Genomic DNA, 72089 nt, shown 5'->3' with positions numbered 1-72089 from the left:
CAGATTGGATAAACGAAGCAAGGGAGGAATGGAAGAATGACGAAGAAGTGTGGGCACTTATTCGAAAGTTACAACAAGATTCCAGTACGTCTGATACATTTAGCTGGTAAAATGATTCGTTATGGTACAAAGATCACTTATACCTCTGTAAAAATTCCCAGCTAAAACAAAAGATTCTTATGGAATTGCACACTTCTCCCTTAGGAGGGCACTCAAGATTTTTAAAAAATTACCACAGGGTTAAGAAGAAATTTTTTTGGGATGGCCTTAAATCAGATATTCAAAAGTTTGTGGCGGAATGTTTGGTTTGCCAAAAAAATAAAGTTGAAACAATTAAGACACCAGGTCTATTACAACCTTTATCCATTCCAAGCCGGCATTGGGAGGAGGTTTCAATGGATTTTATCACAGGTTTACCCAAGTCTGAGGGAAAGAGTGTCATCATGGTGGTAGTTGACAGACTTACCAAGTATGCACACTTTTTTGCATTATCACATCCATTTAAAGCTAGTATAGTTTCTACTGCATTTATGGAAACAATTCAAAAGCTACATGGAAACCCAAAGATTATTGTAAGTGACAGAGATCCCATTTTCACTGGAAATTTTTGGACAGAATTATTTTCTTGTCTTGGTAATCAGTTAGCTCATAGTTCATCTTATCATCCTCAATCTGATGGGAAAACTAAGATAGTAAACAAATGTTTGGAAGGATATCTTCGTTGCTTTGTATCTGATAAACAAACACAATGGGTCAAATGGTTGCCTCTGGCTGAATGGTGGTATAACACTTGCTTCCATACAGCAAAAAAAATGACCCCATTTATGGCACTTTATGGGTATCAACCACCATCCATCACATCATATTTAAGAGAAAATTCTAAGGTTCAGGTAGTGGAACATCACATCTAACATCAACAACAAGTTCTCCAACTCTTAAACGATAACCTCGTGTTGGCACATAATAGAATGAAACAACAGGCAAACCAACATCGCAGTGAAAGAAGTTTTGATGTAGGTGATTGGGTATTCTTGCAGCTACAACCATATAAGCAAATGTCCCTCAAGCAAGCTAAGAAGGATAATCAATTATCACCAAATTATTATGGTCTGTACAAGGTGTTGCAAAATATTGGTACTATGGCATACAAATTGGAGCTTCCTGTAGCTTCTCGATTGCACCCCGTTTTCCATGTTTCATGTTTAAACAAGGTTATAGGTGACAAGCTCCCAGTTCAAATAATATTGCCAGAACTTGACGAAGAAGGAAAAATTATATTGGAACTGGAAGCAGTCACAGAAACAAGAACTCGACAGCTACGAAATCGATCAATTTCATAGTATCTTATCAAGTGGAAGAACTTATCAGCTGAAGATTCCACATGGGAGGATGAGAATTTTATGCAGAAGTATCGAGAACTACTCATGCGTTGAGGACAACACTTTTTTGAAGGAGAGGGGCATGTTGGGTCCCTATAATACTAGTGATTACCCCATTACTATTGTAGTTATACCCCTTATTAATATTGTTGTGCCCCTATTGCCCCCATATTGTTATTACTGTGCCCCATAGAATCCATCTATTGTTATTTTTGTGGCTTTATATTATTATTGTTAGGTCAGCTGGATTATATTGTGACTCCTTAGACTCCTATATATATAAAGGAGGTTTTTTCATTCGAATCATCCAAGAATTGTTCATTTATGTAATGTAAAGGAGGTTGCCCCCTTGAAGAGGTTGAATTCTAAGGCGTTGATTTATCTTTTCTATCTTTTCTTGAGTTGGTTTTATAACAGAGAAGATATCCCTATAGTCATCCATGACCTTATCTACCTACTTCTGTTGTGTTATAGAACCCTTCGCAGGGGCCATGGATGTGGCCATGATCTTTCCTTTACTTTGAGAATGAATTAAAAAAAAAAAATCACCATTTGGCAAATGATATTACTACGTTGCTTAGCAGAGATCAAAGAGATGGTAGTAGGCGGGGCTACATAAAGTATTATGTATAACTTACTACCCAAAGTAATAAAAATTATGCATGGCCTCAACTCATACACAACATGACACTTCCATAAGTATGGTTTTTTGGTGCACTAAGATGTCCTTTTACAAACAATCTCAAAACCTACATTCATTATCAACCCATGGCAAGTATTTTTATTTCAAGAGTGTCAACACTATATATGCAATGAATTCAGAGGTTAGTCTTTGCTAGAATCATTGCAATTGCTAATGACTATTTCTTTAAATTCAATCCAAGCAAATCTGAAAGGAATTCATAACACACTTTGCAATTATACTTATTTTATTATGAAAGCAAATGAATCTGAATACAAATAGAAAGAACCACACTTGGCAATCTTAACTGGAATTCAAACTAACTTATTTAACATGAAAGAGAGATATGATAATTGAACAACATATGATGATTGAACAACAAATGATAATTGAACAACAAATGATCATATATGCATCTCACGGAAAACAATCAATTCTAGCTTTGAAATCTATGATAACGTTACTTAGAATGAACAACAATCTGAAATGAACATAACCAATTGGAGAAAGAGAATCATGCATATAACATAACCATTTCTATAAAGAGCATCACACATATTAATCACATAGCTACGTCTTGAATCTTGAATAAACAACAAATGTAAATCAGAATCGTCAATTCTCACAGTAATCTAAATTATATTAACTCAGCAATAATAAACAATAAATAATAAAAATAAATGATTATAACATAGGTGAAGTAGTATATCTTCGCTCAACTGGGCCCAAAGTGTCCAGAAGTCCCCACTATTAGATACTTATAATACGATTGTAAATTAAACACAATCTTCTTCATTAAAATAAGTAACAGAGTTACAGCATCACCAAAACGAATGTATTATATGTCCAAAAGAATAGTTATAATCTGTGAATTTCTAAACTAGCTATTCAGTTTTCCTTTCAACATTATATATAAGATTTAGAAAAGTAAATAGATAAAAGTGAATCCTCACGATTAGGGGATCCTGAGAATTTCGCAATACTCTATCTGATTCCATCATAAAATAGCTTTGGTCTGCCCAGTCTTCCGCTGTCTTGCTTGCCCCAGACATTGTCTTTTCCTCTACTGGTTGTTGTTGTTCTGTTGATTGAACAACGATCATCCAATCCACGTCCCTACACATAAAAATAGTAAAAGTTAGTTTTCTACGCCCAAATTTATCTAATGTGTTACTAATCGCTTTTACCCAACTTCAACTATTTTTTACTCTATTTTGATCCATAAAAAGAAGATAAACATGTGAAGAAAAATGTTGAATTAGGCTATTTATGAGGAGAAAACATACCTTTTTTTTTCATCCCAACATACTCCCCATCTTACGTTATTGCATGTCTGTTGTTGGGAAAAGTATTCAATACGGAATGACCCTATCCCACTCTAAGGGTGATAGTTCCTTAGCAACAATCAAAGCAAAGCTATCTAAGATTACTTCTTCATGAAATGTAAAAGAGGGGAGAAAGAGATCCACTAATCGATGTCTTTCGCTAATGATTGATCCAATCTTCTCTCCTTGCTGCTTGCCCCCAACTCCTTGCTCTTTCACTCGCCCAGCTACACCAAGATCCTGCAAAATGGCAAGAGAGGGAAACTACAAGAAGCATACATTCATAATTGATTCAAGGATTAGAATAAATCAAATACACAAGTATAACAATACACCATTGAGACACATGCATATAGAAGAACCTCAAATGCTTTATTAATGGAAGAAGTAAGGTTCAGGAAGTGATACAACCATAAGAGGCCCAATCCAGCATCACCTTCCCAGTAGAAAGAAATCTCCTCTTCAGCTCCTTCAAGGAAAATCACCCAATAGTTCTAAACTCAAACCAACAACAATTCTTTACATTCACAAGATTCCAGCCTCCCTAGACCTCATGAGAGAGATCTATATATAGGAGTTTTGGAGAAAGGATGAGTCAGCTTGAGGCTGGCATGAAGCTGACTAGTGTCCTCTCTCACTTCAGTTCTTCTTCAGTTCTTGAGTCCACTTGGAGGTTCTTGCTTCCACTTGGAGATCTAGAACCTCTTACTCATCACCAGTCGAATTCCTTGATCCAAGTGTCATTTTGGAAGCTTCCTGGGCATTGACACCTTGAAGAATGACTGTGCCACATGTCCAAACTCGCCCAACGTAGGTAGCCTTCTTTGCAGTTGACATTCAGCACAGGTAGACAGTGGAGCAGTTGACATTCAGCGCAGATGCTCAGTGGAGCAGTTGACATGATCCAGAATTGCCTGGTTTTTGAGTGTTTTCATGTGGAGAACTTTTGTTCAGTGCTGTGGTTTGCTGGCCTTGCTCCTCTAGGGGTAGGAACAACATGTTTAGGGACTTTGGATCCCTTAGATTATGGACATTTCATGCTTCATGCTGTAAGGCACAAAAATGTCTATAACAGTTGCCCCCTAAAGTATGAGGTCGTTTATCGGGTGAAATGCTTTATCAGGAGGGTCCAAAGTTCATTCAATCGCTGAGAGGTGACCTATAATAAAATACAATACAATACATTATGATTCATTCTACTTTCATGATCTAGCTGGGGCGGGCATTCCCATGCTCAGCTTTATAAATTCATTTTTGTACATAGAACAAACGATCGTCTGATGGTAGACTGGTAATTTTGGTGAAAATTATCATCCTTTGAGTAGGATGACCATCTGCTGCAATGATGTACATGTCAAATGTCTTTACGTTTCCTGAATATATATCGCAGCCCGGATGGATGAAACTAGATCCGGGGTCTTCAAACTCGTTCGATCTTCACTCTAAATACAAGTCGATCCATGTGAGAATTGCACTGAAGTCGAACATCGAAAGACATCGCTTGATTATCGGTCAATGATGTAAACCGTTAACAAGCGCGAGAGGAATCACTGATAATGATAATGATCCTCAAGGTACTACAGTACAATTCACGTGGTGTGAATAAAGGACTTGGCGTCGAACACCACGCAAAATCTTTCGGTCGAAGGTCATTGATGTATACCTGTCGCCGGAAGTGAGAAACTTGCCATTGAGGCATGCAAGCTTCAAAGTACTGAGGGGATTGTTCCTAGATCAACTTCTTGGATAATGAGCTGAAGTCGACAAGAAGCGATCCGTCAAAGGAGGGCCTTAATGAATCCCACATTAGTGACACGGAATGGAGCTAATGATTTTAATGGAGGTGAAAACAATCTGTGACGTATGATTCAGGGTGGCGGTCATGAATGGATGAAGGATAATGTATGGCAGTGGATGGGACACGGTTGACTCTTTCTGAACAACATCTCTTGAACATATAACGACACTGATGCGATGGATCGGTAGCATTACCCCAAATGTGGATGGTTTGGCGAGACCATGGTGATGAGACCGGTGAATGAAACAACCCAATCCGATGTGGTACGGAGGAAAAGTTTCATGTTCAAGAGCGACTTGCTACCATTAAATCTTTGAGGTTCTCCCAAATTTTCCCCAGTCATTTCTGACCAGTACCTCTTTATTTTTGTCAAGCTTGAGGAGGATAACATGTGCTTGTTCTATAACCTGCCCTTCGGGCAAGCCCATCGCTATGTTTTAACGAGCCTAGCGATAGGGAAACTCGTTCTCGTCTAAAGACAAGTTTGTCGCTATTTAATCATTTTAACGAGTCTAACGACAAGGAAAAATCGGTCCTTTTCATTTTTAGAGAGTCTGAAAAGGTACATAAAGTTAACTCCAAAATTCCTTTTTCGTCATCTAATCCCTTAAGTCCAAAAAAGTATAAAACAATACAAAAGGGATGAGTTTTTGATATCTTTAACGAGCCGAACAAAACAAGCGCTCGATCGTTTTGTGCAATAATCCCTCAGGTCCAAAAAGATTAAAATATAGAGGAGGGATAGCTCTTCCGGTCCTTTAACGAGCTGGAAGGCCAAAACTCGGCAATCTTTTCATATTTTACGAGTCAGTTGAAAAGAGCTTAAAGAAGACTCGTCTTTTGAGGAACGAGTGATAAATAGGGATAGCAACTGATTCCAGGTACAGGTTGGAACTTTCCAATCACGGCAGTGTCACAAGGATGGCTAGGTGAAATCACTCTTCACAGTTGTTCCTCAAAATGGGTAAACAATCATATGGAGGTGAACGATCGGCCAAATGAAAGTGGAGGTGGCAGGTGCAAACACGACCAAGGCTTTTTATGGCTGATAAATTTACGATCACATCGGTTATTTACCCGGATAGGTTCATTTTTTAGTTAAAAATGAGCTTAAACTCTGGAGGAAACATTGCTCACTGCTTATATTTATTTTTTAACGAGCATGAAGACCGCGTTAAAACTGCTTGGATCTTGCGTTTATTTTTTAACGAGCATGAACTTTATGCTAAAACTGCTCGATTATATAGTCAAATTTTTATTTTTACCATAAATAGCTTTTCTCTTTCCAAGGATAGTATTGCATTCTCAATTGCTGCAACAAACTTTGTTAGAAATGAATAATATTTGTATGAAAATGAGATTATAACCCTAATATTTCGCTTTGAACTACGTAAAAAGCCATTAAAAGGTGTTTTTACCTCTCATTTTACCATTTCATTTGAACTTTGTTTGTTGGAGCTCTGGAGGTGCCTCTTCCCCCTTGATTTTCACCAGCTGATTCTGGGAGATTCTGCGGACGATTTTCAGCGCCGTCTGGACCAGGTAGGAGCTAAACCCTACCTCTTTCTTTTCATGGTTTCCTTTTTCAGTTCTGTGCCTGTTTTTCAGCTTTTCTGAGCCTCAGGGGTTTTGCCAGGGCGCCCTAACTTCAGCGCAGGTTTCCCATTCGAAACCTGCATTGAATGTCAAGCTGCCTTAAGGCAGCCTGACCTTCAATGCAGGTGGGACACTCTCTGCCTGCGTTGGGCTCAGAAAACTGAGTTTTTAGCATATTTTTTGATGAATTTTCGCCAGTTTCTCATCAAAATAAGGAACTTACTCCTTCTCTTGTTTGTTTTGCAGGAACCTTTGGTCAAAATGTCCCTTACATGGCGAGAACGAGAACATGAAGAAGAAGATATGATTGCCCTCCATGACCCGGTCACGGTGAACGCGCTGCGGAACTGTGGCCTGCTGAAGTTTTTCCGTATCTCTAGCATGAGAGCACAGATCACTTTGCTACAGTATATGCTTGATGCTTGGGATCCCATTAACCAAGTATTCCAGATTAGGGGAAAATCCATCCCCTTTACCATAGAGGACATTTACTTCTTGACTGGATTGTCAAGGCGAGGTGCCCCCATTTCTTTGTCAGGTTCGGCCCGGGGGACTGACTCCGTGAGAGATTATGTCCGCCAGTATTGCAGGGAAGGTCCCCAGCAGAGTCACCAATTTGTTGTTGGGAAAAGTATCCAATACGGAATGACCCTATCCCACTCTAAGGGTGATAGTTCCTTAGCAACAATCAAAGCAAAGCTATCTGAGATTACTTCTTCATGAAATGTAAAAGAGGGGAGAAAGAGATCCACTAACCGATGTCTTTCGCTAATGATTGATCCAATCTTCTCTCCTTGCTGCTTGCCCCCAACTCCTTGCTCTTTCACTCGCCCAGCTACACCAAGATCCTGCAAAATGGCAAGAAAGGGAAACTACAAGAAGCATACATTCATAATTGATTCAAGGATTAGAATAAATCAAATACACAAGTATAACAATACACCATTGAGACACATGCATATAGAAGAACCTCAAATGATTTATTAATGGAAGAAGTAAGGTTCAGGAAGTGATACAACCATAAGAGGCCCAATCTAGCATCACCTTCCCAGCAGAAAGAAATCTCCTCTTCACCTCCTTCAAGGCAAATCACCCAATAGTTCTAAACTCAAACCAACAGCAATTCTTTACATTCACAAGATTCCAGCCTCCCTAGACCTCATGAGAGAGATCTATATATAGGAGTTTTGGAGAAAGGATGAGTCAGCTTGAGGCTGGCATGAAGCTGACTAGTGTCCTCTCTCACTTCAGTTCTTCTTCAGTTCTTGAGTCCACTTGGAGGTTCTTGCTTCCACTTGGAGATCTAGAACCTCTTACTCATCACTAGTCGAATTCCTTGATCCAAGTGTCATTTTGGAAGCTTCCTGGGCATTGACACCTTGAGGAATGACTGTGCCACATGTCCAAACTCGCCCAGCGTAGGTAGCCTTCTTTGCAGTTGACATTCAGCGCAGGTAGACAGTGGAGCAGTTGACATTCAGCGCAGATGCTCAGTGGAGCAGTTGACATGATCCAGAATTGCCTTGTTTTTGAGTATTTTCAGGTGGAGAACTTTTGTTCAGTGCTGTGGTTTGCTGGCCTTGTTCCTCTAGGGGTAGGAACAACATGTTTAGGGACTTTGGATCCCTTAGATTATGGACATTTCATGCTTCATGTTGTAAGGCACAAAAATGTCTATAACAATGTCCTCATGTAATCAGATGGTTAAGGTGTAATTGAGTTAAGGAATAGGCTAGGTATAATTCCACCTTGTACAACCTAAAACCGTTTTTCTTTTTAAGCACAGCGAAAGCCTGGTTCACTTCTTGATCTATCAAGTTATATGACTGTGGTACCTATATGGGGGATACCATATAATTGGGATTCTATATCAACACCCTATCAACTCAAGCCCCATGGTTAATACCATGTTACTGTATTTATGTAAGTGAGAGGAGGCAACTTTGAAATTCCTGAATCCAAATGGCTCTCTATTTTTGATAGTCTTGCTGAAGGCTTCACATCTCTGTATTCCTGTAGATAAAGCTTATTCCTTGATCTCCTAGAAGTACTCCTTCCCTGTTTGTATAATGTCTGTGTGGAATGGCCCTAATTTGCCCACAACACTCATTCATTTCATAGATTTTTTGTGTTGGAGAGAGAGGTGCAGGGGTTTTGTAGGCTCTCCCCTAACCCCAAGCCTATGCCATATTCTCGTTTTCTAAAAGTATTATGGGCCTTGACCCATTTGATCTGGTTAGTAGCAAAGGAAAGGAAGGCCTGAAATTAGATATCCCCTATGAAGGGGCAAGGATTGTTGTCTCTCCCATCTTCTAAAAAGAAATTATGCATGTAAAGTTCACACAAGAGGCATTGTACCTACTCATTCTGTTCTTTGAAACACTTGACGAAATCTGGGGTGGTCTTGATTTTCACAGTCTTGCCAACTTTAACAGTTTTGATCTTGAGTAGGAGGTACATTTCTAGGAGGAACAATGCATAGTTTTTAGTAGAAGGTCGACATGACAGGGTATCTGAGTAAAGAGAGCAAACTGTCTCCAATTTCTCTTTAGCCTTCTGTAACTTGAACTGTGCTTTTTCAACCTTATTTTTCTCAGCCTTGTAATTTGCAAAAGTTTCATCCTCTATGACTATGAGTGCCTCAAATGTCTTTCGTAATTCTTGGTGTACTCACATGGGCAGTACTTCCTCTTTATGTGGAGTCAATTCCTCCTGAGTCCTGACCATATCGTTCTGCGATTTCCTAATGACCGCTTCCCTTACCAAGGGAATGTAGGCAGGCATCTCATCTATTTATACCTCATCGTCTTGTGTTTCCATAGGATCAGTTTGAACAACAGACTCGACTGCTTCTCGAATCATTCAAAAATCATCTTGGGTGTTCTCTTGAGTATCATTTTGAATGGAAACATCAACAGTAGGGAAGTTAGTTTGAGTTTCCTGTCGAAAAACACAAGGATCCTCTATCTTCATTTCACTGTCTTCTACAATACATGGATCTGTTTGGGTTTCTTTTGAATAAACCAATAGGGTTTCAGTCCAGGTTTCAACATTTTCTCCAGGGCAATATTCAATTTGGCCTGTGGTCTCCAATTATTCTTTCAGTTTCTTAACCCTAACTGTGTCCTTCAACCACTGTCTTAGCCGTTTAATTATTTTCTTTTGCCTCCTATATTTCTTGAGAATTTTCGTGAGCCTATCCTTGTATGTTTTCTTTGTTGTGAGGCTTCTGACCAGCAGTGGCACAACTGTATTTACTTCAGGTCCCTGTTCAGGTGGAATTGTGTCGAGATCAGTGTGGGGTTCTATTGGAACAATATCTCCTGATGGATCTTCACCTCACAGGACTCTTTCGTCATGAATTTCTTGCTTAGGAGACCCCAACGGAATAGTGTCTCCTGAGCAATTCTCCTTTTCAGGGTTTTCTTCTAGGTGGGCCTCATCCTTAGAGGACTTCATAAAACTAGCATTTCCTTATCGATTTCCCCTCCCAAGGTTTCATCTATAGGGTTTTATTCAGTTGGGGGGTCCAGTGGACTAGTAGCTGCTGCTTGATTTCCTTCTCTAATGGTTTCTTATGCATGCACTTCTGCTTCAAGGGGTTTCTCCAAACAAGGGACGGGTTCCCTTTGTTCATACAAATTATCAGTAAAAGGTATGGTTTGACTATGACTAGGAGTACCATCAGGGGCAGACTGGTTGGGGGCACAATTTCTCCCTTCAGAATTCTCAAATTTCTCCCTTCCTTCACCAAATATCTCCATGTTTATTAGTACTCTAGACACCTCTTTCTCATAGTCTTGCAAGGAGTTATCCAATGGACTTGGAGGGGGTGTGTGAGATGGCCTGACCTCATTTATTTGAATTAGGGTGTGTCACTGTGACTTCACCTGCATAGAGCATCTTCATTTTGTTGGGCCCGAGGCCACAAAGGAATTATTCCCTTTCTATGTCCTTTTCAGACATGTGGCTCTTGGCCCTTGCTGTTCAGTTGTTGGGTTTTCTATAGGTGGGGCCAGAGTAGGATTTACAATATTATCCTAGGTTAGCTGCTGCTGGGCTAGTCCATGAACGATAATCAATTTGATCAGCCCATGATGACTTATGACTGTATGTGGGTCCTTTTCTTTCCTAACTCGACGAGCAACATGATGCAATAGGGAATTTAAATAAAACGTCAAGTTAACTATAATTTTCTGTTTTAAAATAGCTAACAGTTTTAGTTAGCAGGGCTTTACAGCGTCCTGTCATCCATCACATTTGATGTACCTTTGTATGATGGTTTCCAATTTCTGCTATGGATCTCTCAAGGCTATAGGGTGAACACCTTTTCCTATTCACACCAATTTCTCGCTTGGGTCCTAAAATACTGTGACCGCATTGTGCAGAAGAACATGTTTCTCCATCCACCATGTTCCTTTAGCTGGAAGTATAGTGACTTCCGCTATGACTTATTTGGAGATCGTTATGTTCCTGCCTCTTACTGTGGTGTTGCCATTCTGCAAATTCTGGAGAAATTCAAAGGTCATATCTTCATGAAATCCCCGTAATATTCAAATATTGCAGCTAGCCGACATGCTCAAGAATTGAACGAGCCTGGTCTGATACCATGAGCACTATGGGTTCATTTCGAATGTCTCTACCTCCCATGGCTATTGTTTTCCTATCACTGGTTCACTTGCATGCACTTTTCTCACACTTTCCCAATTTAGAACAACAATAGAGAATGTGTTATGAAACTAGCTCACAGAAAGATAGAAAAGATAGAATAGTGCCTTAGAAATAAGCCTCTTCGAGGGGGAAACCTCCTTTACATTACACAAATGAAAAATTATTCGATGATACAAATGGCAAGGCCTCCTTTCTATATATAGGAGTCTAAGGGGTCATAATATAATCAGAGCCGACATAACAATAATAATGTAAGGGCATAATAATAAAAATAGTGGGCTTCTATGGGCCATAATAATAACAATATGGGGACTACATGGGTACAAAAATATAATAAGGGGGTTGTACTAATAACAATAATGGGTTACACTAGTAGTATAGGGACCTAACATGCCCCTCTCCTTCAAAAAGTGTTGTCCTCAATGCTCGAGTAGTTCTGGACGCTTCTATATAAACTATTTTCCTCCCATGTGGAATCTTTAGCGGGTAAGTTCTTCCAGTTGCTGAGATACTCTAAAATTGATCTATTTTGTAGCTTTCGATTTTTCAATTCTGTGACTGCTTCAAGTTCCAATATGATTTTTCCTTCCTTGTCAAGTTCTCGCAATATTGTTTTAACTGGGATCTTCTGCAACTTTTGAATGAGTTCCCACTCCTTTGGGCATATGGATATATGTAAGGCCTGATGTTTGGAGGAGCACTTCATGGAATCAAATGAATAGCATGATCTTGATCACGAATAGGTGGGAGGCCTTTGGGAGTCTTAAATACCTTTTTCTTATTGATATGTCCTTCTATCTTGAGAGTTTTAGGAGTGGTAATTCTTTCCAATGCTTTACATGATATGGTCAGATTCAATTTTTCTTTCTCTGGGGTTTGTTCCTAGTGTATGTACTCTTCTTTTAACGTTTCTTGATCCTTTTCTTCCTCCTCTCCACAATCAATGTAAAATAATTTATTCTCAACACACTTATGAGCTTTAGTGCATTTGCTATCAGAATTGTAACAAAGCCAATTTTCTCTTTTTTCTTCCAATTATTGTGGTGTCACCCTTGTAGGTTGTGGAAGGTTAGGAGAAAAAACACTTCTATGTTTATAGTTGTGAGGGGTAGAATTCCTTGTTTCCATAATTTTGATTTCCACTTTTCTTGCCAACCTGAATGCCTTCTCCAATGAATAAAGTTCCGAAAGATGAACCTCATGTTGAATTTTATCTTTTAAATTCCCTATGGAGACATTAATCCTCTTCTTCTCTGGAATATCATTTTCTCTTATACACAATTTTTGAAAGTGCTTAATGTGCTCTTCCATTGAACACTTTTCTTTGAGATTTATCATTTGGCTAAAGAATGTGTTTCTCTTTATATCCTTATAATGTGCTATCATTTCCTCCGTGAAAATTGACCACGTAACAAGTTGTTTACGAGAACAAAGCCCTTTATACCATAAAAATTGATCTGATTTTGAATATAAAGATGCAATACATACCTTTTGTAACAGTGGTACACCATGTAGATCAAAATATTTCTCCATCTATAGTATCTAATTTACAGGATCCTTGCCACCAAACTTCCTCATCTCACTTTTTATTTTTATTTTAGGCGCTCAATCTTGAAACGACTGTAACTCTGCAATTTTGGATCTTACATTTTTTAAATTGTGATCTGCAGCAGTCCTCTGTGTCCTCTTTCCAATGCCACTAGTCTAATTAAAATTGTATTCTCCAAAAAAGAGTTATGCACAATCTCCCACGATGACCTGATTATGCACCTTTTCAAAATAGAAAAATTGTATGACGCGCCACGTGTCACTATTTTGACCTTCGGATATGAAACATACACACAAAAAACTATAGTCTGTCCTCTTTCTATAACTTCTTAATAAATTTCAATCTGATGCTCAGAGAGAAAGTCATGACGATTTTCCCAAGGTCACCTGTTTAAGATGTAATTCAGGAGTCTACAAAAACCCTAACTTCCATAGATCATATATCCGAAAATATAGTGACACAAGATCTGAAATTCGGATCTGAGATTCAAACCAATTGCTTCTCAAATGGGTTTTTGTTTTAGATTCTGAAAATTTTTAGCAAAAACGTTATAGCAAAAATTCCACGATGACCTGCTTTAGATGAAATTCTGGAGCTTGCAAACACTATAACTTTATCAGATCATCTCTATGAAAATATAGGGAGACAAGATCTAAAATTCATACTTGAGGTTTAGTGAGATTTTGTCTCAAATGGGTTTTTGTTTTAGCTTCTGAAACATCGGAAAAAAAAAAGTTATAGTGAAAATTCCACGATGACCTATTTGGAGTAGTGAGAACCCTAGAATCGAAAGCACTGATACCAAATTTTATGAAGCCAACTCACAAAAAGATTGAAAAGATAGATCAATGGCTTAGAAATAAGCCTCTTTGAGGGGGAAACCTCCTTTACATTACACAAATGAACAATTCTTCGATGATATAAATGACAAGACCTCCTTTCTATATATAGGAGTCTGAGAGGTCATAATATAATTAGAGCCGACATAACAATAATAATGTAAGGACACAATAATAACAATAACAATAGTGGGCTTCTCTGGGGCACAATAATAACAATATGGGCACTACATGGGCATAACAATATAATAAGGGAGTTGTACTAATAAAAATAAGGGGTTACACTAGTAGTATAGGGACCTAACAGAATGTTAAGGCTATTGACAGGGAAATGTCGTTGTTTTGAGAATTAATATCGCATACAGTCAAGTCATTTGTCTTGTTAGCAATATTTGATGCAGGATCATAATCAATCTACATGATATCCATAATGGTTGTCGTCCTTCCTCCAATCAGAAATAGCTTAACTGTAAACGAATCCATGGGTGGTAATAGAATAGAAAGAATTTATTAGTGTCACATAGTACTTCAATACCAAAAGCAGAGCCACTGCTACCAACAGGCATCCATAACCTTGACAAGGTTTCTTTTTAACCCTTCAAATGAGCCAAAGTCCTCCTCTTGATTTTTAGATGATTCTCTCTTTTCTTGCTATAAAGAGACCGCTATGATGGCATGGTAACCAGATAATCATAGTGTCATTCACCAAGATATAACAAAGTGACCAGTTGGGCTCGTGATGAGAACCCCTGTCCTTTTGACAGTTTTAATTATCAAGAATGTCATTACCTTGGTTTGGTGTCCGAAATGGAATGTCACCCATTACTTCCTTATGATCTTGGTAGGCTGGCTCGTGCTGAGACCCCCTATCCTCTTAAAGACAATGTTTGTTGCATTTTCATATTTCCATATTTTCATATTTTCATAATTTGATTATTTTATTATAAAAAGAGGGAGGCTCATTTACTCCTTAAGAGTTAGGGATGGTGTAAGAAGTTATACATTTACCTCCATATCATCATATCAAAGGGGTTTGCCTATTTGAAAGTGTGAAAGATGAACCATCATGATTTTAGAATAATAAATTATTTTATGATGTGTCCAGAGGGAAGATATTCAACCAGTTATTATATATATGCACCATATCACTTTTGAATAAATATAGCCATCAAAAGGTTTCATAGGTCATAATGGTATTAAAATTATTGTTTTTCTTTATCTTTGGCACAAATTGAACCAAACAGTTTTTATTCAAAACATAAAAGAGAAAGAAAAATGGAAAAAAGAATGAACGAGGATGAAACAATGAAGAGAAATCACAGTTATTCATTCTACTGATTTAAACAATAAACACACAAAAAAAGAAAAATCAAGGTTGTTCAATCGATTGAACAACATACACTCAAAAAGTGTTCTCCAATTGATTGAACAACAATCGTTCAATCGATTGAACAATAATCGTTCAATCAATTGAATAGAAATACAAAAAACGAAAAAAATGTTGTTCAACTGATTGAACAACAATCGTTCAATCAATTGAATAGAAAAATCGCAAAAGTGTTGTTCGAGCAATTGAACAAAAATCGTTCGATCGATTGAACAACAATTGTTCGATCGATTGAACAACAATTATTTGATCAATTGAACAACAGAAAAAAAAAATCAAGAAACACAGAAAGTGTTGTTCAATTGTTTGAACAACAATCATTCAATCGATTGAACAAAAAAAAACGGAAAATCGCAAAAAGTGTTGTTCAATTGATTGAACAACAATCGTTCAATCGATTGAAAAACCAAATTGAAAAATTGCAAAAAGTGTTATTCAATTGATTGAACAACAATCGTTTAATCGATTGAACAACAAAATCATAAAATCGCAAAAAGTGTTGTTCAATTGATTGAACAATAATCATTCAATCGATTGAATAGAAAAATCGCAAATTCACAAAAAGTGATGTTCAATTGATTGAATAGCAATTGTTCAATCGATTAAACAAGAAAATTGAAAAATTGAAAAAAGGTGTTGTTCAATTGATTGAATAGCGATCGTTCAATCAATTGAACAACCAACATGCAAAAGGTATTGCTAAATTGATTGACCAACAATCGTTCAATGAATTGAATAGAAAACATGAAAAAAGTTGTTGTTCAATTGATTGAACAACAATCATTCAGTCGATTGAACAACATACACGCAAACGTTTTCGTTCAATTGATTAAACATCAATCGTTCAATTGATTTAACAACAATATGCACATAACAATAAGTGTTGTTCAATTGATTGAACAACAATCATTCAATTGATTGAACAACAACACACACACAAAAATAAGTGTTGTTCAATTGATTGAACAACAATTGTTCAATTGATTGAAAAACGCATACGAAACATGCCCAAAGACAAGAAAAATCCTCATATTTACATGTCGATGCCTAAGTAGATTGGAATAAACCGTAAAGGAATATATACATTATTTACAATCAAAGAAAAATGCAATTTCACGAGAGTAAAGCTGGGGGGTCATCACTAACTGTAGCTAAAATTTGCATGGTGGGGTCCTCATGTACCTGTTATAAGAAAGACTCCTTGGTGATTGGTTTGTGATAAAGACGCACCCAATGCCCATTCATCTTGAAAGAATGGCCAAACCCATCAATGGTAGTCAAAGTGAGAGTACCATTGTTATGTACTTCTTGAATTTCACAAGGGCCGAGCCACCTTGTTTGTAACCTGCCCAGAAAGTCCTGGAATATGGAGTCATAGAGGAGTGCTCAATCTCCTTTTTGAAACGTCTTTCCTATAAGACTACTGTGCCAATTTTCCCTTTGCTGCTGGATAATTGTAGTACATTGAAGGGCAAGTAGTTGAGCCTCGTCCAATTCATTTATTTGTTGAAGTCACTTGGTTTGGGCTTTTGTTAGATCATGTCCCACTTACTAAGCCCTTATTAGTGTCTTTATTTCAAATTCAATAGGAAAAATAGGTTCTTTGACAAACACCAGTGGGTACGGAAAACATCCAGTAGTATTTCACCAAGTGGTGCAATAGGCCCACAAGGCTTCTGGTAGTTTAGCAACCCAATCTCGTTGATGTGTTGATACTATCTTGGTCAAAATTTCTTCGATGACCTTAATGGTGATTTCAACCTACCCATTCACCTACGGGTGATATGGGGAAGTGATTCTATGTGTAATGTGGTGGTTTATGAGAGTTTTTGTAATCTTGTGTCCTACAAATTTACCTCCCCCATCTGTTATCACTTCTCGAGGTAAACCATACCACACAAATAGCCTAAAAAGGAAATTTATTACAAATTCTTTTGTAGCTATTGGAAAATCTACTATTTCTATCCACTTTGTCACATAATTTGTGGCAACCAATATGTAGGCCTTTTGGTTTGATGATGGATGAAATGGGCCAACAAAACAAAGTTCCCACCGTTCAAACGGTTCTATCACCAATTGGGGCCATAGTGGCATTTCATTGGATTGACCAGGTCAGCCCATCCTTTGGTAGCTATCACAAGCTTGGGCATATTTCTTGGGATATTTAAAAATAGTGGGCCAATAATAGCCCATCTGTAGTACCTTTGTCTTGTCCTACGATCTGTGAAGTGTCCTATGTAGGGATCATCATTGCAATCCTTCAGGATGTCGTAAATCTCATCCTCGCAAATGCATATGTGTATACACATATCAGACCCTATGTGAAAAAGTTATCCGCCAATCCAAGAGAACTGGGCATTGCGTTGGACAATATGTTTTCTCTCCCTTGCTATCAAGTGCTTAGGAAGCTTCCCCACTGCCAGATAGTTTGCTACATTTGCATTCGATGGCGTTTGACTACTACGATGAACAAATTTTCATTTGGAATTTGGTCGTTCACTACCAATGGATCATTTACCTTTGGAACTGAAGATAGAAAATCAACGACTAGGTTTTCCTTTCCCAAACGATCCTTGATGATGATATCAAACTCCTGAAAAATCAATAACTAACGAGTCATTCGACCATTTGTAATAGGTTTGTTGGCTAAGTACCTAATGGCAGAATGATTAGTATACATAAAAAATTGATTGCCAGTTATATAATGTCTGAATTTGTTTATGGCATAAATGAAATCTAAGAATTCTTTTTCTGTTACTATATAATTAAGTTCAGTAGTAGTAAGATTTTTGTTGTTATAATATATAGCATAAGTTTTTCTATCCTCCTCCTGGCCGAGGGAAATTCCTATTGCTGCATTTAATGCATCCATGTATATGTGAAAAGGTAGTTCCCAGTTTGGTCCACATAGTATTGGTGCCGTCGAAACTAGTTCCTTTAAATTTTTAAAAGTTCTGTCACATTTGTGAGACCATTTAAAATCAACATTTCCAGTTAAAGCATATAAAGGCGTAAAAGTTTGTGAATTTTTTTTGATAAACCTGCAATAATAGCCTGCATATCCCAAGGCGCTACGTACCTCCATTTGAGTATAGGGTGTTGGCAATCAAAGAATTACTTGTAATTTTGCTGGATCAATGCATCGTTCTAAAACCTTTTCTAATTTTTGTAGCGCTTGATCAAATTCATCGCCATACGAGGTAAAGTCATCCATGTAAACTACAAGTCCTTCATTTATCATATCGACAAAAATTCTAAGTATAGCTCTTTGAAATGTAGCTAGGGCATTGCATAAGCCAAATGGTAACACTCTCTAAGCGAATGTACCCCACGGATAGCTGAAGGTTTTTTTGTCTTCGTCTTCAAGGGCGAATTGAAACTGATTGTAGCCATTGAAGCTGTTTAGAAAGGAAAATAATTGCTTCCCTGCCAAAGTATCCAAGACTTTATCAATGAATGGAAGAGGGAAGTGATCTTTCTGTGTTTCCTTGTTCAATTCCTGATAATCCACGTAGATAAGCCACTTCCCGTTTTTCATGGGGACAACTACCAATGGAGAGACCCATTTTCTATCCGAAATGGGATAAATGAAATTCACATCCAGCAGCTTCTGTAATTCTTCTTTTACAATTTCCTTGAGGTGTGGACTGAATATCCGTTGAGGCTTCCAAATAGGATGAGCATCCTTTTCAGTGTAGAGATGATGTGTACACAGCTATGGGTATATACCCTTCATATGAGGATAATCCCAGGAAAAATCCCCTTTATATTTTTGTAGGACTTGAATGAGCCTTTGCTGTTGATCACTGCCTAGGCTACTTTGTCTAGTTCAATTTCAACAGGCTTGCTCTTATGAACATCAGTTGTCTGGATATGCTGATCATCAATATCTTTCAAAGGGTCTTCCAAGAGTTCATTATCATGAATTTCTTTTAACATCTAACATTTCACATTGTTCATGTTAGCAGGCTGATTGATACAATTATTGATAACATCATCTCCAGTCTGATCCTTGAATTCAAGTGCCTCTGCTAGTGTCAGTGGTGAACAAATGCTTTCTTCTAGGTATGCGGGTGGTTGTTTACATATTTTTACAATGGGAAGACTTGGTTTGGCAGGAGGATATAAAACCAGAATTTTTACAGCATCCCCTTTAGAAATAGTCATGCTGCCATCTCAGCATCCTATGTAAGCATCAACTGTTTCCAGCCAAGGTTGGCCCAGAATCAGAGGGTGCCCATCCAATCAACTATTCTGTTTTATAGCAATAAAATCTACCGAATACTTCCATGAATCGACAGAAACCGTAATATCATCTAAAGTTCCCTCTGGCCTTACCACTGAATGATCAACAATTTCTAACAGGGTCGTGATTGGTTCTAGAGCTGTAATATCGAGTGTCTGGCAGGTTTCTACTATTAAGATGATAATGGCTGCACCCAGATCAAATTGTGTGTTTCGAAAGTAGCAGCCATATGTTTGAACTGTAACAATGGGATTCCTAGGATCTTCATATTTTACTGGAATTTCCCTTCCCAAGAGTAAATCAGATAAGGTCCTGACAACATGAATGGTGGGTGAAGTTTTTTTTCCTCACGGGCTTCTTTACACATATCTCTTTAATCGTTTTAGCATAAATAGGAATATCTTGGATGGCCTAGAGGAGAGGAATTTTAATACAAATATTTTTTAGTTCCCCTACAAGATCAAAATCTGGATAAACAATTGGCTTGGGTATTGTTAGCCTTTCGAGGAATGGGGGAGAAGTGACTATGAGATTCTTAGGATCTTTATGTTAATCTGTATCTTCTCCTTGTTTTATTTCAGTGTCAATTACAGTTGATGGCATATGTACAGGTGGGTTTTCCAATTCAATTGATGGTTGGTCTCTATTTTCCCCAGGGGTAATGATACGTCCCGACTTCAATCTAAGTTCAATAAATTATTTTTGTTCAATCTCATAATCTGCGATTTCGACAATTTGCACCAGCTAAACCAGACTATTATTGGGATTCAGATTCAGTTTAGATATAATTTGAGGACGCAGAAGAGGCTCAGGATTTTGCTGTAATGGATATAGGACTGATAATGCAGGTTGAAGTTGAGGATCTGTTCCCATAGGTGTATTGGATATCTCTAATGGTCGCTGCCAATTCAAAGACCAGTTTGGGTTTTGAGAAGTAGAGGCAGGCCACTGGGATGGATAGGGATTACCTTCCTAATCAAGAGTAAAAGGAGAATTTGCCCAGCCATTACCCGGAAAGGATTGAGTTGGCCAAGGTTTCAGAGGGAATGGCTGGGATTTAGAATTCGAGTAAGTTGACTGGGCTTGCCATGCTACTCCAGGGTTTTGTTGCTGATTAAATGGTGAAGAAGGAAAGAAATCACATGTGTATTGTGACATACCTGTAGGTTTGGCCTGCGACCGACGACACTGGTTCATTAAATATACTGGCTCCCTCTCTTCTTCTGCTTCCTTCAAAATTGCCTTCAGCCCTAGAAGTGATGGAAATTGTTCAGTGGCATGGTCCTTGGTGCAGATAGTGCATGTCTGAACCATGTCGAGTGGACACTCCCATTGGTTGTGCTTCTTCTGGTAGCATGGGTAGAAAAAACCATGTTTTGTTCTGCTAAGGTTTGTTTCTATTTAGCCTGTAGGATGTCTAGCTACGTTGTGACGGTGCCTAGGATGTCCATCTTGAAACTTTCTAGGAGGTTTCCAATTTCCATTCATGTTACGCCGCCACTATGTGTTTTTCTTCCTCTGATCATAGGATCTCAGCTTCCTGCTCTTGTGTGTGTGCTTCCCTGCGAACACTTGATACACAAGTGAACGATTTTATCATAATATTCTTGAGAAATATCTCCTTTCCCCATTAAATTTAGAATTTCTATCCATTCTTCTTCCATTCCCTTAATTAAGATAGCTCTTAGGACTTCTTTTGGTAAGGTGGTGTGAGGAGGTCTTTGCAAATTGTAATGAAACTGTTCGACATATTTTTCTAGAGTTTCATTATCCTTTAAAGTCATCTTAAAAATTTCATCTTTTAATTCCCTAGTCTTGCAAAAGTCCCGATATCTTGTGACGAAGGAAGTTTTCGTGTCATCCCAAGAGTTAATAGTACTTCCGCCCAGACCCATGAACCATCTCAAGGCTACTCCTTTCAGAGTGGAAGGGAATAGTTTTATTTTTTGAGGGTCAATGGTCTAGTCATACCCTCTGTTGAGGACATCAAACTCGAATAGCAAAGGCATCAGGATCCGCTATTATCATCCCATGAAAAGTGGGATTCTCTGCAATGGAATAACTTTCATAGAGGCTTTGGCCACTTGGTCGACTATGGGGTATTCCAATGTCGAGGTTTGACCTTAAGGTGGATGATTTTCCATTTGCTCAAAAATGTGCCAATATCTTTCAGGAATTTCAGGGGGTGATATTTGAGTAAGCGGAGGATTAACAATTTGAGGTTGTTTTTCAGCACATAGTAGATCTGGGATCACATGAGATCCTTGTTCAGATAGCTAATTTCTTGCCTTAGCAGTTCCACTAGTTTCTCCCTCTCCTTCTCTTAAGTTACACAATTTTCCCTCTTGTAGAGGATCAAAATGTAAATTTGTTGTAACCTGAAGACTTTGTTTAGATCCTCGAATTTGGAATTGAATCTCAGCGTAGTGTAGGTTTTAACCCTATACAGAAATTACCTACATACGAATTCTAAAACACAGAAAAAAAACAATGCGAGAGCATAACACATAAAACACATATACACAGAGATTTCCCCCTGGATCCCAAAACCGGGACTACCAGCTTGATTTTTCATTATATTCCTTTCAATGTTACATACATATTTATACATGCAGAAGCATCCAATACCATGGACTGAAAACCATCGCGTCCAAAACCATGGACCGCAAACCATAGGTAGGTTTGCCCAACCTAATATAGGGTCCAAAAAAAAATTTCCCAGGGCATTGTCCCAGACCCCGTAGAGGGGGACTACCCACCCCCCTCAAACCCCCCAGACAGGGGGGGTTGCCACCCCCCCACTGTGCAATCAGCGCAATGAAGCGGGAGCTTCGGCCCCCCTCTAACCCCCTAGTTCACTACGTGGGTTAGTCGTGGAAATAATATAACACAACCCAATGTGTAGGCTGCAGATGGTGAGCTTGCTTGTTACAGGGAAAAGTGTCTATGCAGAACTACTAATCCCACAACGCGTGGTAGCTACCTTAGAAACAAACAAAGTAAAACTACTTTCGTTTTCCTTTATGAAAGATAGATGAGAGAAGAATAAAGGAGACCAACCTCTGTCTTGCGCTTGGTTCCTTACTCGATTCCTCTCTCTCCTGATAGTCCTTTATTACTTGCTTCCTTGTATACCTAGCTTTACAGAGTTCCTGTAGAATCAAAGAAGCATAATACTATACGAGAACATGGATCTATTATCATAAACAATCTAGGATCAGATGTAAATTGACCATACAAATGCACAAAACATAGATTACACAAGAGTATGGAGGAAAACGTGAATAGCTTTATTGATAATCAAGAAAGAGCCAAGAGAGTTACAACCAGTTGTTCTGACCCAGCATCATCCTCTCAGCAGGTAAGCCCTTTTTCACCTCATGCAAAGCTTAGATCACCCAACACTATGATGTTGCCTCAAGAAACCAACAACAATTCCTTACAAGATGCAAAATTCCAGCCTCTGGATCTCTAGGATGAGGGATCCATATATAGATATCTGTAAGGGAGATGAGTCAGCTTGTGATTTGATTAGTGTCTTCCCTCTGATAGTTCTTGCTTCCACTTGGAGATTGATGATCTCTTACTCATCCTTGGTCGAATTGAGAGAGGCAAGTGTCACAGGAGAAGTTTCTGGAAGATTCCACGCCTCTCCACCTCGTGGATTGACACTGCCATTTGTCTCTTCTCGCCCATCGCACCCCATAGAAGGGATTTTTGAAATGCAACACACCCACAGAGTGTACTTAGGTGAGATGCAATGCACCTTGCCTATGAAGCAGGTGAAATGATCCTGTTTTGACCAGTTCTGAGTGGTTTTTCATGGAGAACTTCTGCGAGAAGCTGTAATTAGTTGACCTTGTTCCTTTAGGGGTTGGAACAACACTTTTAGGGACTTAGGAGCCCTTGGTTTATGGACATTTTATGCTTGGGGTTGTAGTGCCCAAAAATGTCTATAACAGTTGCCCCCTAAAGCATGAGGTCATTAATCTTTTTTGATGTCGGGTGAAATGATTTATCATGAGGATCCAAAGTTCTTTCAAGCTGGAAGGACCCTTGTAATAAGATACAATACAATACATTATCTTCATAATATTTTCATGATCTAGCTAAGGCAGGCATTCCCAAGCTCAGCTTTATAAATTCATTTTCATGTACATAGGACAGACAATCGTCTAAGTGTAGACTGATGATTCTGGTAGAGCCATCATCCCTTTGATTGGATGATTATCTGTGTAGCAATGATGTACATTTGATGTCTTTATTTTCCCGAATATATATCGCAGCCCGGATGGATGAAACTAGATCCGGGGTCTTCAATCTCGTTCGATCTTCACTCAAAGTACAAGTTGATCCATGTGAGAGATGTTCTAGAGTCGAACATGGAAAGACATCGCCTGATTACCAGCCAATGATGTAAGCTGTTAACAGGCACGAGAGGCATCACCGATAATGATAATGACCCTCAAGGTACTGCAGTACAATTCACATGGTGTGAATAAAGGACTTGGCGTCGAGCACCACGCAAAATATTTTAGTCGAAGGCCATTGATGTAAACCTGTCGCCGGAAGTGAGAAACTTGCCATTGAGGCATGCAAGCTTCAAAGTACTGAAAGGGGTGTTCCTAGATCAACTTCTTGGATAATGAGCTGATGTCGACAAGAAGGGATCTGTCATAGGAGGGCCTTAATGAATCCCACATCAATGACACGGAATGGAGCAAATGATTTTAATGGAGGTGAAAACTATCTGGTGATATAAGGTTCAGGGTGGCGGTCATGAAAGAATGGAGCGTAAATGTATTGCAGCGGGTGAGACACAGGTGAATTCTTTGAGTGACTTCTCTTGAACATATCGCCAACACTGACGTGATGGATTGGTAGCATTAACCTCAAATGTGGATGGTGTGATGGTACCATGGTGATGTGACCGGTGAATGAAACAACCCAACCCGACTTGGATGCAGAGTGAAAGTGTCATGTTCAAGAGCGACTTGCTACCAACAAAGTTTCTTCAAGTTTCCTTCCCAATTTTTCCCCAGTCATTGCTGACCAGTACCTCTTAATTTTTGTCAAGCTTCAGGAGGATAACATATGCTTGTTGTATAATTTGCCCTTCGGGCAAACCCATCGCTATGTTTTAATGAGCCTAGCGATAGTGAAACTCGTTCTTGTCTGCTATGGACAAGTTTGTCGCTATTAGGTTTTAACGAGTTTAATGACAAAGATAACTCGGTCCTTTTCAATTTTAGAGATTCTGAAAAAGGAAGTAAATGAAACTCCAAAAATCCTTTTTCGTCATCTAATCCCTTAAGTCCAAAAAATTATAAAACAATACAGAAGGGAAGAATTTTCGATATTTTTAACAAGCCGAACAAAACAAGTACTCGATCTTTTTGTGTAATAATCCCTCAAGTCCAAAAAGATTAAAATCTAAAGGAGGGATAGCACTTCCGGTCCCTTTAACGAGCCGAAGAGGCCAATGGCTCGGCAATCTTTTCATATTTTACGAGTCAGTTGAAAAGAGCTTAAAGGAGACTCATCTTTGAGGAACGAGTGATAAAATTGGGTAGCAGCTGATTCCAGGTAAGGTTTAGAATTTTCCAATCACGGTAGTGTTGCAAGATGGCTAGCGGGATCACTCTTCGCAGCTGTTCCTCAAAAGGGGTAAATAATCAAATGGAGGTGAATGATCGGCCAGTACATAGTGGAGGTGATGACGGGAACACGACCAAGGCTTTAAAGGTTGAAGTACTACATGCACGATGATTATTTACCAGGAATTGGTTCATTTTTTATTGAGCTTAAACAGTGGGGGAAACATTTGCTCATTTCTTATGTTTATTTTTTAACGAGCATGAAGTCTGCATTAAAACTGCTTGATATATCCAGTGGTATAATAAGGATCTCTCATATATAAAAAAAACATTTTTTAAATCTTTTCCCCACATCCTTTCTTTATGCAAGTTAGGAAACAACCAATCCTATGAGTTTAAAGGGTTAGAGGACCTACAAATTTAAAAAATAAATGGTCGCTCTTCGCTTGCACGCCAAAAGGTTTACATGCCCCCAGGTATAAAATAGAGTTTCAAGGTCACTTTCTATTCTACCGATAAGACATTCGTTTTATCAGGAAAGGTTTACCTCTTTCAAGTTACCAAATATTGTTTTATCTAGACCTCAAACAAAACACTTCTTCGGTGATGCCTACCGAAATATACAAAGGCAAGTGGCGCAGACGCCTCCACCCACATAACTTTGACAAGGGAATCTTATTCCAGTCCAACCCCCTTTTCCAATCACGAACGGGAGCATCAGACTAGTCATATATCCCTCGCGGAAACCTACCCTATATTTGAAGTTTTCCCGCCGAAGCAGACCAGGGTGCATGCCCCCTGGGTTTCAGTCATGTCCTCTGAATCACTCGCGTTCATCAGGAGGACGAACTGGGGATTGATGAGACATTCCTTGCATGAAAAGACCATTTAGGGATGGTATATGACTATTTGCTATGTGTGAACTGAGAAATGAAAGTTGGTCTATGAGCTTGACCATTCTTCCTTCGTGCGGAAAACACATTACTCTAAAGAGTGATGAGGCAATGGCTCCCATGCAATAAATATAGTCTCGTCCAAGGAGTAGATTATAATCCAGGGGTCCTTGGACTACCATTACGTTCATATGAATGGTTTTCCCTCTCAACGTTATGGGCACATTCGGAAGGATCCTTAACGGTCAACTGGTTCCTTTGTCAAAGCCTATTAGATTTCTCATCTCAGGCAAAAGTGATGGTGAACCAAGTGCTTTCCAAGCAGTCGAGGAAAGGATACTAACAGAAGCCCCTTCATCTATGATGGTACCGGCCATAACCATTCTATATACTTGAGCAATGATTCGAAATGGTACACTAGTCGGTAAACGGGGTCTGCCTAGCTGATTCCAGTCGAAGGAAAAAACTAGGTTGCTTGGAGGTGGGATCGAATAGACGGCCAGGTACGACTCTGACGAACTTCCTTCCTGTGGTAAAGGAATGGGTAAATTGCCCCCATGTTCATCGGAGTCTGTGCTTACGAAAAGAATTTGGACGGTGTCATCCTTGTTCTCTTCGGTGACTGTATCATCTGAAGATGGAACCTCTGAAGGCAAGACCAGGTCAACTGCTGCCTCGACCTTTTAACTTTCATCTGGTATGAGTTCAAAAGCTTTATCTTCAATGATAGATTCTTCGGCCAACCACCTGGGCGGGTCAGCTGGATTTTCAACTAGCGATGGACTCGACAAGAGTTTCTTATATCCAGGAGGAAGTCGTAATGGTGAAACCGGATGATCATCCAAAACGCTTTTAGCCTCATCTAAGAAGGGACAACGGTGGATGGCGTGATCGCCTTCACACAGTTTACAAGGAAATTTTCACTTTCCTTTTTGTCCAAGGACTTCACTTTCACTAGTCGATGGTGTGTTTTCAACATGATCATCAGAGGTCGATGACACCGAGTTGTGTAAACGAGGAGACTAGTCCCTTAAGATCCGAGGGATGCAGGGACAATCTCTATGATAGTGGTCTCCTTTGCAAATGACACATGGAGATTTAGGCCTGGTCGGTGCAGTGTGTGGATTTTCGCTAGACGATGCTTGGTTGCCCCCTTTTGCCTTTGGCTCCTTCTTCTTCTTCTCTTTCTTCTTCTTTTCTTTCTTCTTCTCAGATACTTGATTTTTGGCCTTACCAGCCCTATCAAGTGAAGAGGAAGGAGGAGAGGAAGAATTGGACGAAGTAGAGGGTTGGGGGGTAACTTTGGAATTGTCTAGTTGCTTACTTGATTGTTTAGGAATCACGGTGCTCTGAACGACGGAGGTTGAGAAAAGCCATACGGGCAAGCCAATCGTTAATCCTGGAAGTGACAATTTGGCCATGTGGGGTGCACCAACATCTCCCCAAGAGGAGAAGGGACTAGGATTTCCTCCAAGGGGAACTCCTTGGTTGGTAGACTCCATTTTCTCAACCTAAGACCAACGTAGGAAAGGTGACGATTATTCCGTTTAAAATAAATTTTAGATGCTTTGACACAACTTGTTTTTTCAATTTTAAAAAGTCAAGAAAAAGCAAAAGATGACTCTAGTCGCCTTCGATTTTTAATGAGCCTGAAGTGACAAGTGCTCAGATGGACCTTTTCCATTAAGGAGTCTGAAAAGGAACGAAAGGGACTGGTCTGGAAATCTAGGTAGAGGGATTATCAAACCAATCGCAAAACTGCAGAATACTTTTTGCAGTACGGCAGTCAATCTTCGCGAACGCTGTGTTCAGTGCATTGCGATCGATAGGGCGGCAAACACGGTTTCCTAAGGATAAAGGATTAAGCCTATTGTGGTCTCCCAAAATATACTCGATGGTACGTGGGAGCACAAGTCCCTACTGGCACTTATCATCTCAAAGTGGAGGAATCACCGAACCAACAGTGAGAACAATAGTTACCAGGCTTTACGACGTCGGAATACGTCTCTAGCCTAGACTTCTAGATGTTGTGCGTTAGGTTCCAAAGCGTTGCTATATTCATTAAATTTATTTTATAGTTGATCTTGCTTAAGAAATTTTCCTTTGAGGTTCACCACGTGATGTAGATGTACAATTCCTAAAATGCAATCTAAGATGATAAACAGTCTTTTTATCTTCTTTGTGCAATGAAAATCCTAGCTACTAAGGAAAGAAAGACAGTATTCTTTCACAAAGAGCATAGAGCACACACTATATGCACTGTCCTAAATCAAACCAATCAAATAGTCTAAATGCAAATGCACATGCATGTATTTGTTTTCAGCCTTCTTAATATGTGTATGGTAAAAAGAAAGCTAATGCGCAAATCTGAATCACTTTTCAAGCGACAATTACTAGCAAGTTTCTTTTCAAAATCAAAATGAAGACAATGACAACACTTTGCGATTTTGAAATGAAGACTTGCTTTCAACACTAGAAAAACTACTAATTCAGATCAAATACAATAGTAACAGGGTAATCAACTGTCAAGAGAATTCAGACTCTCTTCTATGACTGAAAATGACACTTGCGACACTTTCAAATCAAGAAACGATAATACAATTATGCTACTTTTTTGCAAAGGAGAACTGAAAATAACTCAACAAATACACAAAAACATTTACAATTCTTTGCACAATGGAGGCGGAATATCAACAAGGAAAGGGATTTCAAACAGAGGTGTACTGACTACAGGCAGCAAAACTCTTGAATAGATCTTAAAAGAGTGAACAAAAACCAACATTCAGGAACAATGCCTAGTCTGATCAGCGCACCTATAACACAGTGAATTTGAAATGCAGCGCACCTACTACACTCAGGAAGTGCGCTGAATTTCAGATTCACAGAATAGAGAGTGCGCTGGGCCAGGGAAGAGACTTTTCTTGGGTTCTGGGTCACAATTTGCAGTTCAGTTCAGGGATTTTGGCCGAGCAAGTGGTAATCAGTAAATCAACAACAGGGATAGATCTAAGGAGGTTACTAGAGCGACCACAAGGGAAATTAGAGAGTTTGTAAATCAATTGTTTAATTCATAAACAAAACCTAGAGATTGACTGAAGCGGCATTTATCTACTTTGCATTTGCATAGCAAATGCAGTTCGAAAGCTACCTGGCTCAACTTCAGGTTCCGTCTGTAAGTTTATAAAGTAAACAAATGTAGATAGACAAACAACCTAGTTCTTTTCCCCAGTGGATTCGCCATTTTGTTACAGGGAAAAGTGTCTATGCAGAGCTTCTAATCCCACTAAGGCATGGTAGCTACCTTAGAAACAAACAATGTAAAACTACTTTCGTTTTCCTTTATGAAAGATAGATGAGAGAAGAATAAAGGAGACCAACCTCTGTCTTGTGCTTGGTTCCTTACTCGATTCCTCTCTCTCCTGATAGTCCTTTGCTACTTGCTTCCTCGTATACCCAACTTTACAGAGTTCCTGTAGAATCAAAGCAGCATAATACTATACGAGAACATGGATATATTATCATAAACAATCTAGGATCAGATGTAAATTGACCATACAAATGCACAAAACATAGATTACACAAGAGTATGGAGGAAAACTTGAATAGCTTTAGTGATAATCAAGAAAGAGCCAAGAGAGTTACAACCAGTTGTTCTAACCCAGCATCATCCTCTCAGCAGGTAAGCCCTTCTTCACCTCATGCAAAGCTTAGATCACCCAACACTATGATGTTGCCTCAAGAAACCAACAAGAATTCCTTACAAGATGCAAAATTCCAACCTCTGGATCTCTGGGATGAGGGATCCATATATAGATATCTATAAGGGAGATGAGTCAGCCTGTGATTTTATTAGTGTCTTCCCTCTGATAGTTCTTGCTTCCACTTGGAGATTGATGATCTCTTACTCATCCTTGGTCGAATTCAGAGAGGCAAGTGTCACAGGAGAAGTTTATGGAAGATTCCATGCCTCTCCACCTCGCGGATTGACACTGCCATTTGTCTCTTCTCACCCATCGCACCCCATAGAAGGACTTTTTGAAATGAAATGCACCCACAGAGTGTACTTAGGTGAGATGCAACGCACTTTGCCTATGGAGCAGGTGAAATGATCCTGTTTTGACCAGTTCTGAGTGGTTTTTCATGGAGAACTTCTGGGAGAAGCTGTAATAAGTTGACCTTGTTCCTTTAGGGGTTGGAACAACACTTTTAGGGACTTAGGATCCCTTGGTTTATGGACATTTTATGCTTGGGGTTCTAGTGCCCAAAAATGTCTATAACACTTCTACCTGAGTGATTACCGTAGGGATTTTTCTAGTGACAGTCTGGAATCCTATTGATGCCTGAGGCTTTTCTTTTCTTACGATTTTGTCTATAATTTTTTTTCTCCCAAGGCTCACAAATCCCTTGGGTTTTGTGTATTTAGGTAGCGGGTTATGGTCTTTTTCTATCTTTGTATTCCAAGTCATTCATAAGAAAACTATTTCTATTTAACTTCTATGCTTTTGCTGAAAAGCGGGTTGATGAGAAAGCACTTTACTTGCTGGTCATGCAAGTTCTTACCTCTCTTTTTTAAAACCCAATTCTCTTACAACAAGATAAAAGGAAATCACTTCGAAACACTCTCCCCGGAAATGACACCAAAATGTTGGTGCACTAAGATGTCCTATTACAAACAATCTCAATACCTAGATTCATTATCAACCTAGTGCAAGTATTTTTATTTCAAGAGTGTCAGCACTATATATGAAGTGAATTCAGAGGTCAATCTATGTTGGAATATTTTCAATTGCTAATTATGACTATCTCTTTAAATTCAATCCAGACAACTCTGAAAGGAATTCATAACACACTTTGCAATTCTACTTAATCTATTTTGAAAGAAAATGAATGGGAATACAAATAGAAAGAACCACACTTGGAAATATTAACTAGAATTGAAACTAACTTATTTGACTTGAAAGAGAGCTATGATAATTAAACAACAGATGATGATTCCCCATCCAAGGAGTACGCACATTGAATACTTTTGATAGAATCTACTACATGAAAAATCAAGAATACATGTAAAATGTGATTACAATCATGTTTTTTCATGTATTTCTCATATTTTTGTGTAACGGAGTCTATCGAAAATATGTAAGATGGGTACTCCTTGTATGAGGAATTAAATTCGACAACCAACAAGTTCTCCTTCTCAAAATTTAACTAAAATTGTAGGGAGATAAGTTGAAAATATGAGTTGAAAAAGTAGTATTTTTTTTTTTAAATATTTTTACATTTTTACTCCAAAAATGGTGAATAATGCCCCATGGTTGGCATCATAATATTGAATCCTATTTGTTATTATAAATTTGATTTTGGTTGTATATTTTCACTTTGAGGCCCATTTTAGTCCTCAAAATTTCTCTAATGATATCATCCTTGGTGGAGCCACCTGATGGTGTTTGGCTACATGTGTGGTGTGGTCGATAGACCTAGCCACTTAATTACCTCTACTGAGATAAGGTTATTTTGGTTCTCGATATCAAAACTAAATTGCAGTGGATACCCCTTCACCCACATCTGTGAGTGGAAGAGATGGAATTGGGATCTCCACTAATAATATGCTTCCCTTTGTTACTCCCCTTGCTGGGTTTTGACACAAACTCGGAACATGAATCTAAATTTGAAGCCTCCAACTCAGCCACCAATGACTTATTGGCTTGACACTCACTTTTGTTGTGAGTAAGAACTTATGGAACTCTCACCACTTTCTTGTGTCCTTCTTTGTCTTCATGGTGTTTTTCTCTGTTTTTGGCTTTGGCAGGTTGTATTGGGTAACCCCACCATGGCTTTATCCTTCAAAATTTACTTCGGGGGAACCTTTCCCTTGCTTTATATTTGCGGATTCTCATTCTTCGTTCTTGTGTTTAAATTTTTTCTTGATCTTGATAGCATATTGATAGGCAATGCCAAGTGAGGATATGTCCAAGAACTCCATCTCACCCTAGATGTATTTGTGTACATAGTCGTGGTACTTGAGTACCTGATGCAAACTAGAATCCTTGATACCCAACTTTGTGCGAAGCCTATGAAAAATATTTGTGAACTCTAACAAGTCTTGGTCCCATCCATGTCGCAATTTGGTCTACTTTATGTACTTACCTTCACAACTCTTGAGAGGGTAATACTATTACATGATGGTTTCTTAGAAAGAATACGAAGTGTTTATAGCCAAAACTAGTGAGTTTTCCCTCTCATCACTTTTCTTATAATAGGTTTCCCACTAGTCCTTGACATGGGTGGAAACTTCAAGGAGTGCAAAGGTAACATTTTCCCTATTGGAAAAAAAATATCCTTCCAACATATTTCTCCATTTATCTATGACATCTGCATCTATTTGGTAGTCAAATATGGGAATTTCAAAGCTGGCTTGTACCTTAAAGGGAGTGGCCCCTCTAGGGTGTTTGTTGGATGAATATGTGTTGTCCATGGGCATTCATTGAAGGACCAGGGAAAAGTTATCCATCATATCATTCCTTTGTCGATTAGGGGATTCTTATAGCAGTATTTTGAAAGGATATCCTACTCCCTCGTATTTATTTTCTTCTACCATGGGAGGTTGTTGAGGTTGGTTAGGTCAGTCTTGAAAAGGTTCATCTAGTTCAAGCTCTAACTCCTTATACCCTAATCTTGTTGTGGACATGCACACAAAAACAGAGAAAGGGAAGACCACTCTAATAAAACTAATCCATATTTATGCAAGAATGAAATGTAATACGTATTTAAACAAAAGACAACTACAAAAAAAATTTAACTTCAATTGATTGATAACAAAATACTAAAATTTGTTTAGAATGTGAATGGAAATAAAGTAACTATGACAATGGTAGCTAATCTCTAATAAGAGATGTAGTAGTTACATGCCTCTAAACTATGTTACAATGAATATCGTGAGCCCTTTCATTATTCAGAAAAAAGGGAAAACCACAAAAATCCAAAAATATAACCCTAGGAGATGAAGCGCCAAAATTGTGTGGGCGCCACTGGGGTTAGTTGGTACACCAACTCTATGGTGTCATAACGTTCACATACGATCTTTGTTTGAAATGTACTATAACTTGGTTTAGAAATATTTATCTGAGGACTATAAATTTTTATTACAAACCTCTATAGTAAGATATTGTATTTCTTACTTTCCCAAAAACATCGTTTAACACCTCAAAATCGCTTGATAAGTTCACGACTTGAAAATCTACCAAAAATAGTAAATTCTGGTACAATTAAGGAAATTGAAATAAAAAATGTTGGGGATCCAAGTTGAATAGCTGAGTGGCCACCAATATTCACCTGGATCAGTCCCCACCCTTAGGAGACAATTTTCCCCATTGCATTGAGTGACTTAATGAGATAGGGAAATATATGTTGAACTTGGTCTCTAGTGAGCCACTTTCCTTGGAGCAAGGGTTCGCCAACTTTGAAAACTTGATACAATCGGATCCTCTATTTGTAAGTGATCTTGATCTAGGTGTCCATGATCTTCTCAATTGTGGTTTGTTTAATGCAGTCTGGGTTGAGCTTTGTTGGTGTGAACTCCTCAATAATGTCTGATGTGTCCAACAATGGTGGAAAGTATGGTCAAAGGTGATCCACATTGAATAAAGGGTGAAATCCAAATAAGTTTGAAATAATTAACTTGAAATCATTGTCTCCCATAGCATTGGTGATGGTTTAAGGCCCGTATTAGAGTGTCAAATCTTTTGGTGGGATCTAGAAAAACACTGTTTTTTGCAAATGTAACCAAACTTTGTCACCCGTGTGAAACTTATGGGGAATCCATTGTTGATCATGCCATTGTTTGTGTTTAGAATTTTCTTTCTCTGGGATTGCATGACCCTATTGTAAGATGTACTAAATGCGTTCAATAAACCCGGTGGCTTTATCAACTTTGGACTTAACATGCGAAGATTCTTCCTATGTAGTTTCAAAAGGAAATGAAACATCAAGCAGACATAATTGTTGAAATCCCAAACCCATTTCAAAGGGGTTATGGCTAGTTGAGCTTTCAAGAGTCCTGTTATAGCTATGTTCAATATAAGGAATACTCTCATCACATCTCCACAAATGCCTAGAATTGTACATGCATAGTATATGCACAATCATCCTGCTGATGACCTCTATATAGCCATTAGTCTGGGGGTGGAATGTAATCAACATGGTGAGCTTGGTGTTGAAACAATGACAAAAGGCTCAACCAAAATGTTCTTAGGAACATGTTATCAAAATCAGAATAATGGTATGTGAGATACGAAAATGTACCCACAATCATTCAAAGAATAGTCTAGCAGTGGCCTTTACGATGAAACTCTTCTTGCAGACAACCAATATGTCCATCCTAGAAAATATCTGGACGACCACAAATACACATTCCTTGGCATGTTTGGTAGAAGGAAGGCCATACATATAGTCCTTGGATATCTATTCCCAGGGCTATCTTAGAGTACGTAGAGGAGTATATAAGCCTCCCTTTTTAATAATTAGATTTCCAATGGCACAGGCACTTTAGGATCTTATGTATTTTCCAACATCTTGTGGTAGATTTATCCAATAACAATACTTTTGAAATACAATGATAGTTTTATCCACACCAAAGTGTCTTATGACCTGATTGTAGTGTGCCTCCCAAATCAGATTGGCACGCTCTCTTGAAGGGACACAAAGTTTTCCAAGGTAGCATAATAATGCATCCTCTAGGTGGAATTCTAGAACTTGCTTTCCATCCACTAGAATCTACGATGTGGTGGTGAATTATAGGTAATTTTTATATAGTTTCAGCCAGCTAGAGGTCTCATGGCCACAAGAGTTGAGAACAATGGTCAGTGCTCCAACTGTTGGTCGATGGAGAAAATCTACAACATAATTGGTGCTGCCCTTCTTGTATTTGATATTCAACTGGAATCATTGCATGTATGTGGACTAATTATTATGGTGATCATTTTAAAACTTCCCTTGGGTATGTATAAACTACAGGGGTCAATGATTTGTGTGGATGAAAATCTCCTTCCCTGGAATGTAATGTTTCCATTGTCGACAAGTGTGCATGTTGGAATGCATCTCCTTATTATAGGTGGGCTTTTTCGAATTGTGTCGAAATGTGTCTCACTATGATAGGCCATCGGATGTCGTTGATGGGTAAGAAATACACTTGTAGAATATTCAGAGGTGTCAATCTCAATTTCAAATGGTTATTGCAGGTATGGAAATGTGATTACTAGTGCAGAGAAAATGTGGTGTTTTAGCTCTACAAAAGCCTTCTGTTGCGACATGGACCAAAAAAAAAGTCCTTTCAATATACACTTGGTAAGTTGAATCAAAGGCCATGTGTTATGAGAGAATCCAAACACGAACTTATGATAAATATTGGCAAGGCCCAAAAAGTTATTAAGTTCTGTTAGAGTGGTTGGGGCTAGCCAATATTGAAGGACTTGGATCTTATCTAGATCCACATGCACACCTTGCTCATTCATGATGTAACCTAGATATTGGATCTAGTTCATGCCAATGGTGCATTTCGCCAAGTTAACACATAATTGGTGCTTCCGTAGGGATTAAAGGACATGCCGAATGTGTTCCAAGTGCTCTTCCCAACTCTTTTTGAAGAGGACGATGTTGTTCAGATATGCAACCATGAATGAGCTTGTAAAGCTCTGTAAGATATCATCCATTAGCCTCATAAAAATTTGAGGGGCATTTCAAAACCTGAAAGGCATGAAAAACCACTCAAAAAGGCTCTCCTTTGATTTGAAGGTGGTTTTCTATACATTCGTGGGTTCTATTGGAACTCGATGACAGCCAGACTATAAATCAATATTTTTGAAATAATTTGCCCATTTGAGGTAGTCACGAATGTCAACAATTTGTGGGATAGGATACATGTTCCTAATAATGATTTTATTTAGTGCCTGATAATTAATTCAGAGTCTCCAAGTTCCATCCTTCTTCTGTACAAGTACAATTAGGCTCCCACAAGGTGAGGAACTTAGTCGGATATGTGCTTTTTGCAATAATTCCTTGATCTCCAACTTGATTTCTTCATTTTCCATAATAGAGAAGTAGTATATAATCCCATTGGGTAGATGTGTTACGGGAGTTAGATCGATCAAATGATTGAATTGAAAATGTGAAGATAACCCTATGGGTGAGGAGAGGATTTCCTTGTATTCCTCCACGACCTTATCTACTTGCTTCTCATGTGTAGTGGAACCCTTGAAGGGGGTCGTGGATGTGGCCATGATCTTCTACTTACCTTGAGAACAAATAAAAAATAAAAAATAATTCCTAGTCTGGGATATGATGCTACTGCATTTCTTATCAGAGATCAAAGAGATGACAGTAGGCATGGCTACCTATGGTATTTGGTAGAAATTATTTCCCAAAGTAATAATAACAGTCCGAGGCCTTGACTCATACACAACATTACACTTCCCCAAGTAAGGTTGGCCTAATAATATATTACAAACTTAAAGAGGGACAACGTCACACATTACCTCTTCCATGAAGTGTTGGATGATGTAGGGAAGATGACACTTCTTTCTAACACGAAGATCTCGTCCTTGGTGGAGTCACTCGATGGTGTATGGTTGTTGGTATGGTGTGGTCGGTAGGCCTAGATGCTTAATGACCTTTGGTAATATGATATTATTTTCACTCTCATTGTCAATAATGAACTGTATCAGAGACCCTTCACCCACATATGTAAGTGGAAGAGATGCTCTCCTTCCTCAGGATCTTGAGGCTAAACCTTCTGGATCTTAGTGGTGGCAATAATGGTGGTAGGCTTTTGCATCAACAATTTGCTTCAATTTGTCATTCCCCTTGTTAGTTTATTACTCAGATTCATAACTTGCATCTGACTCTAAAGTATTTAGCTCAACCACCAATGATTGTTTGGCTCAACACACCTGTGTTGTGAGTGGGGCTCTTATGAATCTCACACCATTTTCTTCTGCCCTTCTTTGTCTCCGTGGTCTTTATCTTCGCTTGTGGTTTTGGTGGGTTGTCCTTGGTGACACCACCTCCACTTTGTCCTTTTTCTTGTGGTTTGGGGCCCCATATCCCTTACTTTAGATTCGTAGATCCAAAGTCTTGCTTCTTCTGTTTAAATTTCTATTCGATCTTAACAACATATTGATAGGAGGTGCTAAGTGGGGAGGTGTATAGGAATTCCATCACGTCTTGGATGTACTTTTGTAGAAAACTATGATACTTGAGCACCATATGCCTCTCAGAATGTTTGATATCCAACTTCATGCGAAGGGTACGAAAAATATTTGTGAACTTCGACACGTCTTAGTACCTTCCTTGCTATAGTGTGGTCCACTTATATACTTATCTTCATAACTCTTGATAGGGTAATATTGTTCCTTGATGATGTCTCAAAAAGAATTCTAAGTGGGTGTGTCTTAAAAAATTGATGGTTCCCTCTCCTCCCTTTGCTTACAACAGGTTTTCCAATAGTCCTTGATGTGAGGGGCATCTTAGAGGAGTGCAAAAGTAATATTTTCCCTATTGGAAAAAACATGAATAAAAAAATATCCTTCCATGATATTTAACCATTTATATATGGAATATGCATTTATTTGGCCTTGAAATATGGGAAAGTCAAAGTCAACTTGTACCTTAAATGGATAGGTGACTCTAGGGTTGTTTTTGGATGAAGGTGCATCACCTGTGGGCATCCACCGAAGGATCTAGGCAAAGTTTACCATCATATCATTTCTTTGTCACTTGAGGGCTTCTTAGAGCAATATTTTCAAAGGATATCTTTCTCCCTCATATTTCTTTTCTTTTGCCATGAGAGGCCACCGGGGATCAACGAGGCCGCTCTTGCAAAGGTTCAACCATTTCAAGCTATAACTCCTTATACCCTAACCTCATTGGGGACATGCATAGAACAAAAAAGAAAAAGAAGACCTCTCTAATACCAATGATCCATATTTTTACATTAATGAAATGAAATATATATTTGAATAAGGGTCGATGATTTCTGTGGATGACCATCTCCTTCCCCAGAATGTAATGCTTCCATTATCAGCAAGTATTCAAGTTGAAATACATCTCCCTATTGTAGGTGGGACATTTCTTAATTGTGTCGAAAAGTGTCTGACTATAATAGGCCACTGGATGCCCTTGATGGGTAAGAACCTCACAAATAGAATAGCCAGAGGTGGCTATCTCAATTTCAAATAGTTATTGCAAGTCTGGAAATGTAAGTACTGGCGTAGAGAAAATGTGGTGCTTCAGCTCAACACAAGCCTTCTGTTGGGACTTGAACCAAAAAAACTTTCCTTTTGCTCTACCCTTGGTAACTTGACTCAAAGGCCATGTGATATGATAGAATCCCAACACAAACTTATGATAAAAATTTGTAAGGCCCAAAAATTTGTGAATTTATGTTAGACTAGTTGGGTCTAGCTAATCTTGAATGAATTGGATCTTATCAAGATCTAGATGCACACCTTCGTCATTAATGAAGTAACCTAGATATTGGATATGGTTCATGCTAATGGTGCATTTATCCCAGTTAGCACATAATTGGTGCTTCCTTAGGGATTGAAGGTGACGACCTACCTGGTCAATTTCCCCCATAATCAGTAACCTGAAAACACTAGGCTACATCCTAAGTCTCGAGACAGGGACTCAAATCCTTCAAATCCCCAACTATTCCATAAAACTGCCCCTAAAAATTAGTTCCTCAACTTAACATGGAAGGATTAATTTCAGAGTTTTTTTATGCCCTCTGGAATACCTTGGTGTGATTAAGTGAACTCATAAGCATATCAACCCGTTGTTCCTCAATACTCATGTGCTCGTTTACCTTCAGACTTTCTGTATGTGTGACAATGATGAAATTTAGAACCGAAACCCAATTGTTGGAACATGAACTAAGCTCTAGAACAAGAAGAAGAATATTGGTTCAAGAACATAAATCCCTTCTTGGCTATGCTATGGGTTACCATTTTCCCTTCATCTGCTCTCTCGCCTTCTTGCCAAGATCATACCATCATTATGGTGTTGTTCGACTAGGTGTTGATACAGATCTTCCAGTCTTTCCAAGCTTACAACCACTTTTCTCAACACAACTTTGCATTGTAAACACTCTCTATGGTTTCTCTGCCTTTCTTCCATGCAGAAACTCAACTCTGATCCTCATACTTCGGCATTACTCACACACAATTCACTAGTATTATAAGTTTGGCACAATCCATAATTACCTATATTCAATGAGGACTTTACACATAGTTTAGTGCACTTGTGTCAATCCAATGGTCCTCATTCAATTTCATCTCAAACTTGGTTAATAAACATAGCATAAATTAAACTTGTATTTACAAAATGACCAGAAAGGTTTGCATTCTATTTCAACCAACGATCATAGTGATAAGGATTTCAATCCTGAATAGAGGTGATCCTCACACCTTTGGTTACCTTTGACACAAATTTATTGTGATTCGCATCACATTCCACACAAAAATTACCAAATCTAGGCTCTTCTAATCATTCAATCTCTTGAAATGATGGACAGTGGGTTGGAGGATAACTACCTCCATCTCAAAATGCTACAATCTTGAAACACTGTAACTTTGCACCATTCATAGCTCGACAACGAGCTTGATTTAGTTACATAGGCTCATGTACAATGATGCCTTCAATGCATAGTTGAATTTTTTCGATTACACTGGCTCATGGATTATATTTCTTACATAGACAGAACATATGCAACAAAATCCATGCTCTAAAATGAAAAATCCACACTGGATCTGTAGTATTTCTTTCTCTGTAATGACAAATCTTCAAGAGCTGATCTCACTTGTCTTTCCACACATTCTAAAGACATATTCAATCTACAATTGAGCTCAAAATTATAGTGTATTTTAATAATTCACAATCCTTTATAGACGAGATATCAATTCTACTCCCATTCTCAGATAATTTATGAAATTGACAGTGTACCAAAAGACATATCACGTAGAAATAAATTACAATTCACAATAGGGATAATTTCTAGAGATGCAAATCGATTCTCTCTATAAATCACATTCAAAAAAAATTACTTGATATACAATCTAAGGATAAACCGAGTCTTGGTCTATTTCTCACTCTTGCACTCTCTTTGGCCTATTATTCTTCATTTCAAGTGGCCTCCTCTAATGTCTTTGATGCTTACAAATATATATAAAAGGATTATGCAACCAATTCTAGTTCAAATCCATAATCCATTCAACCATATCCAAGAAATCCTCTAAATCCACTTTTGACTCAACTAAATCCTATTCTATGATCTCCTATTCCCTAAGATCTTTATAAGATTTTTACAAGTCTAATATCTCTCGCATTCTCAATTATTTGAGAATATTGACATTAAAACCACACACATATATTTCTCACCCAAATCATTTAAAAATATAGAAAATTCCTATTAATAAATTAAATTCCCCATGAAACATTAGACCCTGTAAGTCAACCAAAATACAATGATTTTTCTAGAAGGATTCTCCTACATCGGACTCCCAACTTTATAAGAAATCATGATCTCTAGATCATGTGTCTCCAATCGCTATCCTCCTGGATCCCAGACTTTGGTTTTCAGTGATCTCTTTGATTCATTTAGTTGTTGTCCATGTACTCCACTATCTTTTCTTGCTGCTCTTGGTTTCCATATTTTAGTTTGTAAATTTCCACTGAGTTTTCCTTCAACATTTGTTACAGTCCAGTCTTTCCTATAGCTGATTGTTTGTATTCTATTTATGGAACCTCTTTCCTTATGTTTTTTCCTGAGAAGATTCATAAAAATTTCTATTTCACTATCCAGATTACTTTGTTGCTGCATTTTTCTTTCATTCTTAGGGATATAAACACTTTGGTAACCCTTCATACTTTCATCTTCAAGTTGCTGACTACCTTCTTCAACTTTTTCTACTTCAACTTCTTCTATTATTCTTGATATTGCACCAGATAATGTTGTAGATATTGATGCCACCCAAACTTCCTGAATATCCTTGAAGATATCTCCCTCTCCAATATCCAATTGCTACTTCTTATTCTCAATTTTACCTTCAAGAATTAAATTACCTTTCAATTCATTAGTAACAGACTTACTATTCACTTCTCCTTTGCTAGCCAGGGCATTAGGAACTTGGATACTAACATATTTCTCTGTTTCAATCAAATTTTGAGACTCTTTTTCATCACGGTATGTAATCACATCTTCGTACTCATATTCCTCCAATAAATATTCCAACAACTCCTCTTCTGCTTGATAGTCTTCAAGTACTTCATCACAATGTTGTTCATCATCCTCAACATTTCTTTCTTCATCCTTCATCAACCACTTCTCAAAAAACTTTACCTCATCTTAAACATTCATCATCTTTTCATCATGCTTGTGAGAATAACCCTCTTCCATGTCCATCTCCTCTAACATCGAACCCTCATTCTCTAGCGTGCTTTCCAGCAATTTAATATCTTTGCTCCATGGATTAAGAATCTCCATGGAATCTTCCTCAACATGAATAAAAATCTGCAATACCTATTATTCATTTTCTAAATCTGCAACCACACAAAAAATGTCAGAAATAAAAACATTAGGCCTGTCAACCTTACTTATCAGCATATCCATTTGCTAATATGAACTCCCCAAAGAGCTCATGAGACTTCCTGCAAGTCTCTCTTCCTCCTAATTCTCCAAGCAACCTATAAGATCTTTAATAGACCTTTTCTCAGCATCATCTTCTCCAAGGATATCACCTTGCTCTGGTTCACAATAGTGAACTCTTTCCTCTGTTGTCAATGGTCTATATTTGAACTCAACTCCTCTGAGTTTCTCCTTCTCCTATAAAGTATTCATCCTCTGGTTTAACTCCTCCAAGATTTTCTTCAACTTCCCTTTATAAATCTGCATTACTAGCCACTTGACTCTCTTCTTCATACTCCATCCATGTCTCCAATTCTTTGGCATCTCTCCTTTGTGTAGCAGCTCCATCATGTAACCGAGTTTATCCTTCATCTCAGTCATCTCTCTATCAAGCTCCTCTTGACTCATCTTCTCTATGCCTTTTACTTTTTCACATTTCCTTCTACTGTGGCTTTTCTCTAAACCTCTGCAGTGACATTCAATGATCATTTGCTTTCCCTCTGTTATGAAACCAGCTCAAGAAAAGATAGAAAATAAAGATCAACGCCTTAGAATTCAACCTCTTCGAGGGGGCAACCTCCTTTACATTACATGAATGAACAATTCTTGGATGATTCAAATGACAAAACCTCCTTTCTATATATAGGAGTCTAAGGAGTCACAATATAATCCAGCCGACCTAACAATAATAATATAAAGCCACAAAAATAACAATAGAGGGATTCTATGGGCACATTAATAACAATATGGGGGGCAATGGGGGCACAACAATATAAATAAGGGGTATAACTACAATAGTAATGGGGTAATCACTAGTATTATAGGGACCCAACATGCCCCTCTCCTTCAAAAAAGTGTTGTCCTCAACGCTTGAGTAGTTCTGGATATTTCTGCATAAAATTCTCATCCTCCCATGTGGAATCTTCAGTGGATAAGTTCTTCCACTTGATAAGGTACTCTGAAATTGATCGATTTCGTAGCTGTCGAGTTCTTGTTTCTATGACTGCTTCCGGTTCCAATATAATTTTTCCTTCCTCGTCAAGTTCTGGCAATATTGTTTGAACTGGGAGCTTGTCGCCTATAACCTTCTTTAAGCATGAAACATGGAAAATGGGTGCAATCGAGAAGCTGCAGGAAGCTCCAATTTGTATGCCATAGTACCAATCTTTTGCAACACCTTGTACGGACCATAATACTTTGGTGATAATTTATTATCCTTCTTAGCTTGCTTGAGGGACATTTGCTTATATGGTTGTAGCCGTAGGAATACCCAATCACCTACATCAAAACTTCTTTCACTGCGATGTTGATCTGCCTGTTGTTTCATTCTATTCTGTGCCAACACAAGGTTATCCTTTAAGAGTTGGAGGACTTGTTGTTGATGTTCGATGTGATGTTCCACTGCCTGAACCTTAGAATTTTCTCTTAAATATGATGTGATGGATGGTGGTTGATACCCATAAAGTGCCATAAATGGGGTCATTTTTGTTGCTGTATGAAGGAAGTGTTATACCACCATTCAGCCAGAGGCAACCATTTGACCCATTGTGTCTGTTTATCAGATACAAAGCAACGAAGATATCCTTCCAAACATTTGTTTACTATCTCAGTTTTCCCATCAGATTGAGGATGATAAGATGAGCTATGAGCTAACTGAGTACCAAGACAAGAAAATAATTATGTCCAAAAATTTCCAGTGAAAATGGGATCTCTGTCACTTACAATAATCTTTGGGTTTCCATGTAGCTTTTGAATTGTTTCCATAAATGCAGTAGAAACTGTACTGGCTTTAAATGGATGTGATAATGCACAAAAGTGTGCATACTTGGTAAGTCTGTCAACTACCACCATGATGACACTCTTTCCCTCAGACTTGGGTAAACCTGTGATAAAATCCATTGATACCTCCTCCCAACGTTGGCTTGGAATGGATAAAGGTTGTAATAGACCCGGTGTCTTAATTGTTTCAACTTTATTTTGTTGGCAAACCAAACATTCTGCCACAAACTTTTGAATATCTGATTTAAGGCCATCCCAAAAAAATTCCTTCTTAACCCTGTGGTAAGTTTTTAAAAATCCTGAGTGCCCTCCTAAGGGAGAAGTGTGCAATTCCATAAGAATCTTTTGTTTTAGCTGGGAATTCTTACAGAGGTATAAGCGATCTTTGTACCATAACGAATCATTTTTCCAGCTAAATGTATCAGATGTACTGGAATCTTGTTGTAGCTTTCGAATAAGTGCCCACACTTCTTCGTCATTCTTCCATTCCTCCCTTGCTTCATTTATCCAATCTGGTTGGATAATAGAAATAGTGCACAACAATGCTTCCACATCCTCATCCTTTCTTGAGAGTGCATCTGCCACCACATTTTGCTTCCCTTTTTTGTAGATGATTTCAAAGTCATAACCCAACATCTTTGTGACCCACTTTTGTTGCTCTTCAGAGGATAATCTTTGTTCTAAAAAGTATTTAAGGCTATCATGATCCGTTTTTACCTTGAAGTGTCTTCCCATTAGGTAGGGTCGCCATTTCTTAAGTGCATGGAGTATTGCCAACATTTCCTTCTCATAAATAGCTTTTCTTAAAAACTTTCCCTTGATTGGACGACTTTCAAAAGCAATGGGTCTTTCATCTTGCATTAGAACAGCACCAATTCCATTTCCTGAAGCATCACATTCCACAATAAAGGTTTTTGTGAAGTCCGGTGTAGCTAAGACCGGTGCTTGGCACATTGCCTCTTTAAGATGTTCAAAGGCCTTTGTTGCTTTCGGAGTCCATGAAAATGCATCTTTCTTCAATAATGTTGTTAGAGGTGCTGCTATTCTCCCATAATTCTTAACAAACTTGCGATAATACCCTGTCAACCCAAGAAATCCTCGCAATGCTTTATGGATGTGGGGATTTTCCATTCCTTAATGGCTTTAATTTTGCTAGGGTCTACCTTAACTCCTTCATGAGATACAATATGACCCAAATATTCCACCTCCTGGACTCCAAAAAACATTTGGATCTTTTGGCATATAATTGTTTCTCCTCCAATAGTTGTAGCACCCTGTCAACATGTTCAACATGATCCTTCCAAGACTTGCTGTAGATTAGTATATCATCAAAAAATACTAACACAAATTTTCTAAGGAATGGTTTGAAAATTGAATTCATCAAACCTTGAAATGTTGAAGGTGCATTGGTAAGGCCAAAAGGCATGACCAAAAATTCATAATGACCCTCATGAGTTCTAAATGCCGTTTTCGGAATGTCTTCAATCTTCATTCTGATTTGATGATATCCTGAACGAAGATCCAACTTGGTGAAGTAAATTGATCCATGCAATTCATCCAGTAATTCATCAATGACAGGAATGGGGAACTTATCTTTAATAGTGAGCTTGTTGAGCTCCCTATAATCTGGACACATGCGCCATGATCCATCCTTCTTGTGCACCAATACTACTGGAGCAGAGAAAGAACTTTGACTCGGTTGAATTATACCAGCCTCTAGCATTTCTGCAACCATACGTTCAATTTCACTTTTTTGGACATAGGGATATCTGTACGGCCTGATGTTTGGAGGAACACTTCCTGGAATCAGATGAATAGCATGATCATGATCACGCATAGGTGGGAGACCTTTGGGAGTCTCAAATACCTTGGAATGATTGTCCAGGACTTTTTGGAGATCTGGAGAAATAGATGATTCCAATGTGGAAACATCTAGCGAACATAATTGTGCAATTACACCTCTTTGCTCCTTTTTTAGAAGCTTTGTCATGCCATTAGAGCTGATTATCTTTCCTGGTTTCCCTGCAATACCCCTTAATTCAACTTCCTTTCCTTCCACAGAAAATTTCATGAAAAGTTCTTGAAAATTAAAAGCTATTGTACCCAAGGATTGTAGCCATTGGACTCCTAGTACAACATCAGCACCTCCCATTGGAATGGAAAGCATTGGGCTAGTCAATACATATTCTCCCATGGATAGCTTGATATTATGGCACTTTCCAGAACAATTTATTGTTCCTCCATTTGCAATCATCACTTGACACTCTGGTGCTGGATATAGGAAGCAATTCAATTCTTTTGCTACCCTACAATGAATAAAATTGTGGGTGCTTCCTGAATCAATCAACACTATTACCTTTTTCTTCTTGATTTGTCCTATCTTGATGGTTTGAGGAGTGGTAATTCCCGCCAATGCATTACAAGATATGGTCGGATTTATTTGTTCTTCATCTAGGCTTTGTTCCTGGAATATATCCTCTTCTTTTGACCTTTCTTGCTCCTTTTCTTCTTCCTCTTCACAATCTATGTAGAATAATTTCTTCTCAGCACACTTATGACCTTTTGTGTATTTTCTATCACAATTGTAACAAAGCCCTTTTGCTCTTTTTTCTTCCAATTGTTGTGGTGTCAACCTTGTAGGTTGTGGAAGACTATGGGCAACAACACTTCCGTCTTTATAGTTGTGAATGGTATGCTTCCTAGTTGCCATAATTTTGCTTTCCATTTTTCTTGCTAACCTGAATGCCTTCTCTAATGAATCAGGTTCCTAAAGGTGCACATCATGTTGGATATTATCCTTTAAAGACCCTATGAACACATCAATCCTATGCTCCTCTGGAATATCTTTTACCCTTATGTTCAATTTTTGGAACTCCTCAATGTGCTCCATTATTGAACCCTTTTGTTTGAGACTTATCAATTGGCTAAAAAAAGTGTTTCTTTTTGTATCCTCATAATGTGCTATCAATTCTTCCGTAAAAATTGCCCAAGTGATAAATTGTTTATGAGAACAAAGCCATTGATACCATACAAACTGATTTGGTTCCAAATATAAAGTTGCCATACGTACCTTTTGTGTGTTTTGCACATTATTGAGATCGAAGAATTGCTCCATCTGTAATATCCATGTGGCGGGATCCTTGCCATCAAACTTCCTCATATCGATTTTTGGAACATGGTGAGTCTTCGATCCAACATTAGAGTCTATGGAATCATGATTAACATTTCTTTTGTTCTCATCATGAGTTTCCTTTAGTACTCTTTCACCTTTAGTGACCATTTCTTGTAGCAACTTATTCATATTTATCTTCAATTCTTCCATCTTATCATCCATGCAATCAATTTTACCGTCCATGCCATTCACCTTAGCTTCCATGCCATCCATCTTAGCTTCCACGCCCTTTATCTTAGATTCCACGCCATTTATCTTAGCATCTGTTAGCTTTTGTGAGCGTGACATTTGTTGCACTTGTTCTTGTAATTTTGATATATCATGTAGCATTTCTTCCTCTTCTTCATGAGTCATGCTAGAGCTTTCAGGTTCCTTACTAGGTGTTTGCATTTTCTTTCCTTGGGGCATCAGTTACCGATAATGATGCTTTACTATGCCCTTTGAATTCCTTCAAGCCAGGCTTATGCAAAAATTTAAAAAAAAACTACACACCTTTTTTTTTCTTTGTAGAAGCCTGATATTGAATCTGATGTATCTCTGTAATTTCGAATCATCCAGTTCGGAAATTTTGACCTGTAGTAGCCTTCTATGTCCTCTTTCCAATGCCACTAGTCTGATCCAAATTGGATTCTCCAAGAAAGAGTTATGCACAATCTCCCACAGTGACCTGATTATAGACTAGTTCCGTAGAGCGAACTTGTACGAAGTGCCACGTGTCACTATTTCAACCTTTGACTCTGAAAAATATATAAAAGAAAACTAAAGTCCTTCCTATTTTTGTACCTTCTGACGAAATTTCAATCCGATGCTCAGAAAGAAAGTTATGACGATTTTCCCCAGGTCACCTATTTTGAGTGTAATTCAGGAGTCTGCAAAAAGACCAACTTCCTCAGATCATATCTCCGAAAATATCACCGCAAAAGTCTCTGAAATTCGGACCCAAGGTTCAGCGCGATGTCTTCTCACATGGGTTTTTTTTGCGACTTCTGAAACGTCACAGAAAAAAAGTTATAGCGAAAATTCCACGATGACCTGTTTGGAGCAGCGAAACCCTAGAATCCAAAGCTCCGATACCAAATGTTATGAAACCAGCTCAGGAAAAGATAGAAAAGAAAGATCAACGCCTTAGAATTCAGCCTCTTCGAGGGGTCAACCTCCTTTACATTACATGAATGAAAAATTCTTGGATGATTCAAATGACAAAACCTCCTTTCTATATATAGGAGTCTAAGGAGTCACCATATAATCCAGCCGACCTAACAATAATAATATAAAGCCACAAAAATAACAATAGAGGGATTCTATGGGAACATTAATAACAATATGGGGGGCAATGGGGGCACAACAATATAAATAAGGGTTATAGCTACAATAGTAATGGGGTAATCACTAGTATTATAGGGACCCAACACCCTCCTTTATGAACTTCATCTTGTTTACTTGTAGACTGCATCTAAGCCTCTCTTTCTCAGCAAGTATTCATACCTGCTGCAAGTACCTCACCAAGCCTTCTCTCCTTTGAGCTCGATCTTTTGGTAACACTGGTTCTCTATTTTTGGAACCTCTATTGAGCAACTCCTTTGCTCCTTAGCTTATGCAATTCCACTTCCTTCTGAGAACATTTTCTTGTCCCTCTTATCCAACTTCTATTGGAATTCTTCAAGGTTCTGCCACTGTTTCCCCAGAGTCTTTCATTCAGTTTGTTCCTTAGAACACATACAAGTTCCCTTGCTTGTCTACTACTATCAATCTTCAATCTATGTTTAACCTGCAAAACTCAAACCAGAGTTTAGATAAAACACTACCTGCAAAATTTCACAAGGCAGTCTACTTTAACTCTTCAACATTCAAATGGATCTCCATTCTTCTTGACAAATCAGCCGTTGCTTTGTTAGATTTTACTGTCTGACTTCTCTTTCTACACTTGCCTTTGCCTTTTCATATTTTATTCTTAATTCTTATCCTCTATTCTAGTTCAATCCCCTTTTCACAGGAAATCAACCATTGTCGTGCTTTCTTTGTGCTTCTGCATAGTTCAACTCTAGAATCTTTATTTATAACAATTATTTATTTAACCGGATCTGATACCAAATGATCACCTACTAGGGTAAGTCTCCCATAATCAGTAACTTGAAAAAAAGTAGGCTACATCCCATGTCTTGAGACAGAGAATCTTTCTGGGAAAACTAGTGTCTTTTTGATCAACTAGCACTCTAGGATTGGCAGCTACCCTAGAAACAAACAGTTTAAATAAATTTTTGATTTTTTCTATGTATAATAGATAAGAGAGAGGCAAAGGAGCCAACCTGGATCTTCCGCTTGACTCCTTTCTTGATCTCTCTCCCCCTTGATAGAGCTTGCACCTCCTTTCCTACTTATCCCACTTAGAGAATACCTGTAGAAACAAAGTAACAAAACACCATCAAATCATTTTGATCTATTATATCATAAGCATTGCAGAATCAGAAATACAATGAACATACAATGGCATTCACAAATAACAACATTCACAAATACACAATTGTATGGAGGAAAACTCAAAGAAATTTATTAAATAGAAGGGAGAATTACAACCCAGCTGTCTGATCAAGCATCATCCTCCTAGCATCAAAGCCCTCTTCACCTCATGAAAGGCAAGATCACCCAACAATACAATACTCTTTCTCAGACACAAACTATCAACACTTCCTTACAAATTATAAAATTCCAACCTCTAGATCTCTTAGATGAGGGATCCATTTATAGATGTATGCAATGGTGTGAGTCATATCTATGTTTTTTATTAGCATCATTCCACTTGTTGTTTTCGGTTCCACTTGGAGATTTCTTGGATCTCTTACTCATCCCTAGATGAATTCAGAGAGGTAAGTGTCATAGGAGAAGTTTCTAGAATATTCCATGAGCATCCATTTAGCAAACTATCTCGGACATTTGTCCATTCTCTCTCATCGAACCCCACAGAAGGCCACTTTAGTATGCATCACACCTGGCTAGTGTAGAGGTCAGTATGCATCACACCTTGACAGTGGAGCTTTCAATATGGTCCAGCCCAGGCTAGTTCTGGATGGTTTTTTAGGTGGAACTTTTTGGGAATGATGTAATCAGTTGACCATGATCTTTTAGGGTATGAAACAACAATTTTAGGGGTTAAATAGCCCTAGTTTATAGACATATAAGATTGGGGATTAAGTGCCAAAATATGTCTATAATAGTTGCCCCCTAAAGCATGAAGTCATAAATCCTAATGTCAGGTGAAATGCTTTAACATGAGGATCTGAGGTTTCGAAACTAGAAGGTGACCTGTATAAGATACAATACGATACATCATCACAATATAATTTCCATGATCTAGCTAGGGTGGGCATTCCCATGCTCAACTTTTATAAATTCATTTCATGTACATAGAACAGATAATCATCTATAGTTGTAGACTGGTGATTCTTCATATGTAGAGTCATCCTCCCTGGCTTGGATGACCATCTGTGCAACTTCTGTGTACATTTGATGTCTTTATATCCTTAAATATATCGCAGCTTGGATGGATGAAACTAGATCCGGGGTCTTCAAACTCATTCAATATTCGCCCGATCTATAAGTCGATCCATGTGAAAAGATGTTCAGAAGTTGAACATGGAAAGACATCGCCTGAGTACCAGCCAATAATGTGAGATGTTAACAGACGTGAGAGGAATCACCGATAATGATAATGACCCTCAAGGTACTACAGTACAATTCACATGGTGTGATTACATGATCCGATGTTGAACACCATGCAAAATCATTTGGTCGAAGGCCATTGGTGTCAACCTGTCGCTGGAAATGAGTAACTTGCCATTGAGTAATGCAAGCTTCAAAGTACTGAAAGGGTTGTTTCTAAGTCAACTTCTTGGATAATGAGCTGATGTCGACAAGAAGTGACCCATCGTAGGAGGGCCTTATTTTATCCGACATCTACGACATGAAACAAAGCAAATGGTTTTCTAGAGGTGAAAACGATCTGATGATACAAGCTTTAGAAATGACAGTCATGAAAAATGGAGGGTGAATGTATTGTAGTGGATGAGGCATTAACTGGATTGTGAATTCTCAACTGTATGACTTCTCTTGAACATATCTATGACACTAAGACGGATTGGTAGCATTAACCCCAAAAATGTATGGTGTGAAAGACCAATGGTGAAATGACTGGTGAACGTAAGAACCCAACATGACTCAATCATGGTGATGGAGTGAAAGTGTCATGTTCAAGAGTGACCTGCTACCATAAAAATTTTCAAGTTTTCTTCCCTTCTTCCCTAGTCATTGCTGACCAGTACCTCTTTACTTTTGTCAAGCTTGAGGAAGATAACATATGCTTGTTCCATAATTTTCCCTTTGGGCAAACCTGTCGCTATGTTCTTAGCAAGTCTAGCGACAGTGAAGCTCTTTCTTGTCTTGGTGGACAAGTTTGTCGCTATTGTTTTAACGAGTTTAACGATAAGGATAACTCAGTCCTTCTCATGTTTAGAGAGTTTGAAAAGGGATGAAAAGAACACTCTAGAAGTTCTTTTTCGTAGCATAATGCCTTCGGTCTGAAAAAGATTAAAATAATACAAAAGGGATGACTTTTTGATCACTTGAGTGAGCCAAAAAAGACAAGTGCTCAAACTGTTTTGTGAGATAATCCCTCAGGTCTAAAAAAGATTAAAATATACAAGAGGGATGGCATTTCTGACCACCTTAATGAGCTGAAAGGCTAATTTCTCGAAAATATTTTCATATTTAACGAGTCTGAAAAGGTTTTAAAGAGGAGTTGTTTTTTAGGAACGAGTGGTGTCTAGGGTAGCAACTAGTTCTAGGTAGGCTTGGAACTTCTTAAAACATGGTCGTGTGAAGAGGGTGGCTAACAAGACCACTCATTGTAGTTGTTCCTCAAAAAGGCAAACAATCAAGTGGAAGCGTATGATCAGCCAAGAGAATGGAGGTGACGACAATCACAAAGTTTATTTACCAAAGGCGGGTTCCTTTTTTAACGAGCTTGAACCTTGCGGAAACTATGCTCAGTGTGGGTGTGGGTTCATTTTTTAATGAGCTTGAACCTTGTGGAAACTATGCTCAGGTGGTAGGTTTATTTCTTAACGAAATTGAACCATGTGATAACATATACTCAGGGGTAGGTTTATTTTTTAACGAGCTTGAACCATGTGACAACATGCTCAGGGGTAGGTTTATTTTTTAATGAGCTTGAACCATGTGACAACATATGCTCAGGGGTAGGTTTATTTTTTAACAAGCTTGAACCATGTGACAACATATGCTTAGTTAAGTGGTCAACGATGTTCAATTCACTATTTAGCACATGAGATTCTTTTGACGGTCTTTTAACCTACTCAATCACTTCATCAAATTGATTACAAATACATATGTATGTACGAAAAATGAATTAAAACTAAAATTTTACTTGAAGTACGTGAGTAATAAACATAAAAAATAGTTTTACATTTCATTTTCATCATTTCATTTCAAATTTGGGATTTTGGAGCTCTAGAGTGGTTTTCCCCCTCAAATTTCATCAATTGATTTTGGGAGATCTAGTGGACCGCTGTCAAGACCAGGTAGGAGCTAACCCTAAGATCTTCATTTTCATTCCATCTTTTCTTAATTCTGAGCAAGCTTTTTCACTTTTTTGGGCCCTTGGGGTTTGAAGATCTTGTTCCCCAATCATCGCACCTAGCAGTATTGAAAGGTGCAATTCATACTGAGTTGCCAACAGGCCAGTTAGTATGCATCCCACCTTGATCAAAGGCATGGTGCGATGGGCACAGAAGGGCATCATTACATAGTGATTTTTCATCAAATCTTTGCCTGTTTTTGCTCAAATTTGGATCCTAACTCATCTTTTGTTTGCATTTCAGATTTTTTTTTTAATCAAGATGGTTATCACATGGCATGAACATGAACATGAGGAAGAGGACATGATTGGCTTACACGACCAGGGCACAGTTGCTGCATTACGAAACTGTGGCTTGCTGAAGTTCTTCTGCATATCCAACATGAGGCAACAAATTAGTTTGTTGCAATATTTTCTCGATGCTTGGGATTCAATTGACCAGGTATTCCAGATCACAGGTCAATTTATTCCATTGACAGTGGAGGACATTTACTTTCCGACGGGTTTGTCGAGGCATGGTGCCCCTCTTTCACTATCAGGATTTGCTCGTGGAGGTGAATCTGTGAAAGGCTATATTCGTCGATTCTGTAGAGATGGATCTCAGCCTAGCAAAGATGGCAAGATCAATATTCAGGATGTCACTAATCAGTCCTTGAGGACCATTTTATTTAACTTTGCTAGATTGGCTGGTAGTGCGGCCCTTCATTTGGCAAACAGATATTATATGTAGTATGCCCTGGAATGCCTAGAACCGAAGGTGTTCAACTGGTGTGAGGCGGTACTTCCTGTCATAAACAAACAAATTTCTAAAGTAAAGAATGGAAGAACCAAGAATTTTGGCTATGGTTCCATATTAATTGCTTTTGCTTTGGAGAGGATTCCACTGATGCAACCTTATAACATTTCACTGGGATTACGAGCACCGAGGGAACCACAGATGCAGAGATGGGTTGATCTTATGGCCAGACATGCCAGTCAGTCATAGATTTCCTTCTTTGATGCCTTTCTCAAGTGGTTTGACCATCAGGAGATGGCCTTTATGGAGTATCCATACGTCAGGATGCATTTCCAAGGCGACCTGGATTTGGCATTACCAGCTGGCGAGCAATGGAGTGCTCTAGGTAAAATGATTCAACCACATCTTTGTTTATCAGTTTTATAATGTTTTTGTATTTTTTAATGTTATCAAGACTAATCAAACTCATATGTTTGTGCAGATATTGGGCCAATGTGACCAGTGGCATGCCCATGGGCGGCAGTTGATGCTCCAGCAGCAGAGGCTATAGCGAGGGTCGTCCTTCGGGATTTGGACATATCGGAGATCCTGGCAGTGCTGTAGGATCAGATGGAGGGCTTCACTCTCAGTATTTAGGATGTTAGGACCAATGAGTTACCTTTGAGGTTACAGTGCCATACTATTGGTGTGCCGAGTCGATGGACCAGGCTCTTGCGCATGATTGCATAGGCGGTGACATGTTATCACCAGCATCATTAGTCTAGGATGCTTCCTTGCATTCATTTTTGAGTTTCTTGGTCACGTGACCGATTTTGTCTTGGACACAAAACATTTTGTAAAAACTATAAACAGTTATATATTTTGGATTTTCGGAGTTTTATTTTGGTTAAGCTATCAAATCCTGATGCAAATGTTAATGTGAAATGCTTTCTTTACAAATGCTGCAAATGTTTATCTAACACATAGTTTGCTAATGAATTAGTCAATGTGTTTAAGTTTCCTGAAATGTGTTGATATTGAATAGAATCACACTATCTTTCCAAAATCCTGACTCTTAGGAACATGTGATAAATAGCTGGGTTCTAAACGGAATAAATACTAGTAAGCTGTAGAATGATGAACTGTGAATCTAGCCTGACAATAAGTCATCGTATTCCACATGGAATGGCATTAGAGAGAAGTTTAATCAATGCGCTATATTCAGTGATGTTGTTCATCGACTTACCAATACATATCCCCCTGAAACTCACTAAGTCACCGCTTGGAGCGAAAATGGCCTAGGCTGCAGAAGATACATTCTGTGTACTACAACTAGCTCCGTCGGCATACCCAACAAATGGTTCCAAAAAGTCTTACATCTACAACAAATGCGAAGTGGATTACCGAACCAAAATGATTACGCTAACAGAAAACACAAAAAATGCAATAGAAGCATATTTACAATGAGTTTACTACACTTAATCAACCGTAGTAACATTTAAGATACAACCCATTTCAGGGCTGTGATAGTGGAATCTCATCATAATCGACCAGCTCATAGGCTCCTTTTGTCAATATCCATTTAACAATGTAGGGGCCCATCCATAATGGTTTGAATTTACCTGCTCCTAATTTTTTTGAGTCTTGATCGTAAAGCAAGACCAGGTCACCATCTGAGAAGACAGAAGGCTTAACAGTTTTGTCAAATTGCGTCTTGACGCATTTCTTATGTGCTTCGTTAGCTAACGCAGCATCATGACAGGTTTCATCCAGGTGGATTAGTTCAAAGAAACAAGCCACAAGATTTTGCACTGAATTGGTAAGATTGCTTCCAGACCATACACCAACTGAAAAGGCATAAATCCAGTTGCATTTCTCACCGAAGTCCTATATGCCCACAGAGTTGTGTACAAGATTAAATGCCAAATCCGTTTGTCGACTCCAATCATTCTTTGCAACATGTATTTTAGGACCTTGTTGATTGCCTCAACCTTTCTATTAGCCTACAGATAATATGGAGTAGAAGTGTCGTGAGATAGCCCTAATTTGGCAGTCAATTCAATCATCATGTGATTATGAAAATGCGACCCATGATCTGTGACTATAGCCTCTCGAACACCAAATCTAGAAACTACATGATTGAAAAAGAAAAGAGCAGTCATTTCACCACTGTTGTTTAATGTAGCCATCACCTCGGCCCATTTTGTAAAATAGTCGATAGCGACTATAATATACCCATGCCCCCAGGCTGAGGTGGGGTTACATGTCATGAAATCAATGCCCCATTTAGTGAATGGCCCAACAACAACTACTAGATGTAGTGGTGTAGGTGGTAATCTGGTTTTGTGATAAAAAATCCGACAAGCATGGAAACTTCTGACTGTAGTCATGAAATCTTTGAATATGGTGGGCCAGAAGTAACCTGCTTGTAAGATCTTTTGTGCAGTAGTGTAACCAGATAGATTCCCCCCGCAAGCACCTGAATGATAATCATTCAAAACTTTTTCGGCCTCCTCATGCGTGAGGCACCTTCGTAGAACTGTATCAACACCACGACGGTAAAGCGTATCACCAATGATCAAGTATTGTTTGGCTTGGTATTGAGTATGTCATTGTTTAGAGCGAGAGGTGTCAGGCCTAAAATTTTGGGTTTAGAGATAGACCAGTATATCCCCATACCATGGATTGCTTGATGATATCAGAAACAGAGTCTCATCCATGATCGATGCTTTGGATGTTAAATCGTTGGATGACGAGGGAAGGTCACAAAGTAACTCTGCAAAGACAAGATATTTCTTTGATTTGTTCCAGATCAAACTCCTGTAAAATGGCTATCCATTTGGAATATTTCCCCCCCAGAAATTGACGCGACAGAATGTAGGTCATAGGGTTGCAATCTAACACAATGGTAGTTTTGCAAAATAGAACATAGTGTCAGAATCTTTGTACTGCTTGAACGACTGCTAAAGCCAATTTTTCAACATAAGAGTACTTACTTTCTATATCATTAAGGTTTAGACTTAAATAATAGATAGGATGTTCAATTCCATTATCTTCTTGCACTAAAGCCATGGAGATGGTCGTATCTGCAACAACGAGATACAGGTTAAAGTCCTTTTGATAGCCAGGACCGCACATTAATGATGCTTTCATCAGGGAATCTTTTAAACCATCAAAGGAAGCTTGCGCAACCTGATCCCAATGGAAGGGTAATCCTTTTTTCAAAAGACATGTATAACCTTTAGCAAGTTCAACATAATGTGGGATGAACCTCCTCAGAAAGTTAGCTTTGGCTTGGAGTCTTTGAATTTGAAGTAAATTTGAAGGTGGACGCATGTCAAGGATTGCCTGAACCTTAAATTGGCCAAGTTAAATTCCATCCTTAGAAACCATGAAACCAGGTAGTTGACTAGAACCAACACAAAACACACACCTGTGCGGATTGAATCGTATCTTGTAGTGTCAACAATGTAGAAATATGGCTCTCAAATGCTACAGATGATCAGTCCACTTTCGCGAATGAGTCGGTAGATCATCAAGATATGGTTGAACGATGTTCTTGATGTCATGGAAGGCATAGTTCATTTCCCTCTGTAAAGTTTCCCCTGTTTTCTTCAAACCGAAAGGTAATTTACGATATGCGAATGTGCCCCACGGACATTTAAATGCAGTCTTTGACTAGTCCTGTGGGAAGATATTGATCTGATTGTATTCAGAAAAATCAATCCATAAATGAAAAGATTTCGCATCTGGAACATTCATCAATTATCTGGTCAATGAAGGGTGTAGGATAGTTGTCCTTCGGACATGGTTGATTTACATCCCTATAATTGACACACACTCTAATTGTTCCTTGTTTTTTCATTACATGAACAATGTTTGATACCCAATCAGTAAGAGCAACAGGGTAAATGAAACCACCATGTAAAAGTTTTTCAACTTCTGCCTTAATGATAACGACTTTCTTCAGATGTACAGGTGGAAGCCTTTGTTGTACTGGTTTGACATCTGGATACATCTTAATTTCATGTTCAACAATTCTCGAGTCAATGCTTGGCCTTTCTTCATATGACCATGCAAAGACATCTCTGAATTCACGAAAGAGAGCGCCATAAATTTCCAGTTTTGTTGGAGAACAAGATTTCCAAATGTGAATCTTCTCTACAACATTAGGTCTGGTCGAGATATTAATGGCTATAGTTTCTTCAATATTTGATAGATTTCACTCAGAATCCACTATATTTACAGTAATTGATAGAAAATCAAAAACTGAAGGATGATTAAGGTCGCTTGAATAATCTTCATTGTTATCTTTAAGGTGGGATAGATGGTGGTAATATTCCCATGATGTCTCTCCTATCATCATTGACTTGATGATTCCTTCGTCTATATAGTGTACTAGACACCAGGGATCGGAAGAGGTACCATACTCTAGAGACCTATCTATCCAAACACTCTCCCCAGTGGAGTCACCATTTTGTTTCTAGGAAAACTAGTGTCTTTTCGATCAACTAGCCCTCTAGGATTGGAAGCTACCCTAGAAACAAACAATTTAAAGCAATTTACAATCCTCTATGTATAATAGATAAGAGAGAGGAAAAGGAACCAACCTGGATCTTCTGCTTGACTCCTTACTTGATCTCTCTCCCCCATGATAGAGCTTGCACCTCCTCTCCTACTTATCCTGCTTATAGAATGCCTATAGAAACAAAGTAACAAAACACCATCAAAGCATCTTGATCTATTATATCATAAGCATTACAGAATCAGAAATACAATGAACATACAATGGCATTCACAAATAACAACATTCACAAATACACAATTGTATCGAGGAAAACTCAAAGAACTTTATTAGATAGAAGGGAGAATTACGACCCAGTTGTCTAATCCAGCATCATCCTCCAAACATCAAAGCCCTCTTCATCTCATGAAAATAAAGATCACCCAACAATACAATACTCTTTCTCAGACACAAACTATTAGCACTTCCTTACAAATTATAAAATTCTAACCTCCAGATCTCTCAGATGAGGGATCCATTTATAGATGTATGCAAGGGTGTGAGTCATATATGTGTTTTTCATTAGTGTCATTCCACTTGTTGTTTTTGCTTCCACTTGGAGATTTCTTGGATCTCTTACTCATCCCTGGGCGAATTCAGAGAGGCAAGTGTCATAGGAGAAATTTCTAGAAGATTCCAAGACCATCCAATTAGCAAACTGTCTCAGACATTTGTCCATTCTCATTCATCGCACCCCACAAAAGGCCTCTTCAGTATGCATCGCACCTAGCTAGTGTAAAATTCAGTATGCATCGCACCCTGACAGTGGAGCTTTCAGTATGGTCCAGTTTAGGCCAGTTCTGGATGGTTTTTTAGGTCAAACTTTTGGGGAATGATGTAATCAGTTGACCATGATCTTTTAGGGTATGAAAAAACACTTTTTGGGGTTAAAAAGCCCTAGTTTATCGATATATAATATTGGGGTTGAAGTTCCCAAATATGTCTATAACAGAGACTCAAATCCTTCAAATCCCCATCTATTCCATAAAACTGCCCCTAAAAATCATTTCATCAATTTAACCTGGAAGGATTAATTTCAGATTTTTTTTATGCTCTCTGGAATACCTGGGTGTGATTAGGTGAACTCATAAGCATATCAACCCATTGTTTCTTAATACTCATGTTCTCGTTCACCTTCATACTTCCTGGATGTGTGAGAATGTTGAAATTGAGAAGCGAAACCCAACTGTTGGAATAGGAACTAAACTTCAAAACACGAACAAGACTATTGGTTCAAGAACATAACTCCCTTCTTGGTTATGATGTGGGTTACCATTTTCCCTTCATCTGCTATCTTGCCTTATTGCGAAGATCATGCCATCATTACGGTGTTGTTCAACTCCATGTTGATACGGATCCGCCAGTCTTCGCAAGCTTACAACCATTTTTCTCAACACAAGTTTGCATTGTAAACACTGCCTATGGTGTCTCTTCCTTTCTTCCATGCAGAAGGCCAACTCTAATCCTCATACTTTGGCTTTACTCACACACAGATCATTGGTATTATAAGTTTGGCACAATCCATAATTACCTATATTCAATGAGGACTTTACACACAGTTGAGTGCACTTGTGTCGATCCAATGATCCTCATTCAATGTCGTCTCAAACTTGGTTAATAAACAGAGCATAAATTAAACTTGTATTTACACAATGAATAGAAAGGTTTGTATTCTATTTCAACCAATTATCATTGCAATAAGGATTTCAATCTTGAACAGAGGTGATCCTCACACCTTCGATTACCTTTGACGCAACTTTAATGTGATTCACATCACATTCCACACAGAAATTACCAAATCCAGGCTCTTCTAATCATTTGGTCTCTTGAAACGATGGACGGTGGGTTGAAGGATAACTACCTCCATCTCTAAATGTTGCAATCTTGAAACGCTGCAACTTTACACCATTCGTAGCTCAACAACAAGCTTGATTTAATTACACAGGCTCAAGTACAACGACTCCTTCAAAGCATAATTGAATTCTATCAATTACACTCGCTCATCGATTGTATTTCTTACATAGATAGAACATAAGCAACATATTCCATGCTCTAAAATGAAAAACCCACAATGGATCTGTAGTATTTCTTTCTCTATAACGACAAATCTTCAACATCCAATCTCACTTGTCTTTCCACGCATTATAAAGATAGATTCAATCTAAAATTGAGCTCATAATTATAATTTTTTTTAATAATTCACAATCCTTTATAGTTGGAAGATCAATTCCAATCCCATTCTCAGATAATTTATGAAATTGATAGTGTACCAATAGACATATCTCACAAAAATAAATTACAATTCATAATAGGGCTAATTTCTATAGATGTAAATCGATTCTCTCTATAAATCACATTCAAACATAAATTAATTGATTACAATTTATGGATAGACCAAGTCTTGGTCTATTTCTCACTCTTGCACTCTCTTTGGCCTATTATTCTTCATTTCAAGTGGCCTCCTCTAATCTCTTTAATGCTTACAATTATATACAAAAGGATTATGCAACCAATTCTAGTTCAGATCCATAATCCATTCAACCATATCCACGAAATCCTCTAAATCCACTTTTGACTCAACTAAGTCCTATTCTAGTATCTCCTAATCCCTAAGGTCTTTATAAGATTTTTACAAGGCTAATATCTCTTGTATTCTCAATTATTTGAGAATATTTACATTAAAATTTCACAGAAAGATTTCTCACTCAAATCACTTAAAATAATACAAAATTCCTATTAATAAATTAGATTCCTCATGAAACATTAGACCCCCTAAGTCAACCAAAATACAATGATTTTTCTAGCAGGATGCTCTTGCATCAGAAGGACATTCCGAATGTGTTCCAAGTGCTCTTCAAAAATCTTGGTGAAGAGGAGGACTTCATTCAGATATACAACCATGAATGAGTTTGTAAAGAGCCGCAAGATGTCATCCATGAGCCTAATAAAAGTTTCAGGGGCATTTAAAAGCCAGAAAGGAATGCCTGACAAATAAAAAAGGCTCTCCTTTGATTTGGAAGCAGTCTTCTATACATTTGTGAGTTCTATTGGAACCCGGGTGATAGTCAGACTTTAAATCAATCTTGGTGAGATAACTGGCCCATTTGAGCTAGTCAAGAAGGTCAACAATTTGTAGGATATGATACATGTTCCTAATAATGATTTTACTTAGTGCCTGATAATTAATGTAGATTCTCGAGGTGCCATACTTCTTCTGTACAAGTATAATCATGCTCTCACAAGGTGAAGAACTTGGTTGGATATTCCCTCTTTGCAACAAGTCCTAGATCTACCACTTGATTTCTTCATTTTCAAGAATAGAGAAGTAATATATTATCCCATTGGGTAGATGTGTTTTGGGAGTTCTATCGATCAAATTCTTGAACTGGCAATGCGAAGATAACCCTATGGGAAAGTATGATTTCCTTCTATTCCTCCATGATCTTATGTACCTGCTTCTGTTGTGTAGTGGAACCCTTCAAGGGGGCCATGGATGTGGCCATGATCTTCTCCTTAATTTGAGAACGAATAAAAAATAAAAGAAAAATCATGATCTAGGAGATGATGTTATTGCATTTCTTAGCCTAGATCAAAGAGATGATAGTAGGTAAGGCTACCTTCAGTATTTGGTATATATTATTTCCCAAAGTACTAGTAATAGTGTGAGGCATTGAATCATACACAATGTTATCACTGACGAAATTTCAAAGAAAAAAGGTAAGGGAAGAGTTAATTGATCCTGGACATATTCATGCTGATCTTGGTCGTGTTCATGCAATAGACATTTGACCCAATTCTTAGTTTGAGCAAACAAGCCCATGGTGAGCAGAGATAAGAAATCTTCATCAAATTCAAGCAAGGCAAGATACATCAGATGGATTGATAATAGGCTCAGACCCAACATCAGAATTATGAAGAGGCAAATCGAGGATTTGAAGATACAACTAAGTCAGCAGAAAGGATTTCCTTAGCTAAGGAAAATCACATAGCAAACAAGTTTCAAGGCAGATGAGAAGGACATTTCAAGATAAAGAAGCTCAAGACAGTCGAATTTGGCATGTAAGCTGTGTTTTTGAAATTACACAGCAGTTTCGTAGTGCGCTACGAAACTGCTGTAGGTGATGCCTCATGCACAGCAGTTTCGTAGCGCGCTACGAAACTGCTGTAGCTACATATTATCATTCGATGGGCCAATTTTGAAGAACAATGCGAAATATTTTTGGAGCAAGGTACACCTGGCATGGAAAACAAAATAATCAAATGCATTTTTATGCAAATTAAAAGAAACAAAGAAGGACATTTGTGAACTCCAAAATTTCATGTTATGAAAATAGCAGCCAACTTCCAAGGGGATTACCAAGCAATGGAAAACTCATCTATGAAAAGTAAAAGAGGTTTTCATTTTTAAGATACTAAAGTACAAACACCTCTTCGACTTTCCTCAAATCCATTACGATCTGAGAGAAATTAATGACCAAAGTTGCGCTACGAAACTACTCTAGGTACAGTTTTTCATCTCCTGTTTTACACCTGTTTTTCAAAGACACATTCTGTGCGGTAGGGAAGGTGTTTCAAAAAACCAAGATAGGTTTTGGTTCAGCATGGATTGGTTCACAAAAGCCTCCTTCAGTTTTTCCAAATACATTTTTTACGATAAGTTATGAGCTCTGTCCCAAGACCTATTTTTCAGCCAGAACAGAGCAAGGGACAGTCTCCTAGTTTCTAGGAATACCAAAAGGATGAGTCATCAAGGGCCAGCTAGAAGGTTATGGGCTTCATCAAATTCGACTTCATGGATTTTTGTGTGTCAAAAGGAGTGTTTAATTCTTGGATAATTTTGTTGTAATCATGATAAGGAGATACACTCCTAGTTGTATTAGGTCTCTAGGACTGCTAGTTAGGTGTCATTTGCATTTAATAGTTAGTTTTGAGTGTCATTAGGTGTCAGGTCAGGTAGAATTCGAATTTTCCTCATCCTAGAAGAGGAATCTAAGTTGTGTAAAGAGCTCTATATATAGCAGAAGAGCTGATGTACAAGGGGTTGGAAATTTTATGCAAAAGCTTGTATTTGGCCTATGTAAGACTCATTTTCAGTAATACATGCTTGACTTTACTTCTCAGGATTCATGAAGGATTTTTTATGTTCAGAATATGTGATGTTGTCCTTTTCTTAATTCTTATAGTGGTATGGATGTATAATCACTCAGAATTCACTGAATGTGCTCTGACTTCCTGTATACATTTATAAACTATGTGGTCCCATATGAGTTTATGTTCTGAATGTTTAAATGCTGAATGCCCTGACTTCCATGTAAGGTTGAGTTCATTGTTATATTGAGGTGTTGTTGACTCCATAAGCTCAATGGATAGTTGTTTAATGTGTTTCCACCATTCATATTTTTCACAGTTGTTCTATAAGAGTTAGCCATCTTATCTTTAATCAAAATCATTAATCCATCAAGAGAGAGCCCTCTCAGGTTGAGGAGGTTAAGCCTCAGCCTAAAGTAGGTTTGAAATAGTTACTTAGAGTCAACCTGACCAGCAGCCTATCAGGGCCTGATTTTGAGATAACATTTTGTTGCGTCTTCCGGGAGCCTGAAGATTACTCATTCCCGAAATCATGAAGCTGAACTTCTGAAGGTAGCAGGAGCTCAGAAGGTTTTCGAGGCTGCAATCTACCTTGGCGACTCCATTGTTGAAGAATTCGAAATTCATAGATTCATGGTGATTCCACTAGAGTTATGAAGGACCCAGATGCTACCATTCTTATTTCAAGGTATGCATGCATAAATTTTTCAGGAATTCATGGTTTCCCAAATCATTTTCCCAAGGATGCATATTTTCTAAGGAATGGTCCAAAATTCAACGGAGAAGATTTGAATTTAACTTTGAAGCATATATCAGATTTTTGTGATTTTACAGAGCTTCTTAGAGTTAAACATGAGGATGTTTGCATTATGTTGTTCTATGATTCATTTCAAGGGAAATGTAAACAGTGGATTGAAAGCTTTCCTACCAAATCCATTAAGTCATTTGAAGACTTTCGGCTTATGTTTTTGGAGGAATGGATAGATAGATCAGACGTGGTGGAAAACTCTCCTTCAATTCAAGGTTTCAAACAATGGAATGATGATCATATTAATGAAGAAATAGATGAAAGTTTTTGTTTGTCCTTGTCTTCATATCTAAAATCATTTGAGTGCAGGGCAAAGGATAAGATGAAATTTTTGGATGAAGTTGCTAAAGACACTGAGAAAGACATTGAAGGTTTACAAGGTCAAATTCAGGCATATAGTCTTCATAATCATGATCATTATTTTCAGAAGCTTTCTATGGAAGAACACAAGGAGAGAGTGTTACTTCCTTTCTCTTTCACGATTGAGGAACTGTACACTGTTGTTGAAGATCAGTTTTCACAACCAGAAAGTTACAAGAATCATCAAGCTGATCATGTATTCTGGGATCCTATAGCCAAATATATGGAAGAGTTTTACTTTCCAGTGTTTCAGTTTTTCTATGAAGATCAGAGGCAATTTCAGTGGCACTGATCATCACAATATCATTGTGGCTCTGAACTCCGATGCAGTCAAAAAACTCAAATATCAGATAAGGCAAATGATTGGCTACATTGGAAATTTCACATTGATTGAGCTGAAAGAAGTTTGAATTGATAAGGTAGGTAGGTAGGAAAATGCAAGTAAGCTCAAGGTTGACTGAGAAATTTTTTTTAGTAGATATAGACTTCTCTCTCCTATGGTGATTATCAAGTTCAAGCCCGAGGTGAAGGCCCCAGAAGCTTGAAAGGGATGCTTGTCAAGCAAATTTCTGTTTGTCATAAGAGGATAAGGCACTGGAACTGCAGGTTCTTAGTGTACCACAAGGGCACACTATCCCAAGTGGAGCCACTGTTATCACTGACAAAATTTCAAAGAAAAAAGGTAAGGGAAGAGTTAATTGATCCTGGACATATTCATGCTGATCTTGGTCGTGTTCATGCAATAGACATTTGACCCAATTCTTAGTTTGAGCAAACAAGCCCATGGTGAGCAGAGATAAGAAATCTTCATCAAATTCAAGCAAGGCAAGATACATCAGATGGATTGATAATAGGCTCAGACATAACATCAGAATTATGAAGAGGCAAATCGAGGATTTGAAGATACAACTAAGTCAGCAGAAAGGGTTTCCTTAGCTAAGGAAAATCACATAGCAAACAAGTTTCAAGGCAGATGAGAAGGAAATTTCAAGATAAAGAAGCTCAAGACAGTTGAATTTGGCATGTAAGCTGTGTTTTTGAAATTACACAGCAGTTTCGTAGTGCGCTACGAAACTGCTGTAGGTGATGCCTCATGCACAGCAGTTTCGTAGCGCGCTACGAAACTGCTGTAGCTACATATTATCATTCGATGGGCCAATTTTGAAGAAAAAAGGGAAATATTTTTGGAGCAAGGTACGCCTGGCATGGAAAACAAAATAATCAAATGCATTTTTATGCAAATTAAAAGAAACAAAGAAGGACATTTGTGAACTCCAAAATTTCATGTTATGAAAACAGCAGCCAACTTCCAAGGGGATTACCAAGCAATGGAAAACTCATCTCTGAAAATTAAAAGAGTTTTTCATTCTTAAGATACTAAAGTACAAAAACCTCTTCCACTTTCCTCAAATCCATTACGATCTGAGAGAAATTAATGACCAAAGTTGCGCTACGAAACTGCTGTAGGTGCAGTTTTTCATCTCCTGTTTTACACCTGTTTTTCAAAGACACATTCTGGGAGGTAGGGAAGGTGTTTCAAAAAACAAAGATAGGTTTTTGTTCAGCATAGATTGGTTCACAAAAGCCTCCTTCCGTTTTTCCAAATACATTTCGTACGAGAAGTTATGAGCTATGTCCCAAGACCTATTTTTCAGCCAGAACATAGCAAGGGACAGTCTCCTAGTTTCTAGGAATACCAAAAGGATGAGTCATCAAGGGCCAGCTGGAAGGTTATGGGCTTCATCAAATTCGACTTCATGGATTTTTTTGTGTCAAAAGGAGTGTTTAATGCTTAGGTAAGGTTGTTGTAATCATGATAAGGAGATACACTCCTAGTTGTATTAGGTCTCTAGGACTGCTAGTTAGGTGTCATTTGCATTTAATAGTTAGTTTTGAGTGTCATTAGGTGTGAGGTCAGGTAGAATTCGAATTTTCCTCATCCTAGAAGAGGAATCTAATTTGTGTAAAGAGCTCTATATATAGCAGAAGAGCTGATGTACAAGTGGTTGGAAATTTTATGCAAAAGCTTGTATTTGGCCTATGTAAGACTCATTTTCAGTAATACATGCTTGACTTTACTTCTCAGGATTCATGAAGGATTTTTTATGTTCAGAATATGTGATGTTGTCATTTTCTTAATTCTTACAGTGGTATGGATGTATAATCACTCAGAATTCACTGAATGTGCTCTGACTTCCTGTATACATTTATAAACTGTTTGGTCCCATATGAGTTTATGTTCTGAATGTTTAAATGCTGAATGCCCTAACTTCCATGTAAGGTTGAGTTCATTTTTATATTGAGGTGTTTTTGACTCCATAAGCCCAATGGATAGTTGTTTAATGTGTTTCCACCATTCATATTTTTCACAGTTGTTATATAAGATTTATCCATCTTATCTTTAATCAAAATCATTAATCCATCAAGAGAGAGCCCTCTCAGGTTGAGGAGGCTAAGCCTCAGCCTAAAGTAGGTTTGAAATAGTTACTTAGAGTCAACCTCACCAGCAGGCTATCAGGGCCTGATTTTGAGATAACACACAACATGACACTTCCACAGGTATGGTTGGCCTAATAATACATCACAAACTTCAAGAGGAACAATGTCACACATTACCTCTTCTGTGAAGTTTTGGATGTTGTAGGGAAGATGACACCTCTTGCTAACGCGAAGATCTCATCCTTGGTGGAGTTGCTCAATGGTGTATCGTTTTGGGTATGGTGTGGTCGGTATTCCTAGACACTTAATGACCTCTGCTAATATGAGATTATTTTAGCTCTCATTGTCAATAATGAACTATATTAGACAGCCCTTCACCCACATATGTGAGTGGAAGAGACACTCCCCTTCCTCGGGATCTTCAAGCTCAATCTTTCAGATATTGGTGGTGGAAATAATGGTGCTAGGCTCTGCATCAATAATCTACTTCCATTTTTCATTCCCCTTGTGAGGTTATGGATCAGAGTCAAAACATGCTTCTGAGTCTAAAGTCTTTAGTTCAACCACTTATTGATTTTTTGGCTCGACACTCACTTGTGTTGTGAGTGAGGCTCTTATGGAACTCACACCACTTTCATGTGCCCTTATTTGTCTTCGTGGTGTTGTTATTTACTTGTGGCTTTGTTGGGATATCTCGGGTCACCCTACCTTCGCTCTGTCCTTTTTTCAGTGGGTTGGGGGCACCTTTCCCTTGCTTCGGATTCATAGATCCAATGTATCACTTCTTCTATTTAAATTTTTGCTCGATATTGACAACATATCGATAGGAGATGCTAAACAAGGAGGTGTATAGGAACTCCATCTCATCTTGGATGTATTTTTGTAGACAACTATGATACTTGAGTACCGTATGCCTCTTGCAATGCTTGATATCTAACTTCATGTGAAGTGTAAGAAAAATATTTATGAACTTCGACATATCTTGGTCCCTTCCCTACTATAGTGTGGTCCACTTATATACTTATCTTCTTAACTCCTGATAGGGTAATATTGTTCCTTGATGGTGTCTCAAAAAGAATTCCAAGTGGGTGTGGCTAAAAAAAATGATGGTTCCCTCTCCTACCTTTTTTTACAATAGGTTTCCCAATAGTCCTTGATGTGAGGGGCAACTTTGAGGAGTGCAAAAGTAATATTTTCCCTATTGGAAAAATCATGAATAAAAAACTATCCATCCAAGAGATTTACCCACTTATTGATGGAATATGCATTTATTTGGCCTTAAAATATTGGAATATAAAAGTCAAATTTTACCTTAAATGGAAAGGTGCCTCTAGGGTGGCTATTGGATGAAGATGTGTCACCTAAGGGCATCCACCGAAGGATCTGGGCAAAGTTTTCCATCATCTCATTCCTTTTTCGCTCGAGGGATTATTAGAGAAATATTTTGAGAGGATCCCTTGATCCCTAACATTTATTTTCTTCTGCCATGGGAGGTAACCGGGGTCGGAGAGGCCGGTCCTAGAAAAGTTCAACCAGTTCAAGCCCTAACTCCTTGTACCCCGACCTCGTTGGGGACATGCAAAAAAAGAAACTTAAAAGGAAGAAATCTCTAATACCAATGATCCAAATTTTTATAGTGATTAAATGAAATATGTATTTTAACTAAAACACATAGCTATAGAAAAAACTAAACTTCAATTAATTGATAACGAAATATGGAAAACTATTTGTATGCAGAATGGAAATGGACTAGTTCAAGCGATGATAGTTTATCTCTGAGAAGAGACTTGGTAGATACATGCCTATGAACTGTGTTACAATGAGGATTTTGGGAGTTTTTATTATTGATAAAAAAGGGACAACCCCAAACATAAAAAAACCCAACCCTAGGAGATGAAGTGGCAAATGTTTGTGGGCCTCGTCGGGGTTAGTTTGTACACCAACTTCCCAAGATCATAACTTTGACATACGATCTCCATTTGATGTGTATAATACCTCATTAGAATATACATAGTAGGCCTATAAATTTCAACTACAAACCCCTATTATGAGTTTCTAGTTTTCACTTTTTCCAAAAAAAAGTCATTTATGGCCTCAAAACGACTCCCGAAGTTTATGACTCGAAAAAATGCCAAAAGAAGTAAATTGTGCTATAATTAAGGAAACTAAAAGAAACAATGTTGAGCTCCAAGTGGAATAGGAGGGTGGCCAGCAATATCCACCTAGATCATTCCACTCCCCTTATGAAGCAATGATACCCATTTCATTGTGTGCCTCCATGAGATGGGGAAATTTATGTTGAACTTGGTCCTTGGTGAGCCACTTTCACTGGTGCAACAATTGGCTAGCTTTGACAAATCGATACAGATGGATCATCTATTTGTGAGTGTTATTGATCTATATGTCCATGATTCGATCAGTTGTGGCATGTTCAACATATTCTGAGTTGAGCTTTTTTGGTGTCAACTTCTCAGTAATGTGTGATGTGTCCAACAATGTTGGAAAATATGGTCGAAGTTGGTCCACATTGAATTCGAGTTGCAATCCAAGGAGTCAGTGGATACTGAGCTTGAAATGGTTGTCTCCCATAGCTTCGATGATCGTGTAAAGTCTATATTAGACTAGTTGAAGCTTACGATGGGCTCCAACAAGGCACTCTTTCTGCAGATGTAAGAAGATCTTGTCACCCATCTGAAACTTATTGGGCACCTGATGCTGATCATGCCATTTTCTATATCTCTCATTGGTTTTCTCCAAGATGTCATGAATCTTCTGGAATATGTGTTGAATGTGCTCAATAAACCCGGTGGCCTTATCAACTTTAGGCTGAACATGGATAGATTCTTCCTATATAGTTGCAAAAGCTAGTGTAACGTCAAGCAGACATAATGGTTGAAATCATAGGCCCACTTCAAAGGGGTTGTAACCATTCAAGCTATGGAGAGCTCTTTTATATTGATTTTTCACCATGTGTTTCACATAGGGAATACTGTCATCCCATGTTCGCAAATTCTTAGAGTTGTACATGCGTAATATATGCACAATCATCTTGTTGATGACCTCTATGTAGCCATTTATATGGGGGTGGAATGTAGTGTACATCATGAGCTTGGTGTCAAATAATGACTAAAAGCTTGAAAAGAAATGGTTAGGAACATGATATCCCAATAGGATATAATGGTCTGCTGGATCCCAAGATGTACCCACCCTCATTCAAAGAAGAATCTTGTAGTCGCCTCTATTGTGATACTCTTCTTGTAGGTTGCCAATATGGCCATTTTAGAAAATGTGCTGGCAACCAAAAATACATAGTTCTTTCCATGTTTGGCAGAAGGAAGGCCATACATATATTCCATAGAGATGGATTCCCAGGGCAGGTTATGAGTAGGTAGAGGAGTATACAAGCCTTGATTTTTAATATTTGGCTTGGAGATGACCCAGGAAGTGTAGGATCTGATGTATTTTCCAATATCTTGTTAGAGATTTGGTGAATAAAAACGCTTTTGTAGTACAACCATAATTTTCTCCACACCAAACTGTCATGTGACCCGAATTTAGAGTGCCTCCTAAATCATCTTGGCACATTAACTTGAAGGAACACAAAGGTGGCCTAGGTAGCATAATAATGCATCCTAGAGGTGGAAGTCTGGAATTTTCTTACCACCCACTACCATATTGTATGTAGTGGCGAACTCTACATAATTTTTATATAGTTGAAACCATCCAGAGGTCTCATGACCACAAGTGTTGAGAAGAGTGGTTAGTGCTAGAATTATTGGCCGACTAAGGTAATCTACAACATGATTGGTGCTGCCCTTCTTTTATTTGATATTCAAATAGAACTTTTATAGATATGTGGATCAATTCTAATGGTGATCATTCTACAACATTGTTTGGGTTTGTATAAATTCCAGGGGTCGGTGATCTATGTGGATGATCGTCTGCTTAAATAGAATGTAATTTTTCCATTGCCGACAAGAATACATGATGGAATACATCTCCTTATCATAGGTGGGATATTTCTTCGAAAATTTTCTCACTGCGATAGGTGATAAGATGCCCTTGCTGGGTGAGAACGAGACCAAAAACATAGTTAGAGGTGTCTACCTCAATTTCAAATGGTTGTTGTAGGTCTGGAAATGTGAGTACTAGTGTAGAGAAGAGGGAATGCTTCATCACAATAAACGCCTTCTATTAGGACCTAGACCAAAAAAACCTTTCTTTCGCTCATTCCTTGGTAACTTGACTCAAAAGAAAAGCAATATGAAAGAATCCCAACACGAGTCTTAAATAAAAATTCACAAGGACCAAAAAGATGTGAAGCTCTATTAGAATGGGTAGGGCTTGCTAATCCCGAATGACTTTGATCTTAGATGGATCCACATGCACACCGTTCTCATCAATGATGTAACATAGATATTGGTCTTGGTTCATGCTAAAGGTGCATTTTTCCAAGTTGGCACATAGTTTCTGTTATCACAAGGTTTGAAGGACCCGTGGATTGTGTTGCAAACTCTCCTCCTAACTCTTATTGAAGATGAGGATTTCATAGAGATATATAAACAATGAATGAGTTGGTAAATGGTCACAAGGTATAATCCATCAACATCATAAAATTTGCAGGGGCATTTGCCAACCCAAAATGTATGACCAACCACTCAAAAAGGCCCTCCTTGGATTTGACGATTGTCTTCCATACATCCATGGGTTCTATTGGAACTTTGTGATAACTAGACTTTAAATCAATCTATCTTAAATACTTACACCCTTTGAGCTATTCAAGAAGGTCATTAATCCATTGGATTACCTATTCTTGACAGTGATTTTATTTAGTGCCTAATAATCAATGCAAAGTCTCCAGGTCTCATCCTTCTTCTGTACAAGTCCAATCAGGCTCCCACAAGGTGACAAACTTGGTTGGATGTTCCCTTTTTGTGAAAATCTTGGATCTTCCACTTGATTTCTTCATTTTCCATAATAGAGAAATTGTATATTGTTCTATTGGGTAGATGTGCTCCAGTAGTCAAGTTTATTGAATGTTTGTCGTGATAGTGCGAATGTAGTCCTATGGGAAAGGAGAAGATGTCCCTGTATTCTTCCACGGACTTATCCACCTGCTTCAGCTACGCAATGGAACCCTTTGGGTGGTTCATGGATGTGGCCACGATATTCCCCTTACTTTGAGAATGAATAAAGAGGAAAACAAATTTCCCAGTCTTGGAGATGATCTCACTGCATTTCTTAGCATAGATCAAAGAGATGGCAACAAGTGGGGCTACCTCTAGTATTCTATATAACTTAAAATGCAAAGTAATAATAATAGTGTAAGGCCTCAATTGATACAAAAAATGATGCTTCCACAAGTATGGATGGACTAATAATACATAAAAAAACTCAACAGGATAAATGTCACGCATTACCTCATCCGTGAAGGGTTTAATGCTTTAGGGAAGATGGAATTACTAGCTAATGCAAAGATCTCATCCTTGGTGGAGCCACCCAATGTTGTATGGCTGCATGTTTGGTGTATTTGGTAGGCCCAACCGCTTAACAACCTTTGCTGAGATGAGGTTTCTTTTTATACTACAATAGACAATGAACTTCAATGAAGACCCCTTCACCCACATATGTGAGTGGAAGAGATGCTCTCCTTCCTCTGGATTCCCTATCATTCCTTTACAAACAATACTTTCTCTCATACCAGTCCTTGATATGGGGGGTGGCTTTCAGGAGTGCAAAATTGATCTTTTCCATATTGGAAAAATCATGAACTAAAAAGTATCCTTCCAACAGATTTACCCATTTATCCCTAGGATATGTATCTATATAGCCTTCAAATAAGGGAATGTCAAAGTTGACTTGTACATTCAAGGGATTGG

This window comes from Pinus tabuliformis, chromosome X (genome assembly GCF_031772625.1).
Source record: "Pinus tabuliformis cultivar Carrire ecotype Pingquan chromosome X, CPIR1, whole genome shotgun sequence".
Classification (NCBI taxonomy): domain Eukaryota; kingdom Viridiplantae; phylum Streptophyta; class Pinopsida; order Pinales; family Pinaceae; genus Pinus; species Pinus tabuliformis.
Note: the sequence above shows the minus strand (reverse complement) of the source record.